Source organism: Papaver somniferum, chromosome 3, assembly GCF_003573695.1.
Source record: "Papaver somniferum cultivar HN1 chromosome 3, ASM357369v1, whole genome shotgun sequence".
In the NCBI taxonomy this organism is placed as follows: domain Eukaryota; kingdom Viridiplantae; phylum Streptophyta; class Magnoliopsida; order Ranunculales; family Papaveraceae; genus Papaver; species Papaver somniferum.
This window is the reverse complement of record NC_039360.1, coordinates 177,016,482-177,088,570: the sequence shown is the minus strand read 5'-3', so window position 1 is coordinate 177,088,570 and position 72,089 is coordinate 177,016,482. Positions and strand designations below refer to the sequence as shown.

The following is a 72,089-nucleotide window of genomic DNA, read 5'->3' as shown; positions in this document are numbered from 1 at the left end:
AGGATCGGTTCCCCTTTTCCTAGAGTTGGTCATACCAATTACAATAAATCGATCATACCATCTCAGGTGATTACTTAAGATCGGTTTCACTTTTAGAAGTCATAACAATACAAAAGTCAGGCCTTGTGAATAGTTTTACCAAGAACATAAACAAGTCATGAGCGGTTATACTAATCACACATATTGGTAATTCAATAGATATGCAATGAATAACAATACCAATAAGCCTAGCGATTTCCCTTTCGATTCACGAAACAAGTTCATGAATTTACTTCCTTTAAATGAATGTAAAACATTGTTTGCTAGGATGAAATCTTCACCTCATACCCATGCATAATTACAATAGCATTCAAACGATTATGTCGATGTCTTATATACAAAGTTTACCGGTTAAGCAATAAACCTCGTATTGTATTCCTTAATACTATGTCTAACTAGAGTATAATCATCCATGCTTCGCAGTTATGTTTTCAATATGCACAAATTGAAAGATACGTTAGGGAGTGAAACAGTTCAAGTCAAATATCACTAACCTCAAGTGGAAGGATGATGTTGTCTGTTAGAGCATTGCTCGGTCGAACTCGCATACGTTGCTATCTCAAGCATGTTTGTCAATATTAATGATCAAAACTATAAGTCTTGATTTCTAGTCTACTATAGCTAAGGTCTCGGACTAGGATAGAAAGTGTAGTTGAGCTCAAGAACTCCATGACAATCATCATACGAGACGAAAAACTACTCAAGGAACCGGTGGATCTTCATCGACTAAAAGGTATGTGGAGACTTGAACTTATCTGTCACTCAAATGTCTATTTATCTCATATCTTGAGACAAAAGTCGTTTTGGTATATAGACTTAGATTATACACATTTGTTATTTCGAGCCGAGTTTATCTCGCCTATCTATTTCTCGAAATATATGTTGGTAAGCTTTCGCTTTAGCCAAGTTCATCTTTACCTAGTGACGAAAGTCATGACAAGTTTCAATCACTTTGAAAATTGCTTACTTTGACGAAAAATAGTTTGTGAATAACAACTATAGAATATCAACGTCCTCTAAGAATGTTTCAGTGATTGAAATGAGATTTTAGATAATATAATCATTGGAGGATATAAGTGTTGTTGTGGAAACACATATATGTATAAGTCCTTATTCCTTGAACCGAAGTTTGGGAACTTTGTTGATCAAGAGAACCGTAATAGTGGCGTGAGCTAAGTCCGCGAACCCGGTCCGCGAACTGGCGGAAGTTCTCGACCCGAGAAATTCTGCTGGAGTTTGTGAACTCCGTCCGGGAACTTAAGTCCGCGAACCCAATCCGCGAACTTGAGTAGGTTATATCTAAAAACGATATTTGTGAACTTATTCTTATATAAAATAAGGAATGCAAATTGCAAACCGTGGTTATATAGTTCATGAACCGATTCGAGTGAATCAAATCGTTTTTGCTTCGATTGTGTCTTGTGTAGTTACATAAAATTTCCTTGCAATTGAAAAACTCTCTAACTAGTTCATTTGAGTCACTTGAACTAGTTATGGTGAAGAAGAATATGGTTGATATGAAAGTGATCATATGGCTAACCATTTGGTTAACTATTGTTGAACCAACAAATGTACAAGTTTGGGTACGGTTACACAAGCCGAGAAACGTGCATTTAATTTGTGTGTAACAAGCTAGTTTTCGATCTAACGGTTGAAAGATATTAGCTTGAATCTAATCAGGTTTTCATCTTATGGTGAATATTGAATGCTTTGTTACCAATCTAACACTGACTGCAAACCCTGATTTGAAAGACTACATAAGGGAGAACTTTAGCAACTGGGAAACCTAATCCCCACAGCTTCTGTGTGATACTAGTTGTGCTAAGCTAGAGTCGATTCTCCTTTAACCTTTGGTTTCTTCTTCTAAACTAGGTTAACGACTTAAAGACTTCAATGGGATTGTGAGGCCAGACCGATACTACTTTCCTGTAGTTGTGTGATATGATCTTGTTGTTTCTATCGTACGAGTAAAATTGTAATAATTGGCTTGAGATTGATATCTCCGATAGGCAAGATATAAAAGTAATCACAAACACTTTGTCTCATCGTTTGTGATTCCGCAATATCTTTTTTCGCTGCGTCGATTAAGATTATTGTGAGGTGATTGATAATACTAGGCTGTTCTTCGGGAATATAAGTCCGGATTATCAATTGGTTCATGTTCACCTTGATTTATCAAAATTCGGAACAAAACTCGTAGGTATATTCGTGGGAGACGGATTTATCTATTACCGTAGACTTTTCTGTGTGAGACAGATCTGTTTATTATCAAGTCTGTGATTTTGAGTTGCAGCAACTCTTGGTTGTGGGTGAGATCTGTTTATAGTCCAGTCCGAAGTTAGCTTGTAGTAGGCTAGTGTCTGTAGCGTCTTAATACTGTGTGTGTTCAAACTGGACTAGGTCCCGGGGTTTTTCTGCATTTGTGGTTTCCTCGTTAACAAAATTCTGGTGTCTGCGTTATTTTTTTTCCGCATTATATTTTGTTATATAATTGAAATATCACAGGTTGTGCGTAGTTCAATCAATTAGAATATCCGACCTTTTGGTTGTTGATTTAAATTGATTGACACTTGGATATTGGTCTTTGGTACCATCCAAGTTATCTCTCTAGTATTTGATAAAGACTCGCAGATTTCTATTTGATTGAGTATATATCAAATCTAGAGATTGAGATATAAACTCTTTGATATACTTTTTGTCTAGATTGAGTCTGAATGTCTAGTTGATTCTCTAGAAAGTATATTGGAGTTTGTCCATACAGATTGCTAAGCGAAATATTGGGTGTGGTTGTTATACCCCCGCTTTTTCAATTGGTATCAGAGCAGGCAAACATGTTTAAAAGACCTTACAAGTCTGTGTTTGTGGCAATCTGAGTCTGAGGACAGAGTCTCTGACATATATGCATACCAAGATGTATTCTAAAGCTTTTAACTATGCCAAATGTCTTGGGAATACCTCAAAGGATTACTCCTTAGCTGATTCTTTCGAATCCCGAGGTAAGAAGATTGTTCCATCTTGTGTCAACAATTCTATCTCCGATGAGACATTGGGCACTATGGCAAAAGATGAAATGGAGCTCACCAGAATTTCAAAAAATTCTACTGAGATCATTGATTTTCAGGATCATGATCAGCTTATTGATGAATTTGAAAAGTCTCTTGATCGAGGACATGAACTCTATAGCATCATTGAGTCATTCTCTAAGAATATTGAAAAACTTCTCCAAAAAACTACTCTACAGCGTGAAAATATTAGTGTTCTTGAGGATATAGTTAAGGAAGACTCAATTAGAGAGAAATGTTTGATCGAGACACATTCATCAGAGCATAACAGGCTTCGTGTCGAAAAAGAGAAACTAGAAGCATCCCTTACTCTAGCCCACAGATCCTTGGAAAAGTAAAACTCTATCTTAAGGAGAAATTCTTTTGTACAAACTAATTCTCATGGATTGCAGTACATGAAGGATCTTCCAGAAGAAGGTTGTGTCAAGAATGGTTTACATAACTTGCAATCTTCTCATATGGATATGAAGTTAAAACATGTGCCGTTTATTGCTTCTCCTCCACGAACCCGTACATTTTGTGAGGAAAAGAATCACTATGTTATCCATTATTTTTCCAAAAGGAAACAAATTTCTAAACTTCATAATTTGCTTCTCTCCACCGTCAATGGAACAAATAGTCGGTCGACTACTGCAGTGAATCACATGCCTACAGAAAACCAGAAACCTTATAAATATGATCCCTTTCCTATAAATCATCACATGGTTCAAATGCATTCTAGTGGTATAAATTCTTGTGTTGCTGATAAAAGCATTCCCTGTGTTTATGAGACTGTTTCTGGTAAATCTAATTCTAGAAAATGAATCCCTCTCTATCCTGATCCTCTTGAACCAGTTGCAACAGGTCCTAGATTTAGTCCTCAGAGAAAGCCTTCTGATGGATATGATAAACACACTGTGTCTTACTCTTCTGGGATGAAAGACAACCGAAGAAAGGCGAAGAACACGAAGATCAAACTGTCAGACTATATATACAACTCCTTTCTCGATGATCACAGTGAGATTAATTTCCACTCTATCACCTGACTTCAGGTATTCTTTTCCTTGATTCTAACTTGAGAGGTGCAAGGAAATTTATTGAGAAATTCTCAAGTATGTTGTATATTATTTTAGTTTGGGTTTTTGTGCGAGTTTTTGTGCTAACAATACACAAATGTCCGCGTCCTCCTCTTGAGAGTTCTTAGGGTTTCCAAAAATAAGAGTTTCCTTCTCTTGTTTACATACACATATATATTACTCTATATTGTGTCTTTCCATCCCTAACAAAAATTATATGGAGAACTCTGCAAAAACTCAAGAGATTGTGCATCTTGACATGGAGGAAGACGTTCAAGGACATGAGTCAATTCAAGAGCCATACCTAAAGAATATGCTTGAAAGAAAGGATCACAACTCCTGGATTGATGATTTTGTCAAGGATTCAATTCGTTTTCAGAACGATTCAAAGGTAGAGTTTGCAAATCTTCAACTGCAGATAAACCAACTCCTGGATGGTCAAGCCAGAATCCTTGCTAATCAGAATATTCTGATACGGAATCAAAAGAAGCTCATCATGGATTGTGTTAAAGCTAGACAACTTGCTCGAGTTGTTGATCGCAAAGTTAGTGTTCTAACTCACGAACATGGTGTGTCCACGGTCAAGAGAATAAAGGAAATCAGTGATACCTTATTTGATGAATTCATTTAAAGATATGAGGTTCTCAACGAACTTTGATTTTCTCCTTGTATATCCTAGTAAATCTTATATTTTCTTGTTTTTGTTAGAAGAATAACTAGAGTTTGGAATAGCCATTATTGTGATTACACATAGCTATGTCCAACGTTTTCATCTTCATGTTTTTAGATTTATTGGTTTAAATTCTAAATTTGCTTGGAAGATGATTTTTGCAGTATTAATCTTTATGGTTTTATATATTGCAATATTGTTATGGGATATGTGTGTTTACATCCGTGAACTATGAGTGTCCCATACGTTATCAAAAGTAAAGTCTTTCGTATGTCGATATGCATGTATTGGTAAAAGAATGAATAGACTTTTGACAAATACAAAAGTTAAGCCTATTATGTCAATTATTGATGGAAGATAGGTTAAAATCTTTTGTTTGCAAGGATTATGTCTATTGAATGTCGTTATGCGAATAGTGATGGAAAATAGAATGAATCCTTGTGTATTCCGCAGTATTGATCTTCCCTGATCCATATTTTTATGTATTACTTTGAGGATCCGTAAAGTGTCTTATGTTGAGCACTAAACGTCCAAGTTGATTATTTTTATGATTAGCTTAGTTGTTGTTTCGTGATGTACTTTATGTCGAACATATTCAACTAAATTAATCATCTTGTTTGGTTATTTAGTTGTTGCTCCGTAAGTTTTCTTATGACGAGCATGACCAATTAAATTGATTACTTTTGTGATTAGTTTGGTTGTGTATTTCGATTAGATTAATTATGGGTTCTCTTGTGATTAATCTAATTGTATATTTTTTTGAGTCTCCATAAGTTCACTTATGTTGAGCATTTTCGATTAAATTAATCATGGGTTCTCTTGTGGTTAATTTAATTAAGTATTTTGGATTCAAATTCATACTTGTATGTGATTTTTTAAGTCCAAAGAAATCCTTATTTTCTTTCGAAATTAAGGTCGCTCTTATTGTTCTTTCGGGAATGACATATTATGGGGGAGAGTTCTTAATTGAACTTGTGCTTAATTGCCAAATCTTTATGGGGAGTGCAGCTGTGGAATATTATAGGGGTTATCTTGTATCTTTATAAACTCCTTGATGAATGCATTTAGCTTTGGCTTTATGATTGCATCTAAATAAGATGATATGTGTTTCTTTCTTTTGGTCATGAAATGTCTCTTTCGAAAATTTCATTAGAATCCCGTTCTTGTACCTTTGCCAATTTTATTGACAAAAAGGGGGAGAATTAATATGTAGTTCACACTACAAATACATATGATTTTCAGATCATTATGTAAGGGGGAGTGGTTTCCATGTGAGACGGAGTATTGACTAAGGGGGAGTGATACATATCACCAAAGTATTGTTGTTGAAGTTGTGATACAATTGAACTTTGACGATGTGTAATGATACTATGACACTGTATAACAATGATTGAGAACTTTTGTTTTCTCGTTGTTATAGCTACGGATTTTCAACAACGATGATGCTGAACTTACAACCTTTGGGATCATTGGAGTACTTGGAAGTGACGAAGATTTCAAGTAATGTTAAAGATTAGGCGTATGGAATAGGAGCTACAAAAGTTTATTTTTGTATTCCATATGTCTTGATAGTTTTGTCACTAAAATTGACAAAAGGGGAGATTGTTAGAGCATTGCTCGGTCGAACTCGCATGCGTTGATATCTCAAGCATGTTTGTCAATATTAGTGATCAAAACTATAAGTCTTGATTTCTAGTCTACTATAGCTAAGGTCTCGGACTAGGATATAAAGTGTAGTTGAGCTCAAGAACTCCATGGAAATCATCATACTAGACGAAAGACTACTCAAGGAACCGGTGGATCTTCATCGACTAAAAGGTATGTGGATACTTGAACTTATCTATCACTCAAAAGTCTATTTATCTCCTTGTTTATGGGTGAAAACTGTTTCTACTGGTTTTTGGTAAATTGGGTGTGTGGATGAGAAACGAATCTAAAGCCTAAATAAATGCACTGCACGGGAGTGCTTTTGATTCGAGAGATCAATCTATACAATTCTGGCCTAACCCAAGAAATGGTCGTTCCAGACTTGCTTCGGTCACAAAGTGAAGGAGATGGGGTTGATCTTAGGGAGGGAAGCGAAGAAGGTGTTGAGATTGTGAAGGTGTTGGATGTTTATGACTTGTATTAGAATGATGAACTGGCTTGCACAATGTAAGCTATCAGTTCTGGGTGTTTTCTGAATACTATGACAACACTTGGTTTTTCTCCGTTTGTCTTGTTTGGAAATAGGTGAAGGACCTATTTATACAAGTCATCACCTTAACCGTCCATGCCTCCTCACATGTTCTTGTAAATGGGCGTGTTGCACGCCGCATGCTGTAAACCGCCAGACCAATACCCAAGTAAGTATCCCCAAGTTTGTGACATGCTTGATGTCTCGAATGAGCAGATCGTGGGACCCACAGGAAATAGCATACGGTGCTAAGTTATTTAAGAAATTGATATTCATGAAATATCGTGTATGCTCTATGCATGTAATGCATTGAAAACAATCAATATGTATGAAACATCATTGTTTTAAAGCTTAATGGAGTAAGTCACGGATTAAGCGTCTTAAAATAGCAGCATGTTCAAACATCTTCAAGGGATCGCTCGAAGGCCGCATGGGAGGGCCATCCCTTGGCCGATCACTCCTTATGGTAGAGTGTCGTATGGTGATCACCAAGGTGCCTCATTGGTTGTTTAACTCTTAGCTTAGGCTGTCTGACCAAGCTGGCAAAGTTGGACGGACGAGATGATCTACGACATATATTTGCGACAGTTGATGGATTTTTAGGGTTTTAAATAGGTGCGCAAACATCACTCTTTAGCTTGACCGAAATCAAGCATGGACAACGTTTTTGGTGGGACCGACCGGGCTTGCGTGTAGACGGCCTGCCGGTGTGCATTTCGTACCACTTTGTCTCATGAAGGTGCGATCTAGGCCACTCAAGTCGACTGGCAAAGATGAGTGGCCGTGATCGATTTGTGATAGAAATCCTTTGCCGCAAAGGATTTGGGAACCGCGTGACATACCTCCTTTGGGCGTGCGTTTCGAGGCGCTCGGCCATGGTTGGCCTAGGATGATCATTCACACGCATAGGTGGGCCCACAGTGATCACGTTGATACTCTTGGTACCTCTTAAGTCTATATCTACACCCTCCGTTTAGGCTGGCGAATATGGATGGGCGCGATCGAACTGCGACAGTTATGCAACGCCGCAAACCCTAATTAGGGTTTTAAAACGGTCAGGCACGCGTGACTTTGGCTAAGCGGTTTGGCAGGCTATGCTCCTCCTTTGGGGATACCGACCATGTGGGGCCCACGTTGGGCCGACGGTGAACACATGTGTACCTGTTCGATGGTCCTAGACGCGATCTAAGCCATCCAAATATGCTGGCTAAGTTGGATGGTGGAGATCAATTTAAGACGCTAGTGTGATGACCCTCGAAAAGCCTCACGCCCATCGTGTTTTGGGCAAACGTTCATGTCTCTATGGACATGTCGTGAGCAAGCCGATCAGGTAGGGACAGAGTGGGCCCACCAATGTGTGCATTGGCGCTTCATGATCATTCGCGGGATGATCTAAGCCGTCCAACTAGGCTGGTGAAGTTGGACGGTCGTGATGATTTTAAGACTGCCTTGAACATTCTAAGCTCGTCGAGCTTCTTCCAAAGCAGCGCAACCACCCTATTTTAGGGCTGGCGTTTGACGTGCTGGGAGGAGTTCGTGCGATGTTCGACCGTCTAGGGCATAAACGGGCCCGCCGGTGGTCATCACGATGATCGCCTACTCTTGCCAGGGTTTGGCTAGGCTTGTTAAATTGCGCGGCCAACTTGTGTGGCCGTGATCGTTTCTGAGACTGATACGGACAGCCCATATTTTCCTTAAGGAAATTAAATGCGTTCCCCTACGCGCGTCATCATCTTTGCACGTTTCATCTATGGAACAATGTGCAAACTAATTCCAAGAGGGTTATATGGCCAGCAAAGAAGACTGAGATGGAGAGTATTAAAAATCTACCGTTGAAGATACAACAAGAAGAGAAAGAAAAGTGTGAGATCAATGACAAGATAGTCGAGGTGCTTTGGGCGGATTTTCAAGGTGATTGGGAACAACTAATATGGTCGCTCACTGAACCATTATTCCTAAGGGAGCGTTTTGTAATAGAAAAATGGTCAACCTGCCCGGATGTTATAACATATTTGAAGAACGAGTTATTGGATCCGCACAAAGAAAAGTTTGTCAGTGCATGGGTAAACCGTTATAGACATTATGACAATCAAGCCACAAGCACGGTGGAGTCGGCTCACTATCGGTTCAAGAGTAAGTTAAATGGTTGTGATGTTGGATTCGTTGTTGTTTTTGAAGCTATGGTTGAGTATTTCAAGCGTGATCTCGATAGAATTCCAATGGATTTTGAAAAGAGCCGATCTAGACTCGTTACCGACTATCGGGATAGTCATTGGCTCCGGGGAATAAGTTTATATGTTTCTCAATGGGCAATCCTAAAAATGATAATGGAAGTGAAGGCTTGGGAGGAACACAATTTTCCACCGGAAATGAGATGTAATTGTCCCATTAAGTCGGCTTTGGGGATCCCATGTAGGCATGCGGTAGCAAATTATCCCACAAGGATGATTCCGATTGAAGATATAGATCCATTTTGGAAACAACTAACATTTAAAGATCCATCACCAAATCAAGTTCTTGGGGAAGTGTTTTTAGACACGGAGGTACACAAGGAACCTTTTGAGAAGTATGCTTCTTTACTACCGGCGCAAAGACAACTTTGTTTGTATGCATTGCGGAGATTCAACCGTCCATTCACTAGAGAAGATATTTTAGAACCTAAGAAGGGGAAGGGCAAGGGTAGGCCTTCGAACAAAATAACAAAGAAACAAGAAAGGGGAGAAGCTAAGAGAAAGGTTCAAGAAGGTCCACAATTGACTCCTTCAATGCGAAGAGATCCTTCGGCTTATGAGAAGTTGAACGAATTGTACAAACTTAAACGAAAGGAAATGGAAAAAGTCGGACCAAGCGGAGCTAGTGAAATGAAGGGAAAATTCCGCAAGAAGAATGTGGTTGTTGCATCCCAAGAAAGTTCAAAAAGAAAAGTTGATAGTGGAGTCAAAATTAAAGACCCGGTTGTTCCATCCCAACAAAGTTCAACAACAAAAAAATATAGTAGTCTCCAAAGAAAAGTTGGTGGTGCGGTTGGTATTAAGAAATTAGCGAGAAGCCGAGGTAATGATATCAAAGGAAAAGCACTGATGGTCGAACCATCGCTAATCACCCCACAAAGAGTTGTTAATAACCTTGATGGTGAGAAAGAGACGGTTTTCTTGGATGTAGGTCCGATGAAATCACCCCCTATAGATGAGGAAGGTAATTATATCCGACCTACTTACACGATATACAAAAATTACATGCAATTTTTACCACATTTTATTCGTAACTACGTCAAGTCCACCGACGATATTGAGGGCGACGGAAATTGTGGTTACCATGTGTTCGTAGATCAACTTGGACCTTCTGAGCAGGCAAAAGAATGGGATGACGACCAAATTACTTATGTTAGGCAAAAGTGTTTGATTGAACTACGTGGTTTCCCCGATTTCTACATGCCAATGATGAGATTCGAAAGAAATGACACAGAGGCGATGCTAAACGAGGAGTTCAAAGCATTTGAACGGCGTTTAATGGAAAACAAGTGTTTGACAAGTGAATATTGGAAGAGAATGCCAATATGTGGCTATCTACTCGCCAACGCATTCCATTGCGTTATTCATTACATCTCCTATGCAGATAGTGTTACATACGCACCAACAAGACGTGTTTTTACCGAAGAAGAATCTCTGAAGATAGTCATCATGGGGTTCGTGAACATGAACCATTATATAGGCCTCCAATTGAAAGATGGATGCCCATTACCTCCATTAAGGAAGGTAGGCGGATGTGACGGCGAAATACCAATGAGTTGGTGTCATAGGTTCGAGGAAAGATTTCAATTGTGGGATGGATTACAGTTATCGAGGGATGGCCCGTTGTGTGTACTAATGAGTTCCGATGAGGATGAGTATGAGTAAATGTGGTGTGAAGGTATATGATAACAATGTTTTTTGGAGGGTGGCGATTAAAATGATAATATGATAACAATGTGGTGATCCTATGTATTTTGAATCATTCATTATATATGAAGAATCTAGTTTTAATCTTATTATGTGTTTGTAATGATAATATGATAAAGTTATGTGGTTATTTAGAGATATTTATGGCCAGGTCATATGCTGACACGACCTAGCCGTGATGGCCCAAGTGAGCTATTCGCAGAATCCCGGCTGGGAAACCTAACCGAAAACCCTCTAAGGGCTAGGAATCCAACCCGTATTTCTGGTTAATGTAAAATTTATGGCTCGTAATCCTGGCCGTAACTCTTCCTGTAATACCAGTTTCAGATTTTACTAAGTTACGGCTGAGACACCAAACCGTAAAACCGATTTCGGCTAGGTTTCCTGCCCGTAATTCTGGGTACTGTCAGTTTTACGACTGGTAATCCTGGCCGTAGCTATTCCTGTAATATCAGTTTCAGATTTTGCTTAGTTACGGCTGAGACACCAAACCGTAAAACCGATTTCGGCTAGGTTTCCTGCCCGTAATTTTGGGTACGGCTGGTAATCCTGCCCGTTAACACAACTTACGGCTGATAATCCTAGCCGTTAATACAACTTACGGTTGATATATAGCCGTTAACACAACTTACGGCTGGTAATCCTGGCCATAATTTTCCCTGGAATGTTAGCGTCTTAAACAAGAATCTGATAAATTAAGAAGAATCAAAACACTATTATCCATTCATTCAAGGTTAATGAAAGGTAACTCTGAAAAGTAAATCACTCAAATACATAACGTTAAACATACTAAAAGTCTGCATAAACATAAGCTGGAATGACTTAAACAAGTACATAACCTACAATCATCCACTACGACCAACAATCGAAGGAACATCCTTAGAAGATGATGAAGAACTGTCGGGAGTTTGGGAAAGACTTATCCAATCATCCTCGTCGTTAGTATAGAGATCATCCTTCACTGGATTATGTAACTCCAGAAGCCTGAGAATCAGTGTTCTTTGTTCCTCGCAATCCAGATATAAAACCTCCTCAATGTTACGTCTCAGTCCCTTGGCAATCCACTTAGCTCTCTTGACCTATTTTCACATCATTCATTAATAGTGGTACATAATTTGAGAAACGTATACCAAAAAAAGAATCATATGCTTAGCCTACGTACCATCATCATAGCAATATCACACATTGGTAGTTCCTGGGGTTCTTTCTCCTTTTCAGGGATCCTAAAAATGATGAAAAACATATCAGAAGATATGATTACAGATTGGAAATAACAGATAACCCATCCGTTATAAACTTTATCGGCTGGGAAAAGTGAGACCTCATAACCGTAAAAATAGTCTCGTCTAAGAAATATGCGGACGACCGAACCGTAAACAAAGTATCGGCTAGAAAATACAAATAACAGTTTGGAAAATTTATTTACGGTTAGGAAACTCCCAACCGAAACACTCATAACTCAATTTTACTCTGTAAACACACGACGAATTACGTCTAGGAAAATCCCATCCGTAATGTATTTCACGGTTGGGTTATCAAATTTTCCTATCCGCAAGAGACATTAACGACTGGGAGTTCTTGATGTCCCGACCGTTAGGTGAACATTACGGCCAGGACGATATGATATCCCGGCCGTAAACGCTTCAGACAACCATTTTTGGAAACCATAAATCGATGATTGAACATATGTTGTCAATCTAATGGTAAAATAACTGTTGGGTTTTTCGATTCTTACCTAGTAGGAGTCGTTTGTGGAGGATTCGCATGTGTTTGAACAGATTGGTACATAGGAGGATTTGAAGGTGTTTGAAGAGATTGGTTCACCACATCACCATGAAAAGGAACATCAATAACTTGCCCTGATTCAGAATCTGGGTTCAATCGGCCGGATCTTGTCACTCTTGGCCTTGCTGCCATCTTGAGAATCAATGGAGAATAAAAAGTTTTTGATTTTGGTTTTTGAGAGTTTTTGAGAAGATGAAGGAGAATAGAAAAAATGAATGGGGAGAGGGTTAAAATTAAGATTAGGTTTTATTTAGAGGAGAGGGTAAATCAGACTTTTAAGTCACTTGAATCTCCCCCATCTAATTTTTGCCTCTCCAAAATGGTCAAAAGACCAGGACTTTCTAAGCCCAATAATAGGGTTCAAAAGAAAAGAAATCTACTAATCCCTATCTTTCAAAATAGACTACTTTTTTCCAACTTACATATGTAGTGCAGCACTATTAATCAAGTACAATACTACTTAACTAAACTATAAATTCTCCTTTTCTTGCTTTCAAGTAGGTTAGTAGGACTAGGATTTAGTTTTATCGCTTTTCTTTAATGTTTTGTTGTTGTTTCGTCTTTCTCCTTCGCTTTTATGGCGATGTTATACGTTCTTATAACGTTTCTTCTTGGTCTTCATGGCCTTCTTGATATTCGGTATGTTATGGTGAAGAGTTTCTTCGAATCTCACCGGCAAAAATTGAATCTCGTTTTCAATAAAAGAGATCTAAGAATTCCGTTAGTTTTAGAAGTTGTCAAGATTATTATGAGCATCACACTCTTTTGTTTTGAGAGTGGTCTCTTTCTTAAGAAGAATACTTATCAAATGGTGGGATTTTATTCCAATCACCATCTCGATATTTCAACTCTCTTTTCAAAGGAATATTTGAATGTAGTTTTTATTATTTGTAATCTTGCGATGTTCATAACAATAATCTACTGAAGCTATGAATGAAAATAAAGAAACTTTTATATAAAAAAGAAAAGATATCTACTAATATCCATCTTTCAAAATCAACTACTTTTTTCCAACTTACATATGTAGTGCAGCACTATTAATCAAGTACAGTACTACTTAACTAAGCCATAAACTCTTTATCGGCCAGGATCAAATCAACATAACAATAATCATCTATATTTCCACGTTACAAAAAGAAGCATCAATCAACAACCACAATGCTAACATATTTTCAACGGCCATGATGGTATCAAAAAATCAATAACATTACTCAACGGCTAATATAAAATCATAGAAACATGGAATCGGATATTGGTTGATATTCGGTGTCATCATCTTGGTCGTCTTCATCAGCCACAACTAAGGGTGCACACGGTACGGTTCGGCTCGGTTCTTGCCGAGACCGAGTACCTGTACCTTACACCCTTCGGTACCCAAAAAATGGACCGGTCCCGGTACCGAATATCTCGGTTCCGGTTCCATTCGGGACCGGCCGGTTCCATTCGGGACCGGCCGGTTCCGGTCGGTTCCGGTTCCATTTCAGGGGGGGGGGAAATCTATTGCCCTGTTTTTTACTTTTTTACCTGTTTTTTTTACCTATTTTTCAATATCTTAAAGCAACAACTAATAAGTAGCAATATTAATAGCAAACCAAACAAACAATGTCTTGAAAATCTTAAAAAAGAAGTAGCAGTAGTCACAGACACACACTAAGTCTTGAAAATGAGAAAATCTGGAAAAAAAACAACTAGCAGTCTAGCAGTGCTTCTGTAATCTTGAATCTTGATCTTCTAATCCATATCAGAAGCACTTGTGGTGTCATCACTGTTGATAGGACCAAGTAACGCTGCAAAAAAATAATAATAGCAGTTAGTAACTATTAGACTATATCTATTACTGCCAAACACAAGTAATGAAATAAGAACTGAAAAATGAAATAAGAACTGAAATGAAATAAGAAATTACTTCAAAGACATGTGTTGGTGTTTCTTTTTTTTCTTTTTTTGGCCAGGACACATTCAGTATGTCGTGCTATGTCACTAAAATTCATACAGTCTGTTATTACTATATGTTAGCTACTTAGTTACTGATGATAGATGTACCAAATGACATCAAATGTTAGCTACTTAGTTTTTGGGTGAGAACTATAGGATGACTATGAGCTCGTAAAGAAATGATGCTTCATTGATCCCTGGATGAATCTCCACACATTTACATATCCCTTACCTTTTTGCTCATCACAGGAGTATGAGGAAGAAGTAAATAAATCCGTAACTGAGATGGGTGAGAATTTTACTGTTTACGTTTGTGCCCTGCCAGTCTGTAAACTTGTTAAGCACATATTATCACAACTGGAGCATGTGAAACTTGATGATGACATAGCATATATGAACTTGAAATGAGAGCTTGTTGACTGAATTATGTTTATGCCCACCACAGGTAGACGAGGAATGCACAAATACCAAATGACAAACCTTGAATGTGCAGTATCAGCAACCCTCTAGAATTACTGAATTAGTGAACTCCAAGAACTTAAATCTGCACTTCAGCACCTAATCAAAAGCACAAGAAAAACAAATAAATTAGATTTCAACAACATTTAATAAACCCAATTCAGAAAACCCACTCCACTCATACACTTGATCAAGTCAGATAACTTCTCAGTACCTATTGATTCTTCATTTCAATAAAATCCATTTTATTTAGACAAACATGGAGGTGATGAAACATAAGAAGATTCATGAAACATAAGAACTAACTACTTGTCATTCTTGTCCTGCTCTAACATGTAATTGCAGTTAACTACTTGGTACTTATATAGCATCATCAACAAAGTCTAACAGCAGTATAATGAACCAAATCGTAATCCCAGATTGCTAATTGTAACTAGTAGGAACACCTAACCCATATTAACTTTATAAACAAAAGTTACAAAACCACAGAATTGGAGCATCACTGCAAGTAAATGCACTTTGACAACACCAGAAATCAGAACAATTACTAACACCCTAATTTCATTAACAAAAAGAAAAAGAAGTACTCAAATTACTAAAACAGCACCATTACCATTCAAAAATTAGCACTAGACACTAGACAGTGAATTAGGAACAACATAATCCAAAACAAAAACAAATCTCTAACCTTTTCCTTCTCTTTCTCCACTCCCTTAGATAATCTGATTGATACTTAATCCAGTTCAGTTCCTTTCTTTTCCCTTTGTCTTACCCTGTGAAAGTGAAACCCTAATATAATCAGACATAGATTTCAAGATTAAAAGATTCAAAACTTCACAAAAGTAATGTTACCTTCTTGAAGATCAGATAATGTTGTCATTCAAATTATGAAGCTCAATTATTGCCTGTTGAACAGATTAGGAAGAAAAGAAAAAGTTGAACCCCAATTAAAATTCAAAACTAAAACAAACCAACAACTCAAATCAAAATGAATACATAAAAATACAAACCAATGCTCAGATTCATCAAAAATGCCCAAAAATAAATAATTCATGAACAACCTAATCAATCCTCAAAGTTCACTGGATCTAGACCAATCAAAACCAAAATCATAAAATTCTGATAACAACTAAACATGATTTGGCGAATCAACTAAAACAATTAGAAACCACATACAACATGATCTTCGTAATGAATCACCACAAAAAATTACAAACCTAACTTCGTAATAAATCACCACAGAAAATGAAAATCCGCAACATCTGATTACCTCTTAGTAAGAACTGAGACATAAACTCATATCAATCAACGAGACAGAGGAGTAATCCAACAGAGTTCTTCTTCTTCACTTATTCAGTTATTCTCCTTCTCAGAGACAGAGGAGAGAGTCGAGAGACGGAAAGAATAGAAATTAGAAACCCTAGCCTATAATGTTTGCTTATATACCACCACTTAATCCAACGGTTATTATTGATCTATCATCCCCTAAATCTGACGGCTACAATCAATCGGTACAGACGGTACGGTTCGGTACGGGACTAGGCCAGGGCCGTGTACCTGTACCTCCCTAGCCTCGGTTCCTATTTTTAGGACCGGTACCTGTACCCCGTTCCTCGGTTCGGTACAAAACCAGGTACGGTTCCACCGGTTCCGGGACGGTCCGTCGGTCCGGCTCGGTTCCTGTGCACCCTTAGCCACAAGGGATTCAAGAAGCGGAATAGAACTAAAATCGGTAGGTGGTTCATTAGAGTTGTACCTAGTCTTCTTAGAACCCCATGATGCTGCGAACCATGATTCCAACGAACCCTTCTCCTTGTTCTCCTTCTTTCTATATCTTCTCTCGTGTTCTTTCTCTGGTGTTGAAAACCCTGATTCCGACTGACCCTTTTCCTTCTTATCCTTCTTCTTTGTGTAACTTCTCTTTTTCTTTACCTCTGGTGTAAAGCTCTTATCCATACCATGATTTTCACTGGGGGATTTAGCCAAACACTCCGAAGCTGAAGTAGTATTTACTACTACGCTTTCAATACGTTGTACTGCACAATCTTTCCAATCTAAAATTGAGAGAGCATTCACAATTTCTTCTTTTGTAAGTGAAGCTGGTGATATCTTTTCACTGATTGTTGAACGAAATGGATTCAATAGCACTTCTATGCTGTTTACAGCATCCACTAAAACCTCTGCAAAACAAAATATACAAAACTAATATTTACTACAGCTGATGATGAAATCATCACTAGAAGATAGATACGGTAATTTGTTTACCTTTTGTTGTTTATAAATTTTATAAAATCCATGCATCTCAAGAATCTGAAAAAAAAAAAATCAAGAAGAAAAATTAGTAATGGGAGAACCAAAACAAAGTTTGATAGAGAGAAATCAAATAATAAATACTAACCTGATTCAAGTGTTTAATGGTGATTTGATCTTGTTCATCTTGATTTTGGAGTAAGGAGATGTAATTTTCTAGGGTAACAAATCGCTGTTCCACTCTCATTTTCTTCTCTGGTTTTTCCCTTTCCTTATTTTTTTGTTTGGAAGGTTGAACCTCTGGACTTGTGTCTGAGCTTCTGAGGTGATATAGTACAAGTGATCGTGGACGAGAAGAAATGGAATTTAGCTTGGAGTGACTAATTGTCCTCGGTGTTTTATGCTTAAATTAATAAAATGTCTGATGCTTTTTTTGTTTTTTCATTGATGACCAGAAACTAAGATCAGATATTCAGCAAACACGCCTATAGTGAAGTACATCATTTTCTGTTCAACTTTTCTGCCTGATGAAGTTAGTTTAAGGCTATTATTATTATTATTGGGCGTCACACTTCAATAGAGGGGCTTCATTTGGATTCTTAATGTCCAAAAAAATGGTTGTGGGATATCCTAACACATATACAAAATATCTAGATTACCCTTTAACTAAAATAAAAACTTAAAAATCGTAGGTGATTTCACGTCCAGGTTTGGATTAATTCCAACCGTACAATTTTATTTTCATGTAGTTTTACGTCCAGGTTGGGATTAGTTCCAACCGTAGAAGCTCATTTTACGTCCAGGTTTCTTTTAATTCCAAACGTAGAATCCGATTTTACGTCCAGTTTTCTTTTAGTTCCAACCGTAAAAGTGATTTTACGTCCAGGTCTAAATTATTTCCAACCGTAGAAGTGATTTTACGTCCCGGTTTGGATTAATTCCAACCGTAGAATTTTATTTGCATGTAGTTTTACGTCCAGGTTTGAATTAGTTCCAACCGTAGAAGCTCATTTTACGTCCAGGTTCCTTTTAATTCCAACCATAGAATCTTATTTTATGTCCAGTTTTCTTTTAATTCCAACCGTAGAAGTGATTTTACGTCCAGGTTTGGATTGTTTCCAACCCTAGAAGTGATTTTACGTCCAGGTTTGGATTATTTCCAACCGTATAAGTTTATTTTATGGCCAGTTTTTCTTCCCACAAAAACTTTGTCCCAGAATTCACCAAGTATACAATGAAATTCATTAATTTAATTTTTATCTAATTAAATTAAATTAAAATTAACTAAATAAGGGTTGTTTAGTCATTACAAAATTATTTTAGATAAGGGTTTTTTGATATTATTTATGGGTGACCCGTTTTTGTCCTATTAGGTGACGCTCCTCTGATGGAATGTGACGCCCCAATAATAGCCTTCTAGTTTTAGTTAATGTGGGAGGATCACGTGGTCGTTCGAACAAGTCTAATGGTGGAAGGTAAAATGCGTTTCCCATGTAATCACCGGTCAGGAAAAAAAATTGTCAGATTCAAAAGGAAAATTAACTACAATTGGAACGGCATAAAACTTTAGAACATTACTTTGAAAAAATATGGAAGACCCCCATTTGGTTACTAAACAGTCTGCCCTTTTTTTATGAAGGCTATTACTGGGGCCTCACTATCCAATAGAGGGATTTCACTTGGATATTTAATGACCAAAAGTCTGGTTATGGGGTACTTTTGATTCAATAACAACTGTCCAAACTACCCTTAAATTAAAACTAAAACTTAAAAACATAAACAAAACCTAATTTATATTCTTCATTCTTCACATTTCAATTGCTCTTCTTCTTCCTCTCCTTTTTCTCTTCATCCTCTTCAACGATAAATCCATTTGAATTCATATCATCGAACAAACCCATGGTGTATGTAAGGTAATAATCGAACAAACCCATCTTTGTTTACTCGTTTTTGTGCTTAAAATAGGTTAGATTGAATGAAATTGAAGTAAAATTAGGGTTTCAGTAACGTTTCTGCTAGTGCTACGTCTAGGTTCGGTGCTTCTTTTCTAGACGTAATTTTAGTTTATGAAGCCCGTAGAATTTTATTTGCATGTAGTTTTACGTCCAGCTTCCTTTTAGTTCCAACAGTAGAAATTGACTTTACGTCCAGGTTTGGATTGATTCCAACCGTAGAAATTGGTTTTACGTCCACGTTTGGATTGATTCCAACCGTAGAAATTGATTTTACGCCCAGGTTTGGATTAAACCGTAGAATTTTATTTGCATGTAGTTTTACATCCAGATTCCTTTTAATTCCAACCGTAGAAATTGATTTTACGTCCAGGTTTGGATTGATTCCAACCGTAGAAATCGGTTTTACGTCCAAGTTTGGATTGATTCCAACCGTAGAAATTGATTTTACGCCCAGATTTGGATTAAACCGTAGAATTTTATTTGCATGTAGTTTTTCGTCCAGGTTCCTTTTAATTCCAACTGTAGAAATTGATTTTACGTCTAGGTTTGGATTAATTCCAACCATAGAAATTGGTTTTACGTCCAGGTTTACATTGATTCCAACCATAGAAATTAATTAAATTAAAATTAATTAAAGGGTTGTTCGGTCACTACAAAATTATTTGAGATAAGGAGTTTTTGATATCACTTCTGGATGACTCTTTTTTGTCCTATTAGGTGAAGCTCTTCTAATGGAATGTGACGCCCCAATAATAGCCTTCTTTTCTATACGAGGAAAGCTATATTGTGACTTGCTATTAAACGTGTGCGTTGTGATTGGGAATTCAACCTTCTTGGTAGAGAAAAGAAAGAGTGTTAACCAAAAAAAAGAAAAAAAAAAAGAGAAGAGAAAGTGTAAAGTGCGACATGTGACATGTGTCGTCCCGTGCATCGCCTCACTAATCCGTCTTGGATTAGAAAGTACAACCTCAATGGTGTCTAACCCAAATGAAAACTGTATTTAGTCTCCCAACCAACAGTTTGATTTTGAGCTATGGATACTGTATCATTTACTCAGCGACTCCCAATACGAAAAGCTTAAGAAAGGAATACCGTCTGAAATTATTTACATGTTGATGTTACATAAGTAGTGTTTTGGGTTCTTAAATGACAATTGTGACGATCCAAATAGGCGTTCGCCATACAGTATGTGGATGACGAATGAGCATTGTAACAATCTCGTATTGGAGCTTATCAAGATTAAGGTTGACGTAACAATGATTTTTTTTCAGGTCTCCATATGTTTCTGGAATAGTTAGCTCTAGTTGGAGCCATTGTCCTGCTTGCTTCTATCTGAAAATCCAATCTTGACACATCTAGAGATAACTTTCTTTTTATGAAACCATCCAAATCAAAACTACTTGGAGTACTGGCATCAGATCTCTCTTCTTCATTCTTGAGGTCTGGAAGACTACTTGAGGAAGAAGTATCAACAAAATCTTCATCGTCAATGTTGTTCCTATTAGTTCGAACCATGTTTCTCACAGAATCCATTTCTTGGATTTGTGAGTTTTCTAAGTTCAGGAATCTCTTTATCCTGTCTAGTGTCGGATCAATGATGTCCATGAATCCCATAACCCACGAAGCATCGTCAACGACTTCCGTACGCTGTAAATTTGTTGAATGTTAAGAATTCAAAAACTAGAATCAGAACGAGAGGTTGTATGTAATTAACAGTCAGTTCATTCGCTTACCTGCTGAAAATAGAGGTCTCGAATTTCCTCAGCACGTATAAAATTACCCTGATCCTCTTCAAGTGCTGCCCATGTCATCCATGTCACATAGCTCTGAGAGTTTATGTTCAGCGAGGACCTAAATAATCTCCTAGCGGCAGACATATTACCAATCCTTTGTTCTAATACACCCCAGGCCTATAATGTAACAATGGCAAAAAGCAAGAGAAATATTAGTAGAAGTACGCTTACGCAAAATGAAGACCGAAAGCAAAGCCATATTCGATAACCACATGACCCTCAAAGAAAATGGTCCGTACCTGAAGACATCGAGCAGCACTTTCAGTGGTTGAGTCGATTGACAGTGCTCTTTGGTAAAGTTCCCTAGCTTTTGAAATGTTCCCTTCTTTCCATTCCATCCATCCCCAAGCCTGAAGCAGTTCAATGTTTAAAATCAGTATATGGTGGATTGAATGATGCTGAAACACATTTATAGATCAGAGTAATATAGCATACAATAATTCGCATCCTGAAAGAAACAAGTGGTGAGGATAACATGCAGAATTGACATAACTGTTGTCCGGATGAGAGTTAGATCGTGGTGCTGTTATTGGCCAAGAATTTGCTTTATTGGTATGTTGTGCATTCGCTCACTCTTAAAACAATGAACTATACTAATACTGTGTATGCATGTATCTTGAGGGAAGATCTCTTACAATCCACACTGGTTGATGCCGCTGGTCCAGTTCGGATGCTCTCCTGAATAGTACTCGAGCAAGATTAGCAGTTGAGTATTTGTATTCCAGTAAGGCGAGAGACTGAAGGAGAACAGGATCTCTTGGATTCAGCGCATGGCCTATTTTTAGGAGTTTCCTTCCCATCTCAATATCACCCAGATTGGCCTCAAAGATTCCCCAAACATGCCATGCAAACCTGTTCTTTGGACTAGCCTGTACTGCTTTCTGCACAAATATACGAATAATGCAGTTCATGTTATTACAAACTCATGATACTAAATCTTTCCGCCTTTTTATATTTTCGTCCTTGTAATGTTCTTCATAAGTCTGCCGAGGAACCCCCTCAATTTATTAACATACGAGAATTAAAGGGGAATGAAACCTCAAATAGCTGCCTGGCAGTGCGGTTGTTCTCCCGCTGCATCTCCAATTGTGCCCACGCCTGATTAAGACGAATTGAAAATTCACCAGAAAAGCCTTCATCAACAAACATATTTTTGAAACAGAATAGAAGCCATTAAGTGAGGAAGTTCTTCAAAACGAAACTTACGAGCCAACTGGCACAGCTCTTCGGGTTGCAGTTAGTAGCCTGCTTGAATAAGTAGCGAGCCTGCTCGATACGATTTGCTTTAGCTTCAAGTAAAGCAAGTGTCTGATATATGTATTCATTTCCGCCACAGTACTTTATACCTTTACCAAGAAGGTTTCTAGCCTTATTGATATTTCCTTGTTTGAGCTCCAAAACTGCCCATCCATGCCAAGCTGCAACGTGCTTCTTATCGGCAACTGTAGCAGCATCGAATAGCTCTCTTGCTTTCCTTACATTTCCCATCTTACTTTCTAATACAGCCCAACACTGCATTTTGAAATAGATATCAGCACAAAAAGCTTATATGTCCAAATTTGAGAAGGGAAATAATTTACTATGATAGGCAAAGAAGTGCTCCTAATCTCATACTGTCTACCTAAAAGGCTAAAACAACTCACTGAAAAAGCATGAAGTCAGGTTTATAACAATTGCAATCATGATCCACACATACTCCTCACCCAAAATCAATGAATATTCTAATTGTTTTGACACTACTCTTATTTTCACCACGGGTCTTCAATCCAATAGCTAGGTTTTCTATCCCAATAATGAACGGAAGAAACTAAAGGAAAATTTGAAAGCAAATGCACATAATCTAGTTAGAACCACCTGCCATATGTACGGATTCTCTCCTTGTGTAGCTTGGCAACCTTTCTCATATGTTATCCTCGCTTCATCGGTTTTTGATTGCTTACTTAAAACCTTGCCAAGAGCAACATAAATCCGCCCATCCTCCGGCCAAAATGATATACACTGAAAAACATTGCAAAATTTAACACACAAGCCATAAACAACACCAATAAAGCAAAATTCTCAATCATACAATAAAACGCACACCTTCTGAAGAATTTCTGTTGCTTCTTGGAACTTAAAATTTCTCGCTAATACCTTGGCTCTATACAATGCTAATTCCAAATTTATCCCAAGTGGCTTTTTTCCTGAAGTCAATTGTACTCTAATCTCTGGTTCAAATATCGGCATTTTCTTGGCGAACTCGGAAAGACCCGCATCGATTGTACCCGAAGAAGTAGACGATAAAGCAAACTTGTCTTCTTCTACTTCTTCTTTCACTTCAACTTCATCTTCGTTGGTCTTCTTACTCAATGAAGAATCATCATTGTTAGCTTCTTCTTCTTCTTCTTCCTCCACTGGAAACTCCATTACTGGTTTACGAACTGTAAGTAGTTCTTTCTTGATTGTGTCATCTTCTTTAGACTCTTCATACTCATCGTCGGAATCATTACAAAGTAGTTGTTTCTCATCAAGTGATGGTTCTTTAGAGAAACAAGGTGGGAGTTTGACATGTGAAGATGACGAATTAAGGATTTTTGGGTATGGAATTGATACTAAATGAAACCTTGATGGATTAGAATTGGTGTTGCAAGAGCTTGACAAGGGAAGTAGTGTGAATTTCGGGTTTGGAGATGAAGAGTAGAGCTGCATTTTTCTCTTTTTCTCGCTTTACAATTTCATTCTCTTTCAAAACTGAGTTCTATTAACGGATAAAACTAGAAGGGTATTAATGTAATTGAATATTACATTGTCAATTGGTTAAGGGAGAACCACGTAGGTTCTTATAGTAGGTATGCTTGACCCTCTTGACCTCAAATCCTAAGAGGATACCTTTTTGACACGTGAATGTTTGTGATTGGTTAGAATGTGAAAAGAATCTCAAAAGCTGACAGAATGGGTCACCCACAAATGATAAACCCTGAGAATGTAAGAAATTCCACAACTGCCATTAATAGCTGAAATAGGGAAATCTGTAGACTCTGTACATTACTGAAGCCCATGTCAGACAGCTGAAAATAGCTGCCAAGTGACCACAATTTTAAACCTGATTTAGTTTCAACATATACTGGTAACAGCTTCACAAAAGACCTTGAGGGATCAATGCAAATAAAAACCCCGTTACCTGTGAGTATATTCACCAAGAATTGAAACTAATAGTAGAACCAAGAATACATGGTATATGGAACTCTGGACATATGAACATTATTCAAGTGTTATAAACATCAGGGAGAAAGGGACTACCTGTTTGACAGGATGTAAGAAAACTTGAGAAGTGCAAAATTTTCTAAATCCACTGAGAACATTCTACTTTATTATATCGACGGTAATTTAGGGACTCTTGAAATTAAATGGAGTTTCTTTCTGCTTTGAATTTCTGCCTAGACTATATGACCCTACTAAATGGCTCGACTGCACTAAATGAGTTCTGATGGAACAAAACATAAGAGCAGGTTCTGACAGATCTCAATACCCGAGAGTTATCTAAGAAGAAGGCTTAGTTACCACCCCAACGCCTCTTTCGCGCTGGTCTCTCCTGCTTAACTTCTGTTCCTGCTTCAACCAACTTAACATCAGATTGAGGCACTGGATTTATGTCAAGCTCCTTTTTCGCAGTGCTCAACTCCTTGAAGCGCTCCCTCCGCTTTTCCATCTTTGCTAGTGTCTGAAGAATGCGCTGGTTATCATATTTCGTGGAATCCTCCGAATCCAACAGTTTCTTCTTTGCATCACCAGTTGACACTCTCTCCTTCGGAATTTCTGAATGTCCATCTTCTACCCGTCGTCCTTCCGCAAGCACCGAAGAAGCATCGCGACGGTGATTAACTGGACGGCTCTCTATCAACTTCTCATTACCTTTACTCGCATGGTGCTCTAAATGAGATTGGTCCAATCTTTCTGTCTTTGTATTTAATTGACCGGGATAATTACTTTCGACTTTTTGGAAGTGCCGCGAAACAAATTTTCCTTGGTGTTGCCTGTTGGGATTTCTGTAGCTTCTCTGCTCCTTGTCAATTTCATGGTCAATGCTGTCTTTCCTGATGCTATTGATCCAGGGAGCCATAGGTTTGGTGTTCCTTCCAGATAACTGCAGAAAGTTGACATTGCCATTAAGAAAATGAAGATCGTCATTCAATCAATCTAACAAAACAATTTATTAAATTAACAGAAAACAGTCGGCAAGTAAAAATATATAACTGATTGACACTAAACAAGAGAAGAATATGAAGAGAAGCCTCACTACTAAATGCAAGATATGGCCATTACTGCCCCATGATTTTTGACATTAACTGAAATTAAACACTAAATAGATTTTTCTCAGAGCAGAGGCAAGAGCACTTCAGGATAGAGTAACATAGTCAAACAGTATCAATACTTTCGGTGGCAGATTATACAGCCCATAATATACCATACTCGAACAATGGCAAAAAAAAAAAAAAAAAAAAAAAAAAAAGAAGAAGAAGAATCATTAAACTTGTCCGCCATAAAACAACATATGCAACACCACCTACTGCATAGATGTATAAAAAAAGGTAAAGGTTCCTGATATAAGAAAGTCATTGTTAGTAAGATTATAAGAAAATAGAGAAGAGAAAAAGGAAGCATTCCAAAAGCACAACCGGTGGGAACTGTTGACACCCATGCAGGATATGAACTGTTAAAGAGGTTGACCCCGCACACTACCTGATCATTCATGATGAAGTAAAAAAATTGGAACTTAACAATACTGCAAGAAAACAAGACAGGAATGGTGTAGAGTACGACCTCTAGAAAAATAAAACTGAACTGATATTAACATGAGTCAAGCTGCATCTATAAAAACACTACAGGTACTAACTGTAAATTAGGTGCAATATAGAAAAAATATTATATGTGAAGAGAAGCAACAGTATACAGATGTACTTCGAAAGGTGGTTCCACAGTACACACACAACATAACTCTTAATAGTTTCTACACAAGTGCATCTCACATAATCATGTCTTCTTGCCCTATTCTCAGCAGCAATAACGAAATGATTTTTGGGACAAAAATCAAGATAAAATTAAATTAAGCTGTACAAGAGGAACAACGATTTGTGAAGACTAAAATAAGGACAAGATCTACGGTATACGAAAAATTGAGTATGCAAACATTCCAAGACCTAATCAAGTCGAGTTTGAAGATAAACGAGCATTATTCATCAAGTGTTGATTATGATTTTTTTCACGGAGGAACTGCATCAGAAGCATGTAATGGACTTAGAGAACCAGAATATGTAGAAGTGACAGCAATTAGTATACGTGGTAACAAATGGTTTGCCTCTATAAACGTAAAAAGCTCCTGCAGGGTAATGCTGCACCTAGAAGTGATAAGGAGACGGTAGCCATTTCCCGGACATATGAGAACTAATTTGAACTAAGCAACTAAAACTTTAGATGATGTGCATGGCATTTTCATTTACTTACAACAGATACTGAGCTTCACTTGCCTTTCATTCTAAAGCCTGCATTTCTTAGACAGCAGAAAGTAAGGGAAATTCTTGAAATGAGCAGACACATCGCATGTTGCCTAAGAACTTCGATAAGGAAAAGACATATATACATCTATATCTACTTTTATATAATATAAAGAAATTCACTAAGACATGCATAGCAATTGCTTCAATAAAGAAGTGAAAAGAAAACCCATTCAACGAGTTGAAAGGGGCATTCATATTTGAGAGTACAGCAATATAAGGTATAAACCTCAGTTTCTCCAAGTTTACCTTTCCTTTCCAACCAACTATATGCAAGTCAACTGAGTCTCTGTACCTCAGCACTGCTTCATCAGTATCTCCAAAATCTCTACTTTCTTCCCTTATGACTATTCTTCTATCCCTTTCATATCGATCCTGATCATTAAGCATCTCATCACAAGAGAAGTCTCTATACCGCAGCACTGCTTGTTCATCATAAATTCTAAGATCTCTACTTTCTTCGCGCAAGTCAACTGAGTTTCTGTACCTCAGCACTGCTTCATCACTTATTCCAAAATCTCTACTTTCTTCCCTTCTGAATATTCTTCTATCCCTCTCATACCGATCCTGATCATCAAGCATCTCACCGCGGGAGAAGTCATGATTAACATGAATATACTCATCCCTCAAGCTCATTTCTGTATAAAAGGATGCTTCTTCGTCATGAAATCTGCCTCGGCTTTGTTCTCTAGAAGTTGAGTTATCCATGGCTGAATTATATTTCCATATGTGTCTTCTTCTGTCACTATGAACAGGATCATCAGAATACATTGCTCTATCAGTATGTTTGTATTCGTTCAGGTTCGGACCAAACCAACCACTGTCTCTATGTTTCTCATCGTGTGTGTGTCTCCAATTATCTACACATCTTCCATCTGATCTCCTTGAGTCAGACAGATCCTTTTCTGGTGATGTAGCTTCATGATAACTTCTATCCTTTAAAATGCGAGATTTTCTACGAGAATATGGGGGAGAAAACTCGTGATCTGAATATCTCCAGTGCTCATCAACGCCTCCTCTATAGTCCCGTGACTTAATCAAATCAAAACATGCACCACCACTATATCTCTCCCTCTGGCGGCATCTCTCTATTTCCCTTGCAATGTAGGGTCCATCTCTGTCATACTTTCTGTGAATATAGTCTCTTTCTCTATCTTCATATGATGCATGTCTGATATAATCTTCTTGATAGATTTCTTCTTCGTACCTATGTGCAAATGCGAAATCATCAATTTCCATTCCCTTTCTGAACCTATTTTCCCCATCCCTTTCCGTGATCTGCCGGTAATCTCTTCTTTCCTTAACTCTGTACGGAGAGGAACGCTCTGGTAATGACTGCATATGCTCCTCATGGTTGATACCACCAATTCCTCTGTTGTTGTTTCTTTTTTCACGGAGGTGGAGCTCTCTTTCCACTACATTTCCTCTACCTGCATGTCTTTTGTTTAAAAGATCATCACTTTCGTCATAGCGCCTTCTAATACATGGATTGAATTCATCTCTTGCGTGTGGGTATACTTTCCTCTCAATTATTCCAGAAATAGAACTTCTGACATGCTTGTTGGCAACCCTTCCACCTCGATAACCAATTGATATTTCGGTTTCTCTGTATAAAGACATATCTTCCACATTGAAGTCATCATATATCTTCCTCACCTTTCGCTCTGCATGGACTTTTGTCAAGTGATTCCTATCACACCAACCCTTTCTACCAGAAGGAGGAGAAGCTTCATCTACATCTGAATCATATTTCAATTCAGCCACACTACGCAATTTCATCCTACTTGGAGGGTTATCCTGTTCTTGCACAAGATACTTGGTTTTTGGATCCTTTTGAGGACGAAGATACTTGTTTCTTGGTTTACTTTCATTACTTCTGGACTCCTTGTGTTGATCAAAATCAGGTACTACTGACCCAGACAACCTTGTGACTGAATTCAAAGAATGCAATTTTGCAAGATTTTTAGTATCTTCCATCTCGATGTCATCTCCATCCTCAGATGCCTCTGATTGGCTATCGAAGTCCAATGAGCATAAGATATGATCATTAAGTGATGGTTCAGCTTCCAATACACATGCTTCTGTTTTAATAGGATCCTTGCTAACCCCTTCCTTGGCCTCCTTGGTATTTTTCTTAGCTTCAGTCACTTCCTCAGAAACACATCCTCTCACCCTTGAGAGATGACACCCGTCAGCATCAAGGATCTCATTTCGCTGACCATCATGGTCAGAACACAGTGGACGCACAGACAGCCTAATCAGATCAGTACAACATATAATTATTGTCAGAATAATGCACAAGACAACCTACAGATTCGCAATCCCAGAAGCCAAAGACAACATTGCTAACCTTCTCATAGATCCAGTATTTTTAACATCACGACTTCTCCCATATGCTTCCGTAACTTCTGCCAGGTGCCCATCTCTGCAATCATCCAAACCAGAACCTCCATTATCAGATCCGTCCTCCATAGAATTACTCGCTTCTTCCTTGAATGAACTTGGGGATAACTCCTTCGAATCCTGCATAGGGATCTGGACCATCACTCAGTTAGTAATGCAGGCATGGGTAATTGCCGAGAAAACTCGTCAGACAACTCATAATGTTTATGTACCTGTATTACAACACCAGAATCTCGGTCCTGCGATCGCATTATGTCCATAGTTGGTTGACGTTCACCGATGCCACCTTCAACTTGAATTGCTCTGCCTTTTGGCTAGATAGTATACCAAATAAAGTGATATCAGAATGCAATCAAGGGATTACTGGTTCATTTTAAAAGAAGACTAGAAGGCTTATAGGAAATTATTACGCACTGCGTCCAGCTGTCTAACACCCCCATTAGCATTTCGTGAGTTGACGTCCCCAACAACAGCTTTTGATTCATGGACATATTCATTGCCATGTGACTGTAAAAACAACAAAAACATGTTAGAACCCAAGGGTGACAGACATTGAAACTTGTACAACTGGATGCTGCACAAAAGCCAATTCTCGCATTACTGTAACTAAACCTACCTGGTTATGCCCACGTACAGGAACTTTGGCAGCTTGCTGACGGAAATGCTCCTGGGACAAAAGTAAACAAAATAGTTAATGTTTTCCATAGATTATTTGATGAATATACCAGGGACACCCACTGGTATATACCCTTTGGCACCTAGACAACGAAAAAAGCTGACAGATAAAAAGCACATATAGTTCAAATACCAGTTGGTTGCAGTAGTCTTTCCAACTTTCCTCATCCAAACCGAAGTTAAAGAAATTGGTTATATCTACTCCAGGGTACCTCCACGGTTTCCTTTCAAACGTTTCAACATTTACATCAAATATAGTCCTGCGCAAAACATCAAACATGCCTCCAACATTATGACCATTTATGTTATAGTTCCAATGTCAAGGAGAAAATAAATAAATAAAAGAAGACGATTTCTTCGCATTGACCATATGAAACAGAATAGACCAGCTTTTCACAAAGACTAAGTTTATCTCCAACACATAGAAGTAAACTCACCTATATCGGGGAAGAGAGAATTCACATCCCTGGGAAACTATTGGTAGTGCCATACTCGACCCTGGTGCTGAAGAGAAAGAACCTGCAGTCCCAGCTCCACTGCTTTTCGCATTGTTACTTGGAAATAATGTCCCGTTGGGCCTAACATACTATAAGGAGCACCTTCAATATCAGTTTCAGTTACCAAATAAACAAAAACATAAAACATAGAAAAACTTCCTCTCCCAAAACACTTCATTTCACATACATCAAATACATAATGTAATTCTCTTCATCACTTATTATGGATCACAATTGACAAAGTAAACAATGTACTTTCACGTGGTGTAACATTCAATATTGCTTACACACTTTGTAACTCTATCAACTTTCAAAAAGACTCATTTTTTTATTAGTTGCTTCGATGCAAATTAAGAGAGAACTCAGAAAAACAACAATCAGTCTTAAGGTAGCTATAACACACCCATATGACGCCCGCTTCGAAAAATTAAACTCAAGTAAACATATCCTACATTGCCTAGCAGTGGAGCAGCCACCATAAGCCAGGGGGGATTTTCCCAAGTCTATAATATGTGCATCAACAACCAGTGGCTAAACCAGCATCAGTCAATGGAGTCATTGCCCTCTCAATCCTTTTATGCTCCCACCAGCACAATCCTGACTCCCCTGACCGATAAAAAGCAGCACCAACATTTGTATGTTAAGAATAAGCATGTTTTCATACCTTATACGGTGAATACTGAGTCCCGGCATAACTACTCTTGATTCCATTTCCTCTTTCAGCAACACTCTGACCAGCAAAATTCTGTTCTGCTCCTCCATCAAACTTTTCAGCAACCCTTCTATCATTTTCGGTACCAACTACCAATTCATTATCATTATCGTCTCCCCCTTTCCCGTCACTACCCATACCCAAATCCCTCAGATTCGAATCATTCACCACAGGGTATTTTCTGCAATCCTCTTCGTTCAATAGAATATGTAATTCATCCTCACTATCATCGCTTCCATTATCCATAACCTCTAAATCCTTATCCGTTTCCATGTCTTCCATTTCCTCATCGTTATTAGCTTTTTCTTTTATATATAAAGAATGATTATTAGAATTTGAAACTTGTTTGATTACTGAACTTACTTGAACTTCAACATCCGCGTAGAGATCACCAAAATCATCATCCATATCTTCCATCTTTCAGTAAAACCAAGATAAACCCAGAAGGAACTCAGGTCTTAAAACAAAAAGAGAAAAGAAAAGAAATTTAATTCATGGAGAAGTAGTGGGAAAAGGATTGAATAATTGATAAGGTTTTTGTTTTGCAACAACCCTAAACCCTAGACTCAGCCATCGGAGACTATCCAGAGAAATCCTAAAACCCCTAATATGCTAAAGCCCTAAGAATGAAGTCTATCGATGTTATCTGTACTACACTGGTATTGGTTGCGGTGGTTAAAAGGGCAATACGGAGTGTATAGAGGAGATGCGGCGAAGCAATGATACAAATACGGGTGCAGATACGGCCCGACATATAGAGCTTCAATGGGCCCGGTTCCTTCTAGGTACCAGTGGATCCGGATCCGGAACCGAATCCGTTGAAAAAGATGGGTTCAAGTCCTAATTTAGCGTGCCCGAAACAGATATGAGTGATTAATAAATAGGGAATATTTATATGCCCCTAATATGATACTCCTTGAAAAATACCCTTTTCAACTTATGAAAAAAATACTAGAATCCTTTATTGTATGGGTTCAATATATAGAAGCCCCACTAAATGGATCATACATTGTCAACTCCATACTTTCAGAAAATAATATTACTAGGCCCAAAATATCAAATTTTCTTCAGATCTGGCCCATAATTAGTTATTATGAATTTTAATAATGGCAACACTACCTTTTAGTATATATACAAGAGGAATATATCAGAAGATATTTCATTTCTTTATTCTCTTTCTCTCTCTTCTCCATCTCTTTCTCTCTCAGCTCCAGCATTTCAGATCTGTGAAGAAGAAGAAGAAGACGAATCGTTCCAGTAGTTTTTGCAGCTGATCGTCAGTTAATCTTCAAATATGAATCAATCATTCAATCGATTTCATTTGAATCTAGGTTTTAGTTGGTTTTTAAGCTGCATCAGGTTAGGTTTTCGTTGGATCGACTGGTTTTTTTGAAGATTTTGAATCGAATCTAGGTTTCAGTCGATTCGAAGCAGCAGAAATCATTTCCGATTAGGTTTTTCATTAGGTTCATCATTCTTACTTTTCTTAGTTCGATCAGGTTTTTGATTTTTATTTTGATTGATTTTGTTCAGATATGAGAAGAAGAAGAACCTGATTTTTTTTTAATCAATCGAAGATCTTCAATGTCGTTTTAACCCTAATTACTTACTTTTTATCCAGATTCAACAATGGAATTAAGAAGATCTTCAACAGCAGCAGAAATGAAATCGTCGTATGAGAAAAGATCTAAACATCAGTAAGATTTCTCTCATTTTTTATTGAATCAACAGGTTTTAAATCTAAGTTTTGTTGGTTTTGTTGTTGTTGAAGCACTTAACTACATTTTGAAGCAAGATTTGAATCGATTCAAGCACTTAAGTAATGGCTATAGTTGCAATTCTATGAATAAATTCTACTTTACCGTAGAATGAGTGGAGAATTTTAGTTTTGTGTTGTCAATATTAGTTAATGGAGTCAACTGATGACTTGTTGGTGTTTTTATTTTGCGTATTTTGGATCTTGTCTTACACATGTTGAGTTTGATTAATGAATCTGTGTTGGTGGTGGAGGTGCAGGTTCTTGAGGAGGATGAGGAGGCGGTGGCGGTAGAGATGGTGGTGTTGGAGCAGGTTTAGAGGAGGATTTGAAGTCAGTGGTGGTGTTTTTCAAAATGAGAATTGAACGAAAGAGCTGACTGTAAGAAATATTATGTTGTTTTCAGAATATTGGCACTCTGTTAAATAGCACTATCCGAGCCAAAGTTATTACCTCTGGAGCAGAATTACCGAATGAAAGGGTGCAAAGGTGCGGGCAGGTTTGATACAACTATATGTCTATCGCTCTACTTGAACATCATATGCAGGCGTCAAAAATTAGTTGTTAGTTGGTTTAAAGAATACCTAACTTATCATGGTTGTTATTAGATTTTAGCTGATTTAATTGTGAAAACTAACATAAAACGGATTTGTTCAAAATGTTGTGCAACTGCGAAGTGGATGCCTTCGGATTTTACGAGTATGCTAGGTATATGGATGTGTAGTTAATAGTTACACATGTCAATTGGGTGTGTAATTGCTACTTACACATGCAAATTGAATGTGTAACTTCTAGTTACATATGCCAATTGGATGTGTGATAGTTCATTGAAGCTGAAATGATGGGTAAATCGGTTTACTAGTTTGCATATATGCCTGAATTTTCAAGAAGTTAACTGGTTCTAATTATGCATAGATGTTAATTAGCTGTTAATTTAAGATGATTTGATTTAGATTGATGTGTGTATTTTTAGATAGGAATAATAAGTTGTATGAATTTACTAATTACAGGTTATGGAGGCGTTGATTTCAGAGTATGAAAGTTCACAGAGAGTTGTAGGAGTGTGCAAGTGGTACAGATGCAGATTTGGCATTGGTTTGTAATGAGCTGGTGTTGTTATTGCTATGATATAGCTATGGGATTAATGGGAACAGCTCAGGTATGCACTGGTTGAAGAATCAGAATAGTTTGAGTTAATGATGCTCAGATAGATGTATGTTAGGATTAACATTACAGGTACCGGTGCAGCTGCAGTTAAGACAGTGGTAATGGAATTGAGGAAATGAAGCTGGCTGGTGCTGAGATTTGTACTCAGTTGACAATTAAGAAGAAACTTATTCGTAAATCTCTTGATATGATCTGTCGGATTGCTGAAAGAGGATCCAGATGGGTCGAGTGGAAAGGACAAGACTGGTATGTTAATCAAACTGATAGAAATAACAAAACCTTGCATTCTTTTTTTGTCACCTGAATGATAATATTCTTTTTTTCACCGGCTGGGATACATAATATGTAGTGGGAGGCTCGCTCAAAATAAAACTAGCTATAGAGAAGTTGCTTAGAGGAAAGATAGAGATGAAGTATTGTACTGATTGTATATGTAACTAATGTTTACATATGACATATGCATGTATAACTACTGATTACACATGCATTTTGTATTCCTGGGTAAGAAAAGAAACTAATGACTGAGTCAGTTCCATGGACGGAGTTAAACTCGTTACATGTAGACTTCAGTACTTTTCTACCCCTAAAGTAATCAACTACCTGAACTACCTGGAAGAGAATACTTCAGTTGAATTACTAACTTGACATAGTTGCTTGATAATTTGAGTTTGGTTTGACTTTTTTTTTTTCTCTTTGTAGGTTGTTGGTGTTGTTGACTTCATGGATCGTCGACTAGATATTCCAGAAACACTTAATTTGTAACTTGCATCCACATAGAGGACTGCTAGCGAAGGTAAATGAATTTTATGCCATAATTGCTTTCTTCATAACTCAATTAAGTGCGCCAACTGAGACCCATCTTCTATTATGTTCAATACACACAGTGAAATAACTCTAAACCGTAGTGGTATATGGAATAATATAGTATAGGTCAAAAAACTATGTTGGTGGATTGTATGTGTAACCTGTAGTTACACTATTCAGATGGATGTGTAACTGCTAGTTACACATGCTAATTGGATGTGTAAAAATTTGACTGAACCGAAATCATGCGTAGTTTTGTTTCTTGGCTGGTTTTATTTGTGTGTTGATGTTGGAATGATGGTAGTGGTGGTATTATTGGAGTTGGTGGTTATCCGTTGAATGAACTTCAAGATTTTTTTTTTCTTTTCACATGTGTATTCAGTTTGATAAACTATCTTATGTTTACATCTGGTTGGAGCCCCTGCACGTGTTGTCCATGTTGCTCCTATTGATGTTATTGTACCACCAGGAAACACATTATTGGATCCATCACAAATATCCTTCCTCCAGGTAATCTTTCAATTTGACCCTCATTACGACGGACGAATTCTCTTATTAGCTCTGATTTTATATGGAAACTGATGTAATGGTAGTATGAAAATTACATACTATATGGTCAAGGTTATTACATTACATCCACTACCTTGTTCTTGATGGTTCCCCAATGAAACAACTAATTCTCATGACGTTGATTTTGCTTTTCTTAATTTATAGTCAGTTTTGGAGTATTTACTTATTAATTAAGACTGACTAAAGCAGATTATTTGCATTGGCATGTTCCTGAAGTACATAGCTAGGAACTAGTTTCCTTCACCAAGTACCAAAAGCATTTGACAGCTAATTTTTTGGGGAAGCTGCCATATTTTTTTCATTAGCTTGTATGTATTGTTTATTTAAGCTTATAAAAACTGATTACTTGTTGTGATATTTCAGGTTTCCGATAACTTCATAAAAGCTAATTGGTTATTTATGGTATTGGTCTTGCTGAAATTGGAGTTGACCCTGAATACACAAGTCAGATGCATGTGTAACTCTCAATTACACTAGATAGATGCATATGTAACTTTCAATTGCACTAGAAAGATGCGTGTGTAACTTCTAGTTACACATGCTAAGAAATTATTGTAAATAAATCTTAAAGTAATACATGTATTTTTTGTTTTTATGTTATGTCTATTTTTTTGATGTGTAACTTCTCATTACACATGCCATATGGATGTGTAACTTCTGGATACACATATGTCATATGCATGTGTAACTTCTGCTTACACATGTCATACACATGAGTAATCCTTTCATGCCATACCCATGTATAACTTCTGGATACACATGCTCGTTGCATGTATAACTTTAGATTACACATCCATATATTATTGGTGGGAGGCGGTGGTCGGTGGTGGTGGTCGGCGACGGCGGTGGTTGGTGGTGGTGGTTGTTGTTGGTGGTGGTTGGTGGCGGTGGTGGCCGGAGGTAGTTGGTGGCAATGGTGGTTGGAGGTGGTTTGACATTGGTGGTGGTGGTCGGAGGTGGTTTGACGGTGGTGGTCGGAGATGGTTGGCGGTGGTTGTGGTGGTCGGAGGTGATTGACTATATTTTAATAGTTCTGGGCCTAAATTTAAATTTTATTTAATTATGGGCTTGACAAGATACATAAGGGTATCAAAGTCTTTTAATAACTCGGGGCCTAGATTTAAATTTCTTTTAATTAAGGGCCTCATATTATGGGTTATCCATGGGTGGGGCCTTAGCCTAATTTTCCCTTTCAACTTAATATATACCCCTAGGCTTTTAGAAACTCAAAACACGAATTATTAGATTACCAAAAGGTAAAATTAGGTTAAGGCCCGATCCATGGATAACCCATGATATGAGGCCCTTAATTAAAAGAAATTTAAATCTAGGCCCCGAGTTATTAAAAGACATCCATGCCCTTTTATATATTGTCAAGCCCCAAATTAAATAAAATTTAAATTTAAGCCCAAAATTATTAAATCTAACCCCAAAATTATTAAAGTATAGTGTGAATGTGTAAACAGAAGTTACACATGCATATGGCATGTGTATCCAGAAGTTACACATCCTTATGTCATGTGTAATGCAAAGTTACACGTCAAAAAAATAGACATCAAAAAGAACGCATACAAAAAATACATGTATTACTTTAATATTCATTTACAATAATTTTTAGCATGTGTAACTAGAAGTTGCACACGCTTCTGTCCAGTGTATTTGAGAGTTACATATGCATCTATCTAGTGTAATTGAGAGTTACACATGCATCTGATTTGTGTATTCAACGTCAACTCCAATTCCAGCGAAACCATTATCACATTTAAGCAATTAGATTTTATAAAGTTATCTGAAACCTGAAATATAACAACAAGCAATCAGTATTTATAAGATAAAAATTAACAGTACATGCAACAATATATATTCAGTTTCACCTACATGAAATCAACATTCTATCATAAGGAGATGTGAGATCAAGTAATTAAAAACCAAAGCTCAAGAAACAACTTTGCTGCAAGAATTTAAATTTTTTGCAAACTCAAAACAAGTGCTCATCAAACACACCAAAGTATAAGCATATGCAACAGATACACATCCACATAGCATGTGTAACTCACAATTACACTATCAATTAGCATGTATAATTTATAGTTACACATCCAACTAGCATGTGTAACTAGCAGTTACACATCCATAAATCTTGTGTAACTGGCATGCGTAATTTTTTGGTTACAAGGTTTGTTCATTTTAGCATGTGTAATTAGAAGATACTCATGCATCTGTATAGTGTAATTCATAGTTACACATGCATCCTACTTGTGTAATTAGGAGTTACACAAGCACATAACATGTGTAACTAGAAGTTACACATGCATAATACTTGTGTAATGTGAATAAATACGCAGTCTAGACATAGAATTTGAAACTAAAAACAAAAAGAGAGGGATCTAAAAAGGTGTACCATCAATCAAGGAAATGTCGTCTTCCCTGTACCGTTTTCACCAAGCATAACTACAATCTGAGGATCAACAAACTCTCCCTCCATGATATGAAGCTCAAATTTTCCTATATGCAATACGAAGTTAACGTCGAAAAATGAGGTCAATTTATGAACTATCGCATCCTTGAAAAGGTGGTTAAACAATAAAGACTTCAAACACATGTAAACGGGAAAATAAACATCCCAATTATAAGCTTCACCAACACTTTTCTCATACATTAGGACAACTGAAAGTCCTAATGATTCAGCTAATCCAGATTCTTCAATTATATCTTTAGTTAATGATATTTCATAGTTAAACAAGCATATATAGGTATAATAACAACTAAATCTCCTTCGTTTAAATCAAATATGGCTTTTACTGAAATCGAATCTTAACTGTAGCATAAACTGAAATCAAATAATTACCTATGACGGCTGTCACCACCACTTTCTAGCAAACGATCATCATGCATATAACATAGACTTTATATCCAATCCAATTAGCATATGTATCTATAAGTTACACATCTAATTAGCATGTGTAACTAGTAGCTACACATCTAATTAGCATGTGTATATATAAGTTACACATCTAATTAGCACATGTAACTAGTAGCTACAAGTCCATTTATCTTGCCAAGTTATAACACTCTGCAAATATGATCAAATCATGAACTGTACAATAAACGTATAATGTATGTTGATGTATATAAGAAATCACAGACCTGCTCCGTAGAACGATACATGGCATGACTATGCATTAAGATTCAGATACACCAGATTGGCCTCCAGCAATAAGCACACGGTTCTGTACAAGAACTCCTGCATACTCTGCTCCAGCGCGCAATGTAGTTACCATATTTTCAGAGATGAACGGAAACTCAAAAGTATTATATTCCAAACTCTCTCATATTTCTTTTGTTACGATCTGAAACAAAATAAACAAACTTTTCAGTCGACATTGTATTAAGCTCAACACCAATACTAAGCACCGAAGCAACTTCTTCTGCTATCTTTTGCTTCTGTGCCTAAGCTACTCACAAAGAAAAACTTCAAAAATAATTTGAGTGCATTGAATAGTTTTTTTATTTTTCATGGAAGAGTCGAAGGAGAGAGTTTTAAGATAAATAATTGACCTGCTTTACTCGCTTCTTTAGCTAGATCATCATCCAAACCGAATGATGGTCCTTTACTGAGAACAAGCTGGCCATAAAGCAACTTCCAACCAAATGTTATCTAGTCATTCCAATATGCATGATATACCTTTTCATAAGAACCTGCAATATATAGAACATAAATTTTATATCCCAGGATGTGTAACTAGCAGTTACACATCCTGCTAGTTACTGCTAGATCATCATCCAAACCGAATGATGGTCCTTTACTGAGAACAAGCTGGCCATAAAGCAACTGCCAACCAATGTTATCTAGTCATTCCAATATGCATGATATACGTTTTCATAAGAACCTGCAATATATAGAACATAAACTTTATATCCCAGGATGTGTAACTAGCAGTTACACATCCTTCTAGTTACTGCTAGTTACAGGTTTCAGATAACTAGCAGTTACACATCCATATGCCAATATATAGATACCTAGAAATGTGGCAATCACAATCAAATTTTATGGAGTCATGTTTACCTGAAGCTCACTCGACAACACCATCCTCATCTGCTTAACCAATTTTGTGGTATCAATATCAACACCACCACTCCCTGCAATCCACACATACACGTAAACAATGTATAGAGTCATTAAGAACCTTATTTTTCTAAAACTTCATTTGGTCAATACTGTCCTAGCAATTGAAAACAGAAACACTGAAGATATACTTTGCTTCATGTCTTAGCAATTGAAACTCAGAAACTTGCATTCATGGACAAGCATTATAAGATTATATTGAATTAAATTATTTTTTGCGAAGGCACAGAAGTATAGATTGACTTTAAGGTAATGAGAATCACAGAAATGTAGCTTATCTGTTTGAGAAAGATTGTTACTGAAATTTGAAACACTCAAGTTTGTTGAAGGATAAACTTCAAGAGCTGCATCTGTGTATTCCTTTTCAATCATCATAAGAGAATGGAATTACCGCAACAACTAACGAAACAGAACATGTAGCTTATCCAACAAACACAGTTCCGATGCCAGTGAACTTCCCTCTGCAAATAAGAGATAAGACAAGTTAAAGATCACCATTACTTCACATATCAATTTGTTTACTTTACAGTCCACCACATGTCTTTTTGAATCTGAGAGTTAAGAAATTATTTCAGAACTGCAGTAATACATATAATTCAAAAAACAAACCTATAAAACACTAAAATAAATCATAATTTCAAATCATATTCACATTAAAAAAAAAGTTCACACATATTTTCTCTTCCCGTTCTACAAGTTTTATCCATCAATCTCATGAACCGTAAAGAAGCTCAAAGAAACTTATCTAATTTCACTGAGTTTCTGTCGAAATTGTTTAGATTCAACCGTACGCTACCAGGTATCTTCGTTGATTAAACTTTAATCCGCAGGACAAGGTACTGAATGTAGAAAATATATATTGAACTTAAAACAATCTGCCAAGAAAAAAATCCACTAAAGATGAGCTCAAATCAGTTCGAAAATCAAAGTAAATGAAATTCGTATCAAATAAATGGGTAAAAAAGATAATGATTCACAGATTTCAAATATGAAAACCGATTTTCGATCAAGATAAGAGATTAAAAGATATATCGAATTTCGTTCAAGAACCTTAGAAAATTTTCTTTGAAATTTCTTTGAAATTTTTTCTCTCAAAAGTAATATTGAGGTGAGATTACAACAAATCTAACTATGATTTCAGTAATAGATTTGAACTGAAATCAAACTATTAAATTTTTCCAAATGATTTTTTAGAAAATAAAAATCGAAATCTAAGATTTAAATCAACCGATTGAATTGAAATGTTACCCGTTCGTTTGATTTTCCATGAGAATCTTCAGATTCAGTTGTTGTTGATGATGATTATCACTCATTTTCTATTGATTTTCATCGAATCTTCGAAGAACAAGTGATGTTGATGACGAATTTATGTTCAGATAATCAGGATCTTTGTTTGTAAAGCTTAGATCTAGGTTTTGAAATCATTTTTCACTGAAAAATTCGCTTAGAAATCGTGTCTTCTCGGCTTGTTTCTTCATCGGAGAGAGAGCAAAAGAAAACGAGAGAGAGAGAGTGAAAAAGAAAAAGAAACTGGAAATGAAATTTAGACTTAGTTTTATTACTATATATACTAAATGGAAATCTTGGTATTACAAAAATGTCACTTTATTATCAAGCCCTAAAAATAAAAGTTCTGGGCCTAGATATATCAAAAAGTGAAAGTGTAGAGTTGATAGTGAAGGATCCATTTTGTGGGGCTTCTAAATATTGAACCCATATAGTAGGGTGGTTCTAGTATTTTACACTTACCAAAATAACCTCCCATATCCACCATTATTTTCTTCGGTATTTTTATTTCTCTCTTTCTCCCTCTTTCTCACCCCGGACGAACAAACGAAAACAAATCAAAGCAATCGAATAAAACTGAAGAAAAACAGGTCAAAGCTTCGAAATCAAACACCAAATCGATCAAAATTAGTAGATCCATACTATTACATGATGTAGAAATGAAATCTGACCGAAACACCAAAAAAAAAACAAAGAAAATTAAGTTTCAGAAATCGATTTACTAAGGACCTTCAACAACATTTTGGAAAAACCAAATCGAAGGTAAACAACGATTGTATCTCAATTGATTTTACATTTCATTTGATTTTGAATTTTTAGGTTTTGGTACATGTTTTATTTTCAAAAAATTGTTCTATTCCTGGATTTTCATTCATACTAATTCAACTGCTTATGTTGGTGCTAAAGAAATCAGATGCTTCTGTTGTTGTTCGGAAATCAGTGAAGGTAACATAAAGGGTTATCGGTTTTTCTTCAATTCCATAATGATTTTGTTTCATTTATTGGTTTTTATTCATTTCGTGTGTTGAATTAGTAGTATTGTTCGAAGTTTATTATTCAATTGTAACACAATTGAAGATACCATAGGTTAATCGGTAGTTAGGTTGCAACTGGTAAAGTGATGTTGACGTTTTTGGGTGATTATGTTGTTTGTTCTAATTTTTGAAGAAATGTTGAACAAGTTGTACAATTTGTACAATTTGCCTCTAGACTTGGAAACAACTTGGGCTAGTTGTTCCCAGTTTTGGAGATAATTTTTTCTAGTTGGCCACAGTTCTGAATACAAGTTGTGCTAATTTTCATAACTGAAGAAAATTGATTCAATGCTAACTATTAACTTAGGTCAAAACAGATTAAGAAAAGATGGAGAAAAGCATCAAAATTAAAAGGGAAAACAAATCCGAACTCTGACTTATACAATAGATTGATGGATTTTTTTAGGGCGCATAGGTTTTCCCTTGCTCGAGTGGATAGTGCTACAAGTCTTTATAAGAGATTTTTCTGGGAAGCGAAAACTGTCAGCTAGGAGTCTGAAGTTACTGCTTCAGGCAATAGGAACATGAAGTCTTGGACATCGTCCATAATGTGATTCATGTACATTCTAGGTCGTAACAGGGTTTCAGCCCTATAGTCCATGCAACAAGTTTCACAAGCACCAAGTCTAGAGCCACTAGAAATAACAACTTCAGTGTTGTACTCGACTCGAAATTACCAGTTTAGGGCATATGGTTCTGTTATTAGCATTTACAATATCTTCCCAAATGGATATTGGTGCATCAGCAGATAACAAGCTTGATAGAGCAACAACAACAATTGCTTCTCCAAGTGGCACAGGTATTTCTAGCAGCTCCTATAAGTACCAGCGTAGGTCCTGTATAATAAAACATAGGTGATCCATCCCCTAACCTATTTCAAAATTGTACGAATAGGTGGGTTTATATCCAATTAATAGTAATTTTACTTATTATCCATTCAATTATATATTGTCCACTTGGTGTCTAACTCTGTAATCTTTAGCAGCATTGGCAGAGGTGAGTACTGAAGAAGGGACCAGTCAAGCACAAGAAACTAATCAAGAATGTGGTTGATAGCCATTACAGGGCTTTGGTGGTTCAACTCTTGCAGGTTGAAAATCTACTAACATGTGACAAAGATGACAAAAAAAAGTTGGTTGGTAATAAGTACATCTTTGTCATGGGAGGATGTTACAGTTCTTAAGCCAGATAAGATAGATTCATGATAGGAGTTGCTTGTTATTTCTAATATATGGTATTGCTTTTCATGTTGATGTAATTGTATCTCTCCTACATATGATAGATTGATGATATTGGTCCCTTGAATTCTAGTTCTTCAGCAATTAATCCAGTGTTCCACTTGATGTTATTTCTATCTTTTTTGTTTTTTGTTTTGTAGAGCATCAAACCTGGTTTCTTGAAAGCAGGTGGCAGTAAGAGTTTGGGTTGTTTTAGTTGAATTTTCTTGGAAACTTGTGATGGATACTGCAATAAAAGATACTTCGTAGTATTGTAGTAAATGTCTGCAGAGTTTTCTTTGGAATGCATTTTATCATGTTCTCTGAATTTTTTTACTAGATTGGAATCAACTTGCTCAAGTTGTCTCCAGAATCTAAAGTGCAGGAACCTAACTGGCTCCATAAGTGAAGTCAAGTTGCGAGTCGACTAGCGAGAATGTGGAAACAACTTGCTCGAGTTGTCTCCAAAACCTAAAGTGTAGGAACCTAACTGGCTCCATAAGTGAAGTCAACTTGCCAGCCGACTAACGAAAATGTGGAAACAACTTGCTCGAGTTGTTATTGTCTGGAAATAACTCGCTCAAGTTGACTCTACAAATGGAAGCAACTTGCTGCTAGTTGTCTCCAAATATGGTGGCAACTTGCTGCTAGTTGTCTCCAAATATGGTGGCAACTTGCTGCTAGTTGTCTCCAAATATGGTGGCAACTAGCAAAAGTTGTCTCCGAAAAAATATACAAGAACAAGAGATTCAAAATACATTGAGGCAACTTGCTCAAGTTGTCTCCAGAAATTGAAGTAACTTGGTCCAATTGTCTCCATACCTGCCTGGAGCAGACAGTTTAACACAAGCCAAAACTAAAAGAAAAAGAAGGGATCAATTCATAACAAGCTGAAACAACAGTGTTTAGAAGAATTGCAACATAACAAGTTCAAAAGAAGGAAAAACTGAAAAAATATCAAAACAAGAAGATAACAAGTTCAGAAACATTGAACATCTGAAAAATGAAATGTAACATGCCACCTTCATAAAAATATCAAAACAAAGATAACAAGTTCAGAAATATTAAACGTTGAACATAGTCCTATACAAGTTGGAAATATGAGCCCGCCTTCGGAATGTTGGTGCACGAGCATCCCATAGGGGTCTTCGTCATGTCTGGAGATTATGATATGTAAGCATGCCACAGTAACCAAACTTCCTTTTCATAAAGTGGCTACAAGGAATGTATTGGCCACTAACTTTAAGTATCTCCATCTTCACCAAGACCAGCTCTGAAACTGGAAAAATATCTGCAATAAAAATAAATACAAATTTTGTTCAAAGTTACAAAACTGAATATACTTATCACAGGTTGTCTCCAGAAATGGAAGCAACTTAATCAAGTTGTCTCCAGATATAAAAGCAACTTAGTCAAGTTGTCTCCAAAAGTGGAAGCAACTTGGTCAAGTTGTTTCTAAAAACTGGACACCATGAACCTATGGTATCTCATTTTCACGTAATCTCTGCAACAACCATTTCTACATGAAAAAACTCAATCAATTGAAACACACAAACTCAACATTCATTTTTGGTAGTTACTCAACTCACGACAAAATAAACTCAACATTTTGCATCCTCCTAACGGTAATTAAATTATAAATGCATGAAAGATGCTTAACTTGCAAAATTTAAACTCTAAAACAAACCAAAACAAATTATAAAATAAAACCGAAACTCAATAGGAAGACAATATATACAAGTTGTCTCCAGAGAAAGGAAGCAACTAGCACCAGTTGTCTCCAATAGTGGAAGCAACTTGGTCAAGTTGTTTCCAAAGTTGGAAGCAACTTGATGAGGTTGTTTTCAAAAATCTGAAGCCAAAAAATGCATAAAGATAATTTCACAGGCAAGTACATTTACCACAAAAGGTGTATCTTAAATGCAGTAGACCAAGCCGCGATAGCATAAAGAAAATCTAGCGGATCATAAGATTCATAAACAGTACAACAACAAAAATAAAATAACAAGTAAACATTGCGATATTTTGTTGGATATGTATGTCATGTGAATAAGCAACGTGGTAAAGCCACAAGTATCATCTACATAGTGGGATACCAAAAAGATAATATAGCTAAAAGATAAGAAAGTTGGTTGACCGGTGTTACCTCATTCATTTCAAGACTTCAGATAAGCTTTGCACAATATCCTCCCAATATGTACAAAAGCCTTGGTTCACATAAAGAAATACTAGAATCAAATAACCCTTTTATGGTTTTTGAAGTAGTAAAATTATGGAAAACAAGATAACCCTTCTAATATATAACCAGACACAAAAACAAGTCAGTGAGATCCGAGAGGAACAAAATGAAAGGAGATGCTAGATAGATGGGCACATTCCCCGTTCGTCCTAAGAGCTGTCATCCGAGCATAAATATCTAAATACATTTGGCTACATTCAGCACAAAATGAAAGGAAATGCTAGATGAATCGGCAGATACACTTGTCATTTTGTCTGCAAAAGCACATATATACACACATTATAAGAAGACAAAATAAATTGGACAATCAGTATTCATTTTCCAACACTAAAACAGAAGCATACACCAAACATACTCAGTAATTGTAGATCACAAACAAAAATGAACATAAAACAAAGTCATTGTTTATGATTAATAAACACTTAACTTACAATAAAATGAAGAAATAACTTAAAGTCTGATAAATTCCAAATTCCAATCAACAAAATGAATCATTTTACATCCAATTGGTTCACAGAAAGCTAATAAAAGTGACCAATCAAGAGATAAGAAAAATCGATATAAGCACATAAATCAAGCCGTCTAATCATTTACAAATTCACTTTCGTATCGGAGAAAAATTATGCATGATGCAAATGCGAAAGAATGCATTCACTTGATAATACCAAATGTTAAATTCACTTGTAGGTGGCATTTACCAATGCTAGAACAAACATTCAGCAGTATATTTTGCACACCAAGCCAAGAAAATGATACAACTTAACATTAAAAATGAGGGAATACTGACTCACATGCTTGTAAAGACCAATTGATTCATATTTATTTTTAATAAATTAAAACAGTTTCACTAAAAAGTGGCACAAAAACCCCAGGTCAAATAATAATGAGTAAATTTAGTTTTTGTTACTTTTAAAAATGCCAAACATACCATTTTTAGTTCTTCTTCTTCTTCTTCTCTCCTTTCTTTTTTCTTCTTTCTTCCGTCTCCTTCTCCCCACCACCATTACCACCAGCAGCAACAACAGATCTCCACGAACACCAGCAACAACTCCTCTGTGGCCTCCACGAACACCTATGTTCTCCTCCACGAACACCTCTGTCTCTTTTCTATTGTTTTATTTTCAGATCTATCACCAACAGTATCTCCGCCACCACCAAACCAGCCAATATGTCCAGATCTGTCACCAACAACACCTTTATTTCATCCACGAACACCTCCTTCTCTTTTCTTCTAGTTTTTTGTTCAGATTTATCACCAACAGTAGCTTCTCCACCACCAAACCACATGTTATGTCCAGATCCGCCACCAATAACACCTCCGTCTCCTCCATTAACACCATCATCACTACTCCAGCCTCCTCCTTCTATCATCTAAAACCACCAATACCTTCAATTCCTCCACCAACACCTCATCCTCCTTTTATCCTCTACAATCAACAAAATACTTGCAGATCCGACCTCATTCAATCCTCTACAACCACCAACACCACCAGCTTCTGATGTATCATCACCAGCAAATGATGATTCATCTTTATCGTCTAAATCAATATTTGTGTTGGGGAAATGACAGATTTATGTTTAAACCAAAATTGGTTTCATCAAATTCTGACAGTTTTGGTTGGTGAAAATAGTAAGTTTATGATGAAACCAAATTTGATTTCATCAAAACTTGCCTATTTTCTATCATGAAACCAAATATTTTAATGATGAAAATTAAGTTTATGATGAAACCAAATTTTGGTTTCACCTGATTTTTGCCTAGTTTATTCGGCCTGACTTGGGAGACGGCGTGTTTGGTTTCATCATTGAAGTTATGTTGGTGAATGACAATATGCGGGAAAATGATGAAACCTAATTAGGTTTCATCGTATTGTTTTTCATTTTGTTCAATATTGATCTCTATGAAACCAATTTTTGATGGTGAGACACATGTGGATTGTTTTTGTTGAAACTAGTTTTAGTGAGGAGGTAATGGTAGTGGTGGTTGTGGCAACGATGAAGATGGTGCAGTTGACGGTGGTGGTAGGTATCATCTTATTGTGTTTCATTTTTTCTTCTTTCTTCCTTCTCCTTTTCTTTTATGATGAAACCAAATTTTGGTTTTACCTGATTTTTTCCTATTTTATTCGAACTGACTTGGAAGTCGGTGTGTTTGGTTTCATCATTGAAGTTGTGTTGGTGAAATTACTATGTGGAAATATGATGAAACCTAATTAGATTTCATCGTATTTTTTCATTTTTGTTGAATATTGTTCTCTATGAAACCAGTCTTTGATGGTGACACACAGGTGGATATTTTTTTTGTTGAAACTAGTTTTAGTTGAGGAGGTAATGGTAGTAATGGTTGTGGTGATGGTGGTTGTGGCGGCGATGGGGGTGGTGCAGTTGACGGTGGTGGCAGGTTTCATCTTATTGTGTTACATTTTTTTCTTCTTTCTTCCTTCTCCTTTATTTTATGATGCCATCTAATTTTGGTGAAACCAATTTTGGTTTCATCATTTTTTTCTCATTTTGTTGAATATTGATCAATGAAACTCATTTTTTGTGGCGGTGGCAGCTGCCGGTGGTGGTGGACGGAGATAATGGTGGTGTTGCTCGGTGGTGGTGGTGGTCGTCGATGGCGGTGGTCTGTGGTGGTGGTTGGTGCGGTGGTGGTGGTTGAAGGCGGTGGTCGGTGGTGGTTGGCAGTGGCGGTGGCGGCGACGAAGGTGGTGGCGGCGGTGGTCAGTGGTGGTGGTGGTTGGAGGTGGCGGCGGCGAAGGTGCTTGGTAGTGGCGGCGACGATGGTGGTGGTCGGCGGTAGACGGAGGCAGTGGGCGGTGGTGGAGGTGGTCAATGGTGGTGGCGAGGTGGTGGTGTTGCTATTAGTGTTGTTGGTGGTGGGCTGTTTGTTGATGGTGATAGTATAATAAAATTGAAAGGTGGGGTTGATTTTTGTTTTTGTTGGGGTGATTTGAAAACTAAGAGGGTAATATAGAGAGATTATGTTAAATGGAATTTTTGTGAACAATTTGTTTTGTTGGAGTTTTTGTGCATGGATAGTGACACCTTTGGGGTTATAACTCGCGGCCCGTAAATATCATGAGTGATTTATAAATATGAGTGATTAATAAATATGGTCATTTTCAATAAATTTATCAAACACAAATATTATGAGTGATTAATACTCGTCTTTATATGACCAAACAAAAATTTTCACCGGGTAAAAAAGTCAAATATGCTTTCTTCCCCCTTTCTCTAAAAAGCTTTACGATGTTCTTCTCTCTGAACTCCCCTTCGGATTTAAGTTTATGTTTATTTTCTCCGGTCAACATTTTCTCGCTTATCAATCATCATAAATTATAATCATTGATTTCAATTTCAGTGAAAAGTATATACTATTGTTTCAATATTTCTCAAATTTTGCCTTTGGCCATTGTTATGCAAAACAATCTTACAACTATTTCTGAAATAAATAAGTAATCAAAAATTATGGTGGAAAAAAGTTATAGTCAAAATCAAACAAATAAGAAAGGTGTAAGAAAAATCCTAAATTAACCTTCATCCACGATTCTATGGCCAAGTTCATATCTATTTATAAATAATAGTCCATGAAAAATAAAAACAACATCGAGAAAAAGTGGGATGGTTTTTGATGTAGTATATCCTTCCTATTTCTCTGCCTATTTTGGTTTCCTTACTTTATCACACTCTTAATCGAGTAGTTCTTCTTTTACAAGACTTAGTTTTCCTAGTTTAGATAAATTTACTTTTCTTTTATTCAGTGGGTTCATGTAAGCCTATATAAAGGCTAAATGTTCTTGTTTAGAGAAGGCATCTTATTATTATCAATTACAACATATTATCTTGATTATTCAATCATATTATATCAAACTCTCTTTGTATCTCCAGCAACTTGTTTGCTTTCAACCCTATCGTTCTATATTAGTTGGCATCAAGAGCCACAATTTTAGATTCTCATCTAGAATAAATCCTAGGTTATTCACTTCTGCAACCCTAAAGTTTTCTTCTTACAAGTTATATTAGTTTTTTTTCTTCGTTTTAATGGGAGATAAAACCACTCGCGAAAGCAGATCTTACTGAACTTAAAACTGTCATCACGAAAGAACTTGAAGCTACTATCACAAAAAAAATTTGAAACTACTATCAAGAGTCAAATAAAAATAAAATTAAAGCTCTTACAGAGTCTTTCGAAAAGAAACTTGCAAAGAATGATACTTCGATCAAGTTAGCAAATCATGTACGTATGACAGATGAAAACTTTCCTGGATTTGAAGAAAAAAAAGAAGATGAAACAAAGAACGTTAAGAAACATTCTTTTTTTCACAATACTGAAATTTCTGAAGAGATTCTACGTGATCTAAAATAAAAGAAACAGTCAGAAAGTTTTCTAAATAATCCAAGGAAGAAGCTTACAATTCTCAATCTCGACAGTGATGAAGATGATGAGTTGGAAGAAGAACAAGAGAAGAGATGAACTGAGGATAAAAGATTGAAGTCTGGTCGGAATCCTTGTGGAACTCTACCAGAATACAAGTTGAAAGCTGACATACCTAATTTCCATGGAGGTTTACAGATTGAGGAATTGATGGATTGGTTCTATGAAGTAGAAGCGTTTCTCAAATTCATGGAGGTACCTGACCATTCTAAGGTGAAACTTGTTGCATATAAACACAAAGGAGAAGGAGCAGCTTGGTGGGAGAAACTCTGTGAAGATCGAACCAAATATGGCAAGCCACCTATATGTACCTGGGAAAGAATGAGAAATTTGATTAGAGATAAATTTTTACCTCGAGATTTTATACAACAAATGTTTATCAAACTTTAAAATTGTTGACAAGGAGCTAGACTTTTTGAATAATATGTTGCTGAATTTTACAATCTTATTGCACGTAATCAATTGAATGAGTCCGAGGAACAGTTAGGTGCACGTTTCATAGAAGGTTTAAATCGGCTTATCCAACAAGGAATGACTCAATCCGTATACACGATGTTTGAGGCTATTCAACAAGCTATTAAGATTGAGAGACGTGTGCTTAATACTTCCATCCATGCACAACCACGACAGAATCGTTATCAAAACTATAATAGAGCTACAAAACCATATAACTCTTACTCTGGTAACCAAGATGGTTCTTATTATGCTCAAGAATGGAGTTATAGTCGACCCGTTCAACAACCACCAACAACCAACTTTTCATACAACCAAACACCACTTCCTACGAAAAATTCACCATTTATTGATATACCACCTGTAAAACCATCTCAAGTTACCAACCGTATAGATATTACTCCAAACACTCGAGGTAATAAGTATCAACAATTGTTTCCTCCCTTACCCAAACCTCTTAATCCTTATTCCAAGTTTAGAGGAGAAAAGTGCAATAAGTGCAATCAAACTGGTCATACTTCCAGTGATTGTCGTAAATTCCTTGCCTATATTAATAAAACTCAAAAGGAAACACAAGAGGAAGACGTGTTGGAGAATGATGATCAGAATTACGAACATGTGCATGAGTCTTATGATGCATATTTCCTTGGTGTAATACGTCCTATGTTGATTATTGAAACATGTCTTTCACAAAGACATGGTATTTTCAGGTCTCAGTGTGTTACTGAAGGAAAATATTGTAGCATGACCATTGACAGTAGAAGTACGAAAAATTATGTAGCTGCCAATTTTGTCGAGAAAAACTATTTGAAATTCATTGCGATGCTTCTATTGTTGGCATAAGAGCTATATTGTCTCAAGAAGATCATCCAGTAGATTTTTATAGTGATAAAGATTCAGATACCAGAAAGAAGCGGTCTACATATGAACTAGAGTTGATAGCACTCGTTCAAGCATTGAAACAATGGCACCCTTATCTTATTCACAGTGAGTTCTTAGTAAACACTGATAATCAGGCTCTTAAGTTTTTGAAAACTTCAGCTAAGGTTAACAGAATGCATGATAGGTGGTTATCTACTATCTCTATTCGACATAAGAGTGGAAAACTCAACCAAGTTGCGATACTTTGAGTAGACAAGCTCATCTTCTCATTACTCTTAAACATGAGAGTCTGGCCTTTGATTTCTTGAAAGATCTGTATAGTGATGATAAAGATTTTCAGTTACTTTGGGAAAAGTGTGGTTCTTCTACGGGCAGTGTTAATGATTATCTCATTCAGGATAGGTTTCTTTTTAAAGGGAATAAATTATGTGTACCACAATGTTCTTTACGTATTCACTTAATTCAGGAATTACATGGCAGTAGACTTGGTGGACATTTCAGTCATGATAAAACTATTGTTTTGGTTAAAGAACGATATTTTTGGCCTTCCATGAAGCAAGATGTTCAGAAATATGCGCAAAAGTGTATAGTTTGTCAGCAATCCAAGGGAACTACACAAAACACGGGACTGTGTAAACCCCTCTTCCTGTTCCAGATGCTCCTTGGGTTGATATTAGCATGGATTTCGTACTAGGGTTACCACGTACTTCAAAAATTAATAACTCTATCATGGTTGTAGTAGATCATTATTCTAAAATGGTTCACTTCATAGCTTGCAAGAAGACAAAAGATGCATCAAATATTGCTTATCTGTTTTTCAAGGAAGTGGTCATTTGCATGGAATTCCTAAGACTATCACCTCTGAGGGAGATACTAAATTCCTTAGTTATTTTTGGAAGTCATTGTGGATGCGCTTAGGAACTAAGTTGCAATACAGCACAACTGCTCTTCCCCAAACTGAAGACCAAACCGAGGTTGTGAATCGTTCTCTAGGAAATTTGGTTCGAGCTAAGATTATTGAAGGAAAAGAAAAAAAATGGGACAATTTACTTCCACACATGGAGTTTTATTTTAACACTTCAGTCAATAGATCTACATGTAAGACAACTTTTGAGATGGTATATTCTAAACTTCCTAATTACATTCTGGACTTGGCAGTACTTCCAAAGTTACGACAGTCAAATGTGGAAGCAGATAATCTGCTTGAGAAATCTTCACAGATTCATCAAAAAGTAAAAACAAAGCTAGAAGATTCTATTAACAAGTACAAAGAAGCTGCAAACAAACATAGAAGAATAAAGACTTTCCAAGAAGGGGACCTAGTATTGATTCATCTTAGAAATGAGCGTTTTCCTACTAGAATTTACAACAAGACAAAGATGAAAAAGTATGGACCATTCGAGGTGCTTAAGAAAATCAGTGATAATACATATGTCATTGATCTTCCATCATATTGGAACATTTCTAATATCTTCATGGTGCAAGAAATTTTCACGTTTCATGGAGAGAATGAAATTCTTTATACTAATTAACTCGAGGACGAGTTTGTTTTGAGAAGGAGGGACTGATGTAGTACATCCTTCCTATTTCTATGTCTATTTTGGTTTCCTTACTTTAACACACTCTTAATCGAGTAGTTCTTGTTTTACAAGACTTAACTTTAAGGTACAATCGCGTCCCTTACGCCTCTGAATCCCAACAGGACTCTACGCACTTGATTCCCCTACCTGATCTCACCCACAACTAAGAGTTGCTATGACCCAAAGTCAAAACTTAATAAACAAATTTGTCTCATATAGAAAAGTCTACTGACTAGATAAATCTGTCTCCCACAGAAATACCGACGAGTTTTTGTTCCGTCTTTTGGTAAATCAAGGTGAACAGGAACCAATTGATATACCGGACTTATATTCCTGAAGAATATCCTAGTAATATCAATTACCTCACAATGATCTTAACCGTATGGTAGCGGAACAAGATATTGTGGAATCACAAACGATGAGACGAAGATGTTTGTGACTACTTTTTATCTTACCTATCGGAGATTGAATCTTGAGCAAATCTTAGAGAAGATAATACTTAATACGATAGAAAAAAGTAAGATCAGAACACGCAACTACAGTAAAAATAGTTGGGTCTAGCTTCAGAATTCCAATGAAGTCTTTAAGTCGTTAACCTATAATGGTTTTAGAAAAACCTAGGTTAACGGAGAATAGACTCTAGTCGTAACTAGTATCACACAAGAGGTGTGGGGATTAGGTTTTCAGGTTTCTAGAGTTCACCCTTATATAGTCTTCAAATCAGGGTTTGCAATCAATGTTACCTTGGTAACAAAGCATTCAATATTCACCATTAGATGAAAACCTGATTAGTTTCAATCTAATATCTTTCTACCGTTGGATTGACTTAGTGAAATTATTTTGACGTAAGGGACTTTGTTTATTTCTTCAAAGTGATTTTTTTTTTGAAGATTGGAGGGGAGGGACGAATCGGTGCGACATGGGGATGAATCTCAGTGGATCGTGGCAGCAAGGCCACTCTGTCACTTACAATACCCCGTCACATATTTAAGTCGTCTGCAAAGGATTCTACCCGCCACCCGTTGGTAATAATACTTCGCGTATTTAGTCGCCTGAAAGTGTCACTAAATTACGGCCAATTGTTAGACTGGGACCTATAGGGAACAAAACTCAAAGCTGGACGAAGTTAGGATCTAAACACAAAATTATATCATTTTATGGGATCAAAAGTCAAAATTTCCCAAAAAATTATTATATACGATATTTATGCTTCATGTCGCGTCATGTATTCGAGATAATATTTTTGCTTTGTAGTTGGTTATTTTTCCTTTCTTGTAGTACACTTTTTTTTTATCATTGTGAGATTAATTTTACTTTGGAAACATAATAAGGTCTAAATAATACCTCTACGTAGAATTTTCAGCATCCATTACTGGAGATGCTCCAAATAAAGCACTTGAGGGGGTCGTGAGGCCATTGGTACACACCGTCTGTCTAATGGTCAATCCTCGATATTTAATAATAGCAAACATCCCCAAAAAGATTATATCCTTTTGGAAACATATAATAAGGTCTAAATAATACCTCCACATCGAATTTTTAGTACCCACTACTAGAGATGGTCTAAATAAAGTACTTATGGGAGCATGAGGCCATTGGTGCACACCGTCTGTCTAACGGTCAATTCTCAATATTGAATAGTAGTAAATAACCACAAAAGAGATCGTATCTTAGCCGTTCATATTTCTCGACACAAGTGGAACCATTGGCAAGTCTGTTTGGAGAACCACGCCACACCTTAGTAAATTGCATGATTTATAAAGGTCGATACCAAATTGTCAGGGGCGATACTATTTTGTTACCGTCCCACCTCCACATATAAAGGATACCATAAACAGAGATGCAAATACAGAATCGCATCCACTTGTTTATAACCAGCCACATATTTTAATAGTTGCGTTCAACCTAGTACAAATTTAAAAGATGTTTCTGAAATGACGAGGGTACCCAAGTACACCGCAATCTTTTCGTTTCAACCTATAAGTCTGATACCTTGAGTGATCGTCTATAGACAAAGTCGAGACAATAAAACTTTAATATATTCACTTGATAATAGTTATGTTCCAAAACCGATTTACTATATGATCAATATCAAGTGATTAGGATTAACATACAAGTGTTATTTACTTTATTATAATAAAACAATTATAATATGGAAGCAAAGTAAATGACACGATAAGATTTTGTTAACGAAGGAAACCACAAATGCAGAAAAACCCCGGGACCTAGTCCAGTTTTGAATACTCTCAGAATTAAGCCGCTATACAAAGAACAAAGCCCATTTGTATAGTTGAGACCAAGTAATCTACCCCTAGTTACTTAGTTCCCTCAGTATCGCTGCGCCTACAAACGTCTGGTCAACGCACGTGAATCCCAAGACAAAAATCACTGTCTTGAATTGCTTTACCGATGTAAAGTCTTAAGCAATCAACTCCTTTTGATAATCTTCCAAACAATAAAGGAACAAAGTTGTTTGGTAACTACTCCAATAATATTTTAAGAAAAGATTTGTTGAGTGTTGACAAAGGCTCTTCCGTTTAAACTAGTAAACTCTTTTGTCAGGTAAGATCAATTCAATCCTAAATAATCAGATCTAGATTCACAACTATTAGATCGGATACTGAAGAATACCACTAAATGATAGTTGCCGATCTAAACAATTATATTATCAAATCTATCAAAGATAAATCAGATCTTAGTTGAATCCCAACCGATCAAGATGTGTGCACAAATATTACGAGATACAAAAACCAATCAGAAAAACTTTCTTGTCTTAAAATTTTCAATTGTATTCTATTGTACATGTACAACACAAACTTGATTCCACTTATGATCGATCACACACAGAATGGAGTCTGTTAACAATTGATGATCACAATTTCTCTTCGGATCTAAAAACAGTTCCGAAGATCCCGTCAATACTTTGATCTAGTTTGAGTGACCTTATATCAGAAGAGAAAGCTCCTAGGAATAATCAAACTATGTACAATCAAAGTTTCAACAACCGTTAGTCAATCAAATCAATAATCGAAAACTATAATAACAATGCAATTATCTAGTTTCCCACCAACGGTATTCATAGAGTTGCTTGATCTCAAAGAAGTCTTTAAACGAGCGGATTTAAGACAGTAAGAGAGTTCGCCTAATTAGGATATTTTCCTCTCCGGATAGTCGGCTCTACCAGAAACAACATGAATGAAGTTTGCCTGTCTCTTAGGATAGTTTGCAAGAAATGCAAACTCAACTATTCATAGACCAATGTTGTTTAGACATCAAGAAAATTCCAAAACCGAAAGATTCTCAAGATATTGAATATGTACCTAATTTAGGTTTTCATATTTCCAACTAATATCCAACCTGTAATTCTGAAATCTCTCTTTAGAAAATATCTAATATTAATTTAGCACTTAACTAATACAGTTTTTCAAGAGATGTGTTTTGATTGCTAGAAAATTATAAACATATTATTCGAAAATTTTAACTAAAAGATTCTCAATATTTCGGTTTGCGATCACCTTGAGTATCAAGGAATATCTTTGAATAATTAAAGTTAAGAATTATACACATGTTCAAATTATGTCGACATCTAGAATTTTCCTATTTAGGAAACCCTAATTCCAAACTCACACATAATGGTAAGTAATATGTAAATGTTGAAAATCTGTTTTGCTCTTGGGATCGGTTCTACCATGACTCCTAACATAGTTTAAGATCGGTTCTACCAAGTCTCCAAATATAAGTAAGGATTGGTTCTACCATGACTCCCAACATAATCTAGGATCAGTTCTACCATATGTATCCCAATATAGGTTAAGATCGATTATACCATGACTCCCAACATAAGCTAGGATCGGTTCTACCATGTATCCCTATATAGGTAAGGATCGATTCTACCAAGACTCCTAACAAAAACTAGGATCGGTTCTACCATGTATCCTAAAAATAGGTAGGGATTGGTTCTACCATAACTCTCCACATAAGTTAATATCGGTTCTACCAAAACTCCCACCTTAGGTTGAATTGGTCATCCAATAGACCTTCATAGAAAACCGGACCAAAGCACCTATTGATTTCTTTTCGATTAGCAAACAAGTTTCGTATATGTACTTCCTTTAAACATATGTAATGAAACATAGTTTCCTAGGATGAAATCACACTTATATACAATACACAATCAAGTAACAAGTTACATAGATTATGTGGATGTCGAATTTACGAAGTTCAAAAGATAAATGTTATACTTCGTAATTAAATAGTCTTCCTTGATACTTTGATAATAATAAAATGACCAAGTCTAATACTAGAATATTAAATATAACTTCGCATGTCATGTTTTCAATCTTAAATGACTTAAAAGTAACGATAGGAATTGAAACAAGTCAAGTAAGTATCACTAACCTCAAGTGGAAGGATGATATCTTCACTGTAGCCGATACATATTCATGTTCTTCGGGTCTTGAAGGTAATATTTGTATGTCTCAACATTCTTAGACTTTCTAGTATAACCTAAACGAAGTTGACTTTAGTACATTTAATCAAGCGACTCTAATTGAGTTTTGATACTAAAATATGGCAACCAAACTTGACATACCAACGCCTGGTGGGTTCAACCGAGCAATGCTCTATCAGTTTCTCATTAAGATTGGTTGCAGTGATGGGTAGAAACTAGATCGACGAAAACTATAAAGGAGGTTTAAAAAGTAAAAAATAAAAACAAAATAGATGGCAACAGTAAATAGTGTGTTTCAAAACCATATAGTAAGACTATTTTATTCCGACTCACGTGAATATCAGTATGACTAACCAAACCATTCAATCTATATGTGCAACCAATTTTCTTCGATCCAGAATCTATCTTTATTTTGCTTGTCACTATACCGAGACTTCTTTTTTTGGAATTCTGGCTTCTGTGAAAACCACCTCTCTCGCATTCCAGTTCAAATCTACTGCCTTTTCCAGTTGTCCTTCCTAACTGGCCCAGCTCACAATTGTGCTTCGCTCCAGTTTCAACACACCATTTCTTCGCATCAAATTTGGTGGCAAATGCTTATAGTCTTATAAGACATTTATTAGTAGATCGATTATTAAAACTACCTGGTCAAAACCAGCATTAGTACTTCATCAGTAAAACATGGTAACACTTCATAACAAGTAGTAAATATATACAAATTATCTCATTACCAATACGAATAGAACAAATTTGCTTAGCACTTCCTCAAAAGTGTAATAAATTTAGCATATTTAAGTCTATGTAATTTTAGACCACGCTTTCGTGGTTGAATCTTGGAGGTTGGACATCCATAAGAGAAAGTATTATACGCAACCTTTGCTTGTTTGTAATATTAGTAGGGTTGTTCATGGTCAGTTATGGTTCGGTTTCTAGCCAAACCAAAACCGAAACCAATACTATTTTTTTTAAAAAATTTAAACCAAACCAATCCATTAACCATTGGTTCGGTTTCTAAATGGTTCCAGTTGGTTTCGGTTTGTCCCAGTGGTTTTTGGTTAACCAATAATTTTGTAAAACCAAAAAAAAAAACACAAATTTACAGATATAAAAATCATAGTTGCCGATAGTACTGGTTTACACAAATTTACAGATAAAAAAAAATTAAAAAAATATCAAGAATAGTTAAAGCTTACTCCAATTCTAGAGAACATAAGAAGATATATAATATATCTTAATTTAGTTGTTGACAAATAAAAAAGAAGGAAGACGGGAAGAAAAAAGTCGAGTAGCAGCGGCTGTAGTTGGGGGTGGAGAAGGGAGGCGACTGAGAGAAGGAGAAAGAGAAAGAGGGAGAGTATCATAATGAAATATTAGATTTAGGGTTTCTATTTATCCTCTAAATCAATAGGTAGAATCTAATACTTGTAAATCAACGGTTGAAATTAAGTTTAAAAATTAATCGGTTTTTCAATGGTTTTTGGTTCGGTTTTAGAGGTCAAACCAAACCAAAACCAACACTATCGGTTTTCCACTTTCTACACCGTAACCAATCCATTAGGAAATGGTTCGGTTTGGTTTCTTTCTAATTGGTCTGGTTTGGTCCGGTTCCAGCGGAAAACTGAAACCATGTTCAGCCCTAAATATTAGCATATTTAGGTCCACGTTTCTAGGTTGTATAGTTACTTGTACTTGACCTCTTTTTCTCTTTGTCAGCATTCTTCATACAACTTGTAGGAGTCCAAATTTGTGCACCCCTCTAGAACCAGGGTGCACATTCTGGCCACTATTATTGGTGTTGGTGCAAAAATATTTACCCCAACACTCCTCGAGATGTGTGTAGATTGACTGAATTTCCATCGCAGATCCAATTCCTCCAGAAATTGTTGATGAAAGCTATGATTGATGCTGAAAAGGTGGGGGTACCTGCAAAGTCACTCTGATGCTAAAGTCAGAGGGAGTTCTTAAGCAGGTGAATTGTGGAGAAAAGGAATAGAAATTGTGTACCTTTTGAGTTGGATTTTGACCTCTATTTATAGGCAAAAACTAAATCTAGTTGTAGTTATCCATGATAAAACCCTAGATTTGTAGTTACCCAAAATAACCACCTGGATTTGTACTTATCCTTTAATATTTGTATTTATCCTTGAATATCCATGCTCATCTTCCTTAGATTTGTGTCTATCTTGAAAGATACTTGTATATCTTCTCAAGATTTGAGTATATCTTGGAAGATCCTTGTATATCTTCACATGATTTGAGTCTATCTTGTAAGATCCTTGGATATCTCCACAAGATTTGAGTCTATCTCCACAACATTTGTATTTATCTTGAAAGATCCATTATCTTTCAAGATTGTGTCTATCTCAAACTGACTTCCAAAATAAGTCGTTTGGGCTTCTATAACAAGCCAGACCGCATGGGCTTCTACAGTAAGCCATGGGTTTCTTTAATAAACCAACTGGGTTTCTGTAATAAACCGATTGGGCTTCTCCAATAAGCCAAGGGTTTCTTTAATAAACCAACTGGGTTTCTATAATAAACCGATAGGGCATGTCCGATAAGCAATGAGTTTCTTTAATAAACTAACCGGGTTTATTTAATAAACCGACTGGGTTTCTATAATAAACTGATTGGGCTTCTCCAATAAGCCATGGGTTTCTTTAATAAACCAACTGAGTTTCTATAATAAACTGATAGGGCTTCTCTAATAAGCCATGAGTTTCTTTAATAAACCAACCGGGTTTCTTTAACAAACCGAATGGGCTTCCAAAATAAGTCCACTGGACTTCTTCAATAAGCCATGTAAGTTTCATCAATAAACCAACTGGGTTTCTTTAATAAACCGGATGTGCTTCCAAAATAAGCAACCTGGGATTCAAAATTATACCATATATTACCAAATGTGTTTCTACAATAAACCAACTGGGTTTCTTTAATAAACCGACTGAGCTTCTTTAATAAACTGACTGGGCATTCAAAATAAGCCAACTGGATGGTTTGTGCGATATGCATGTGCACTATTTTTAACGGGGTACAAACAATTGGCTCAAATCTCTCTGCCTTGATCTGGTTTTTTATATTCCTTTTTACTTTTTACCTAAATTGCATTTAAAATCGGAACGATAAACACTTTTTTCTCTATCATCTTTCCTGAAAAACAAAACTATCTTTTTTTATACATTAACTCTAAAATACAATTTAACTCTAATAGAACAGAATCATTGAGAACAAATGCAGTTTTTTTTTAAGACCATCAGACAAACAACAATTAGGTTTTCTATAGAGAATGAGTTTTTTTTTAGAGGATTTGCTTTGATGTGAAGTAAAAAGGATCGAGGATTGGAGAATGAAAAACTCACCATTGCAATGACGAAAACCCATTTTTTGTTTCTGATCAGCCAAATCCTATTTCCTCTTTGATTCATGGAGTCATGGACCACCACAAAATAGAAAACACAGAAAAGTGATTTGTGGTTTATTCAACAAATCTTCTAATTTTTATTTTCAATCAAATATGGCTTAGATATCAGATCTTAATCTTGATCATGACCATTAGCCAGCTTCAAAAATGAATTACATGAATTTTATCTGTTAGTGAAGGAGGAAAACTTGTTGAGAGAGAGAAAAGATTTTAATTGAGTGCTAACTTCAACATGCTTTTTCCCGTTTTAAATGTATTTTTAAAGTAAAAAATAATGAGAAAAACTAAAAAACAAGAAACCAGGCAGAGAGATTTAAGCGAATGATAGTGGCTAGAATATGCACCGTGGTTTTAGAGGGGTGCACAAATTTGAACTCTCACAACTGCCTTTTCCAGTTGTCCAAGTATTCCTTTTCCTAACCGACCGAGCTCACAATTGTGCTTTCGCTTCAAATTTGGTGGCAAATGCTTGCAGTCTTATAAGAATCCATTAGTAGATCGATTATTAAAACTACCTGGTCAAAACCAACATTAATATTTCATCAGTAAAACATGCCACCATTACTTCATCACAATTAGCAAGTATATAAAAATTATCTCATTACCAATACGAATATAACAAATTTTCTTGTCTTTTTTTTTTTGTTGAGAAACACACGATTGCATTAACCAAATAAACCATTACATATTTCAGTTAGGGATTTTTCCCTCAGAACATTGAACAAGAACTGAGGGGGAGAATTCCAAATGTTTTTCAAACTAAACTTCCTAGCCCGACTAGCAAGTCGATCATCTATTTTATTTCTAAGACGCTTAATATAAACAACCTTATAGTTCATACAACTAGAAAGGGAAATCCGACATTCCCCTAAGAGATCCATACTCCACCAGTCCACATCACCATTGCCTCCATTCACAAATTTCACTAGTTGAAGGCAATCGCTCACAAAAAGAACTCTAGAAAGATCCATCTTCCCTGCCCAAGAGGAAGCCAAAATTAGAGTTGTTGTCTCAGCACCAACAACGCATGGGATCAGTCCAAAGTCCGCTCTAAATCTCTTTACTCTTCCCGCAATATCACAGAGGACAATACCAATACCCATGTTAAAATTTTTGTATGATCCATCAATAAACATGATATGATCAAAATCCTGAATGGGAATCCTAACTTCCATTCTAACAACAACTTTGGACAGAGGAGGAGTTACAATATAGGTGTTTATAAGCCTTCTAACATCCATTATTGATTTATCAAGATTAATTTGAACATTTCTAAAAACTACATCACATCTTAACTTCCAAATTGACCATAACACTATTGCTCCAATACTCGGCCACTTCACAGCATAAGGAGAAATACCCAACAGACTATCAAACCAATACACAAAGATATCCTCAATCCAATCAAAAGTTGTATTCACCAAATGTTGTAAAGAAAGGGTAAACCAGATATGAGAAGCAATCAAACACATAAAAAATAGGTGCATCACAGTTTCAACTTCATTTTTACATAAGGGACAACAATCATCAATAGCAGAATTATAGAATTTGAGAACTGGATTAACAGGCAGCATCTGAGCAAAAATCTTCCACATGAAGAACTTTCTTTTTGGTAAACATTCTAAAGACCAAACTTTTTTCCAGAAGGAGGCATCTTCACTTGAAAAAGATTCATTCATATAAGCTCTATAAGCATACTTAACTGTATACTTACCATTCAAAGTATGAGCCCACATTATCTCATCCTTCTTAGTAACATTTATTCTTAATGGCCTAATCCTAGTAACATCTTCATGCGAAAACAGAGAAGTAAGAAGACCAAGGTTCCAGCTATTATCATGAGTATTTATGAGTTCACTAACAAAATTATAATTACCATAGTTTGCATTAATCGAGGAAGGAGGATAAGAACTACCTGGCAACCAATTAGAAAACCAAATCTTTGTGGACTTACCATCATTTATCTTATACATAATATTAGCTTTAAGGAAAACCAAACTTTTTACTATACCTTTCCAGATCCATGAAGAATTGTCCGCAGCCTTATCAATTTCTAATAGATTCTGATTTGGAAAATACTTGTCCTTGAGAAAAATTGTAACCAGTTGATCAGGGTTTTTACACATTCTCCATCCCAATTTAGCGATAAGAACCTTATTAGTTGCATAAGAATTTCTAATACCAAGACCACCATTGAGTTTGGACTTCCCTATATCCCCCCAGGAACGAAAGTAAGCTCCCCTTCTTGAGTTCTTCTTAGACCACCAAAAATTTCTTTGAATATAGTCAATTTTACAAGTAATTTTTTTTAGGAAAAGGGAAGCAAGACATATGATAAATAGATAGAATAGAGAGAACATGCTTAGTTACCACTGTTCTACCAGCCCCATCAAGATTAGATCTTTTAGTATTACCTAGTCTAGTATAAAACTTATCAATTAGAAATTGAAAAGTCTTAGTTTTATCCCCTTTTACAAACAAATGAGTACCAAGATATTTTTCAGTGCTGCTCAGATATTTAATTCCTAGAGTTTTTGAAAGCAGTTTGATATGTTTATGATGCAACTTATTACTAGTAAAAAAACCAGATTTTTCCAAATTTATAGTTTGACCTGAAGCCTTAGCGAATTTGTTGATAATTTTCATAAGATTCCTAGCATAAGTAAGAGAAGCTTTAGAGAAAAGCATGCAATCATCTGCAAAAAAAAAGTGGGAGATATAAGGATTGTCCTTTCTCGACTTGAATCCCTGTATAATTTTTCACCTTTCAACAAAAGCTGAGAAAGAGTTTCCATACAGATGATAAAAATATAGGGGGATAGACAATCTCCCTGTCTAAATCCCCTAGTGGGATAAAAGACTTCTCCTGGCGAGTCATTAACTAAAATAGAATAAGAGACAATATTTATGCATTGATAAATAATTTGGCACCAATCATCCGAAAAACCAAGTTTCTTAAAAACAGAAATAATGAAATACCATTCAAGTCGATCAAAAGCCTTCGACAGATCTAGCTTAATGGCCATAAACCCATCTTTGTTGTTTTTCCTTTTCATAGTTTTAAAAGAATGTAAATTTCATGACTTATTATGATGTTATCATGAATTTGACGATTTGCAATAAAAGCTGTCTGATACGGCGAAATAAGGGAATCTAGAAGTGGTTTTAAGCGGTTTGTTAAAAAATTTGAAATGATTTTATAGACTGCATAAACTAATCGGTCTAAAGTCACTTGGTGTAGAGGGGTTACTGACCTTGGGAATAAGCGAAATAAAGGAGTGGTTCGGTTGCTTAAGAAGAAACTTGTTACGAAAAAAAGCTTGAACATGATTGATAACTTCAACCGATATATGACTCCAATTATCCCTAAAAAAACCCTCTGGAAAGCCATCAGGTCCTGGGGATTTCCAAGGCGCCATACTATTAACAGTGAAATGAATTTCGTATGTAGTAGGAACTGCTACTAAGCTTGCATTCAGTTCATCTGTAATAATTGGCTTAATATCAACAAGAACTTCATCAATGTCAGCAGAACTCGGAGAGGACGAAGTAAATATACTTTTAAAATGAGTTGAAAGGAGAGATACAACCTGCTCCCTACTCTCCAACCAGTTGCCCTGACTATCCCTTAAAGTGTGTATTGTATTGTACATGTTTCTCAGCTTAACATAATTATGGAAAAAAATTGGTATTTTTATCATACTGCATGTAGTAGTCTATTCTCGATTTTTGCTTATAAAAAGAGTTTTCTATGTCATACCAGTAGTTTAGTTGCTTAGAATAGTTCAGAATGTAACTGCCTAATGAGGGAGAATAGTTCATGTTCTGCAACTTTTCAATTTCTGAATTCAACCTACTAATAGTTGTTTTAATATGTCCAAAAGTGTTCAAATTCCATCTACTGAGATCATGCTTAAGGTTCTTAAGCTTATCAACAACGATGAAACTTGGAGAACCTTTGTTATTCCTTTCCCAAGATTTAATAAGAACATTCTTAAAATCTGGTGATGACTGCCAACATTTGAAATATTTAAAAGGTATAGAGAGACTCCTATCATGGTGAAAACACTGTAAAATAATAGGGAAATGATCCGAAAAAATTCTACCCAGGTTAGTTACCCTTGAATAAGGAAGAATCAAAACCCATTTATCATTCATAAACCCCCTATCAAGTTTTTCGAAGATCAATTCAGAAGGATTCTTGTATCTTCTATTACACCAAGTATACGGGTTGCCATAAGAAAAGACTTCATTCATTTTTAATTGGGAAATAACATTTCTAACAAAGTCCGGGGCTAAAGAGTTCTCCGGAATTCCACCTTGTTTTTCCGAAACATTCAGAATAAATTAAAATCTCCTAATAAAAACCACGGCCTATTATCTGTCTCATTCATGTGTTGTAGATAATTCCATTTGTTTCTGATTCCTAATGAGTTTAGCGAGCCATAAATAAATGAAACTATGCAGTTCTTGATAACATGCATAATGTCATATACAACGTGGGTCATATTAAAGGCACTTCCTATGACTTCAATGTTTGAGTTCTTAAATTATCCTAGAGCCATACCTCCCGATTTACCAACAACAAGAATAATATACCATGAATCAAAAGGAAAATAATGGGTATACTTGTTAACTACTTCAGTGTCTACCATGGTTTGTATAAGGCATATCGCAGAGGGTTTAACTTTTTTAAACAGATTCAAAAGATGTAACCACTTTTTATCAGAGCAGCATCCATTAATGTTCCAACAAATAAACTTCATGGTAAATGAGAGAAAAAATAAACTAGCGAAGAAAGAAACATCAAAATCAAAAGTAGTGTAAAATTGCAAAATGAGAGAGTTACGGGAGATAAGATAATTTGGACTTACTAGGTCATGAGCATCTGAAGGTTCCGCATCCATAAAGTCTCTATCCATCATCATGAGATCAACCTCTTTTTCGAATTCTTCGTCAGTAATTTCCGGTTCTGGAGGCATCAAAGTTAACGACATCGGTTCAAGAATCAATGGTCCCAAGGGTTCTTCCTTCTGATCAGTAATTGAAGAAAATCCTATATCTGAACTAGTGGGCATAATCAGTTCTGAGCTGCAATTCATCTCCGATGCAAAACTGTAAATGTAGACAAGAGTAGTAAAGACAATTTGAGCGAAGGCTGAAGTAGAAGTTGACCATACCATATTAGCATCAGCATTTCCATAACTAGCAATAAACCCAACACAACCCATATTGAACGAGATATCAGAAGGGGGACTAAAAGGAGGGACTGAGGTGATAGGAGGCCAACGTGGGGTGGGCATTATAGAAAAAGAAGATGTTCCTGAGCTAGTTCCATGAATAACAGTTTCAAAAGATGTCCTAGTTTTTTTACCCTTTCTATCATGCACAAATCCATCAGAATCAAATGAGATACTATCATATGATTGAGAAAAGGCAGCAAAGTTCATAAATGAGTGAGGGGGAGCAGCATAGGTCGAATCTTGGTTAACAGGCTCACGAATAGTCAGGGGAGCAAACTTACGCAATCCAGATGCAGAAACAGGAGAGAAAGGGGAAGACCCAATGCTTTTTAGAGCTGCAGAGGGCTGGAGGCTGACTGAGAAAGCTGAAGGCTTTGAATGATCGAATGCCGCAGCAACAACAGTAGAACATGAAGAAGCCTTGCGATTCGTTGGATTCGAGCTTTCTCCAACTTCTGAACTTGACTGGAACTTGGTGACAACAACATGGGAATCCCGCTGAGTCGGAGCTGGCAATGCCCTGACAAAGATCCTCATCTGGATATCCCTGCACTGATCTTCATTGTGATACAACACGAAGCATCGCTTACAAGCCCTGAAAGGCAGCTTAGGGTAAAAAGCATGCATACTATAAGTTCTCTTATTGGTATTGAAAACAACTTTCCTTGTCAGAGGTGCTTTTAGTGGGACCACCAATCTTGCATCATATAAACTTCCGGCTGGAGAATCTGTAGCAACAAAGTTTCCCAGTTGGTCCAAAACCTCCCTAACCCTACCCTTATTAACCAAGTCAGAATGAATATTAATCTGCAGTGGCATTAAAGTAGTTTCCCAAACTATATCGAAAATGGACTCCAAGGCACCTAAAGGTTGGACTGCAAAAAGTTGGCCAAATAACAAGGTTGGCCTTGCAACATAGGCGATTTCCTTATCCTTGCTTACTGCAAATACGTTTTGAATTCCATTTCCTTGAATAAAAGGTTTTGCTAGGTTCTTGAACATTACTCTCCGGATTTTGAACAAATTTGCTTGTCACTTCCTCAAAAATGTAAATAATTTTAGCTTATTTAGGTCCATGTAATATTTGGCCACGCTTTCGTGGTTGAATCTCGGATGTTGGACATCCATAAGAGAAAGTCTCATACGCAACCTTTTCTTCTATGTAATATTAGCATATTTAGGTCCACGTTTCTAGGGTGTACAGCTACTTGTACTTGGTCTCTTTTTCTCTTTGTCTGCATTCTTCATACAGCTTGTAGGCTTTATCTAATAACTTTAACCCATAACCTTGTCTATTTTGTTACCTAGGTTGAAAGACTCAACAATTATCAAGAGACACAGCAACACAACTAGCATAACCCAGTATGGCAGTATTTCTCAAGTTTCACTAGTTGCACTATTTGAGTTTGAGCCCTTTTTTTCCAACGAATTAGATGTAAAATTGAACCTTCAAGTCTTCCTAACTCAAAGTAAATATTACAAGCCATTAGAGAGTGACAAAGTTAAACACCGTAAAAATTGCCAAAATAATGATATGATATTTTTGTAAATGAGAAAAAAAAATAAAAAAAAATCAAAAGATGCATTAGATGGTTGTTGTTTGTTGTCATTCTTTCTTTCGGCTAAACACAGAGTACAAAAGCTAGAAAAACTTAGGTCACTAGGTGTGCAGTGTGAAGGATCATCAGACTATCAGAGACGCTCAGAGCCAGCAATAGCATTTTAGAATGAAATTTTTCATCCTCATCAAAGACCATATATACATACACACAAGACAACACTCCTCCTATATGTTTGTCTTGAATTTGTGGTCCTCCTTTCTCTCTCTCTCTCTCTCTCTCTCTACTGCCGGCCTCCTCCTGTCCTGCTCATCAGTACTTTACTTAGTCTTCTCTCCCTCTCCCAATGTCTCCCATCCCATGACTCTCTCTCAAATATTATCATTTGGCTATTGATTCAATGAGAAGAAGAGGAAGCTCTATAGCTACAATAGGGATTTGACAATCACTACATATCACATTTTACTGTTAGTCTTAACAACAACAACAAGAACAGAGTTCATTTCTTCAAGTCTTTTTTATATACATTCTGCTGTTCTTCGTTCATTAAAGAAATCATCAAATGGGGGCATTTAATGTCTACTTACATCCCTCCAACTACAACTACAACTGCAACTTGATGAAGATTCTCATTGTCATAATAGTAGTGTTCTGCAACATCTTTGGACTTGCTCATTCTTCAGCCACAACAGGTAAACAACAGAAAAGAAAGTGTCTAATACTCATTGCCATTTTTGGGCGCTACTACTTTTTTCTTCTTCTTCTTCTTCTTCTCTTCTTCAACTTTTCACTATTTTTCTTTTTTCCTGAATTTCTCTTAATCCGTATAAGAATTTCATAGAACCCATTTCAAGAGAGCTACTAATGTAAATATGTACATCCTCTGTTCAGGGTATGAGACAAAGATGGTGCAACCTTCATCTTCACAACAAGCTCTTAATGAATCAATACTATTACATTCAAGAAACAGGAAGCTTTTGTCAAATGGTAAACACAAAATCCTCATCTTGTTTTGTGCTAAACTCAAAAGGAATGTCTCTTGATGAATTTGAAATTTGACTAGTAATTTCATTTTTATGTTTTCTCAGAACACTGCACAAGCAGAGACATAAGTATATCGCAAAGCAAAGATTCATCATCAACAGGAATACCACAATACATCGTACAAATAGTGAATACATGTATGTCATCAAGTTGTGTACCAAGGCATATACATGTACACTGCGGTTGGTTCGCATCGGCAAAGATTGTTAATCCTAATATATTCAAGAGATTATCTCATGATGATTGTTTGGTCAATAATGGGAGACCGTTGTTGAATAGCCAAGTTGTTAGGTTCACTTATTCGAACTCTTTTATGTACCCCATTTCTTTCATGTCTGCTAAATTTTGTTTTGATTGATTATTAGTTGGTTGCTCATAATCACTACCAAGGATTTGTAATTACCTCATTATGTATACAGAGATATATACATTAATTAATACTACATTTTTATCCATTCTTCCTCTCACTCTTGTTCTTGTTCATTTTTTGTTTTTGTATAATTTCAGACCCAAATGTATGAAAAATACACAGAGCAGACCCAAATCTCCAGAAACCCAAAGCCATTGGTGCAGTTCTTTTTACAGCTGCATAACAGCCCGATATATTAAAAAAATTTGTTTTTTGAAATTATTTAGTTTGATTCGTCATTAATCTTTAAAATTGTGATAAACACAGCTAATATTATCTGATTTGATTCAAGGATCCCATTCGTACACGTCTGGCCCATGACTAAAGAACCCTTTTACTAATCTGTCTATTGATATTCAAAAGAAAAGAAATACTCATGATGAAACCTGAAACAAGAATTTCCATTTCTGATTCTTGACTTGATGGACCATATTCAAAAGCTAGACTTTGTAGAGGAGAGTTACCATACGTGATGTGTGCATGGAAGAAGGGCCGGGTCTCAGGCTTTAAAGAGAAAAAGAGTTTGTTTTTTCAGTGTCCCGTGTGTTGTAATGTGCAGTCATATCTTTAAGTTTGAACTTTGAACACATTTTGATGCTCTCTCTCTCTGTGATCTCTAGTCTAGATTCTAGCTAGCCAGAGTAAGACTAGTAGTGTCTAGTAATAGTAGAGTTTGAAGATGAATGTCGGGTATTTTGCCAAGGATGAATGAGGCAATCCAGACAATGTCAGCTCTAGATCAACACTAGATGACAAAATTACTCTTGCAAAGAAAAAGAAAACAAAAGCTGTTAAAAGTTGTTGTTTTCAGTTCATCAGTCTGGTGAAGGTTATATGTTCACATCAAAGCTCACAAACCAAGGGAACAAGAATAAAACAGGAAAGAAAACCCAAGGTTGGAAATTTAAGCGTTCATTGGGTTGAGAGACTTGAAATTACTTTTCATCAAAATAGGCTGGTTGTAAGTGTGAGTCTGTGATTGCATACTACGTCTAGTATGAAGTATGGTAAATTGCTAATATGAGGGTTATATGGAGTATTATTTTTTCTTTTCTTGCTAGTCAACTACATCAACGTGCACATGGTTGGATTCAATGTTAGAAACTTAGAACTTAGAACAGAGAGATAATGAAATTTAGGACATCTTGATTAAGGTGAAGCATAATGTCTTAATGGATACTTTTTCGAGGAATTTTTGTTGTTGCATCTTTAATCTACTCCAGGAAATCTCAATTTATAACACTTACCACAACCAAATCTATTCATGGACATATCTACAGATAGACCTTTTTTGTTTTCAAATAAGCTTGAGATCAAGGTTTTTGAAAACGGGTTACGGCTCATGTCACGACCAGTCGGTGAGACTGTTATAACACTCTTTGATGGGTTTGGCCGCAAAATGCGTTCTTTAGAAAAGAAAAGAAAAGAAAAATGTGTTTTAATACGTTATTTTAAAATAACGGGCGTTATAACGGTTGATCAGAAAATAAGAGAATTATGATATGAAATTCTTATGTAACGGTTATAACATTCGTTGAAGTAGTTATAACGGGTCTAATAACGTGTTTGTTTTGCTTTTTTTGTTTTTTTTTGAGAAAGAAGGTTATATTAAAGAGAAAAATATATACAAGCCATTGAAGCTATTCTAACACACAGTTACATGTTTAGAACAATACTCCAGTTAAACAAAATTGCAAACACATGAATGTCCTTGAATACATTGGACTCAAACAACCACAAAACAATTGATTGCCTAATAACCAGACATAACTCATCAACCCCTTAACTCTTCCACCATAAGCTCTAGAATTTCTTTCCTTCAAAATGTGCCATAAAACTGCATAGATGACCTTCCACCATACTGCTTTACACCTGCCGTTAAGATTATTTTGCTTCAAAACCTCAAATTGAAGTTTCACAGCGCTTGGAGCTACCCAGTCCACCTTGAATGCCTCCATAAATTTAGCCCACACCTTAAAAGCATAATAACGATGAAGTAAGGTTGTTGCAACGTTCTTACATTATATATATATATTTAAAGATTTTAATTATAGTTTTCACTTTTTTAGTCTTTAGTTTTTAAAAAATAAAAAATTATGTAAAAAAATATTTATATATTCTTTCTTCTAAAATACTTGTTATAATAGGTGTGAAAACAGGAAAAAACATTCTATAAAAACTCACGTTAAAATGTTATTTGGAAGAAAAAATCGTAAAACTTTCAATTTTAGAAAAACGGTTACAACGTGTGTGGTAACGATTAATAAACGAGTCTAAACAAAATGAAGGGCGTGTTTAGAGAGATTGTGAGTGTAACAAATAGAAAATTGTAACAGTTTTCTTGTTCATAATCTAGAGAAGATAGTTTCTTCCAATTACGTTCTTGTCTATTTTACTTTTTCGTCTATTATTATACTGAATTCGCCCCTATAATACTAGTCACTAAGGTAAAGATATCATAGGCATCATCAGCCTACCCCTACATTTACTATTCTCACAGTAATTCGTTTTTACTCCAATACAACTAGAGACCACAGTGAGAGATTAGTCTCTCGGTTGCAAAATCAATTTCTCAAAGAATGGTACATCTTAGGTCAGGTTTAGTGACTAACCCAAATCTCAATTAAACAACTACTAGTAATGGTACTTCCAACACTAATCCTCTTCATACTAATACTAGTATACCGACACTAATCCTCCTGTTACTAATGTTGATACTACCAATACGCCTCATTTCGGCCGAGTCACTGAAGAAGTCAGAAATGACTGAGCCCCGCCTACCATAGAAAATTTGATGCGGAGGCAAGAAGATCTTACTAGGACTCAGGAAAATATGGCAACAACTCAAAAGAAGGTACTAACTTATCTCAACTCTAACGAGACAACTATCACCATAATAACGTCACTGTCAAAAGGAACAAACCAGAAATGCCTTCATAGCCTCTAGTGATTTGACGTATGTTATATGCACGTCGAAATTATTAATCATTCTCGCTACTTATAATTTTTTATTATGAAGCAAGAGTAAGAAAAAATTGTTCCCACAGAGAGGTCTAGGTTGTTAATTATTTTCAATATGTTATATAAAACAAGCGCAAACATGAAAAAGTAAACAAGTAAAAATATTGGTCAGTCAAGGATTTCATTTTCATTTACAAACATGTTATTGTCTTAATAACAAGAAGTTATATTTAATCTAGTTTTATCAAAAGCCCTAAAATATCTTGATCGCAAGAGTATCCCGTAAATTTCCTGATTTTATCAAAAAACATATTAAAAGATGTGAATATGAATTCTACCAAGAGAACAACCTGACGTATAACAATACAAATCAAGTTTAATTCCTAAGGAGCATTAAGTTTCATGAATTTAAGCTCATCAAAGCAATAGAACGTGGAAATTGCACTAATCTGATTTAATAAGGGTCATGGAAAGCACACTAATCGATTTAATAAAGGTCATGGTTCACATATGA

At 36.2% G+C, this 72,089-nt stretch overlaps 4 protein-coding genes across 4 annotated transcripts; 1 reads left to right on the top strand and 3 right to left on the bottom strand.

The window, feature by feature from the left end:
* Positions 1 to 16,184: 16,184 nt before the first annotated feature.
* LOC113360376 lies at positions 16,185 to 17,616 on the bottom strand. Its single transcript, XM_026603889.1, has 4 exons — positions 17,518 to 17,616; positions 17,385 to 17,429; positions 16,808 to 17,297; positions 16,185 to 16,207 (listed from the first exon to the last, which is right to left on the bottom strand). Exons 1-4 carry the CDS (start codon positions 17,614 to 17,616, stop codon positions 16,185 to 16,187), a joined length of 657 nt encoding a protein of 218 aa, XP_026459674.1.
* Positions 17,617 to 20,382: 2,766 nt separating this feature from the next.
* LOC113358116 (protein high chlorophyll fluorescent 107-like) lies at positions 20,383 to 23,847 on the bottom strand. Its single transcript, XM_026601638.1, has 8 exons — positions 23,200 to 23,847; positions 22,972 to 23,115; positions 22,324 to 22,629; positions 22,156 to 22,215; positions 21,753 to 21,998; positions 21,357 to 21,467; positions 21,058 to 21,234; positions 20,383 to 20,971 (listed from the first exon to the last, which is right to left on the bottom strand). Exons 1-8 carry the CDS (start codon positions 23,803 to 23,805, stop codon positions 20,564 to 20,566), a joined length of 2,058 nt encoding a protein of 685 aa, XP_026457423.1. The 5' UTR covers positions 23,806 to 23,847; the 3' UTR covers positions 20,383 to 20,563.
* Positions 23,848 to 24,278: 431 nt separating this feature from the next.
* LOC113358115 (FIP1[V]-like protein) lies at positions 24,279 to 31,611 on the bottom strand. Its single transcript, XM_026601637.1, has 9 exons — positions 30,888 to 31,611; positions 30,164 to 30,312; positions 29,860 to 29,986; positions 29,668 to 29,718; positions 29,466 to 29,558; positions 29,264 to 29,365; positions 28,999 to 29,183; positions 26,898 to 28,902; positions 24,279 to 25,240 (listed from the first exon to the last, which is right to left on the bottom strand). The coding sequence occupies exons 1-9, from the start codon at positions 31,350 to 31,352 to the stop codon at positions 24,650 to 24,652; spliced, it is 3,768 nt and encodes a 1,255-aa protein (XP_026457422.1). The 5' UTR covers positions 31,353 to 31,611; the 3' UTR covers positions 24,279 to 24,649.
* Positions 31,612 to 67,529: 35,918 nt separating this feature from the next.
* LOC113361925 (protein TAPETUM DETERMINANT 1-like) lies at positions 67,530 to 68,603 on the top strand. The gene is made up of 3 exons (XM_026605003.1): positions 67,530 to 67,853; positions 68,053 to 68,148; positions 68,250 to 68,603. The coding sequence occupies exons 1-3, from the start codon at positions 67,724 to 67,726 to the stop codon at positions 68,561 to 68,563; spliced, it is 540 nt and encodes a 179-aa protein (XP_026460788.1). The 5' UTR covers positions 67,530 to 67,723; the 3' UTR covers positions 68,564 to 68,603.
* Positions 68,604 to 72,089: the final 3,486 nt, after the last annotated feature.

Excerpts from the sequence above, each read along its gene's own strand:
- LOC113360376 (XM_026603889.1), bottom strand. The coding sequence starts at position 17,616 with ATGAGAGTGGAACAGCGATTTGTTACCCTAGAAAATTACATCTCCTTA. Across the intron at positions 17,430-17,517 it reads CCATTAAACACTTGAATCAG|ATTCTTGAGATGCATGGATT; the intron begins GTTAGTATTTAT and ends TTTTTTTTTCAG. Across the intron at positions 16,208-16,807 it reads TGAATCCCTTGTGGCTAAGG|ATCCAGTGAACTTTGAGGAT; the intron begins GTGCACAGGAAC and ends TGATTGGTCTAG.
- LOC113361925 (XM_026605003.1), top strand. The coding sequence starts at position 67,724 with ATGGGGGCATTTAATGTCTACTTACATCCCTCCAACTACAACTACAAC. Across the intron at positions 67,854-68,052 it reads TCATTCTTCAGCCACAACAG|GGTATGAGACAAAGATGGTG; the intron begins GTAAACAACAGA and ends TCCTCTGTTCAG. Across the intron at positions 68,149-68,249 it reads CAGGAAGCTTTTGTCAAATG|AACACTGCACAAGCAGAGAC; the intron begins GTAAACACAAAA and ends ATGTTTTCTCAG.
- LOC113358116 (XM_026601638.1), bottom strand. The coding sequence starts at position 23,805 with ATGCAGCTCTACTCTTCATCTCCAAACCCGAAATTCACACTACTTCCC. Across the intron at positions 23,116-23,199 it reads CAACAGAAATTCTTCAGAAG|TGTATATCATTTTGGCCGGA; the intron begins GTGTGCGTTTTA and ends AATGTTTTTCAG. Across the intron at positions 21,999-22,155 it reads CTGCCAGGCAGCTATTTGAG|AAAGCAGTACAGGCTAGTCC; the intron begins GTTTCATTCCCC and ends ATATTTGTGCAG.
- LOC113358115 (XM_026601637.1), bottom strand. The coding sequence starts at position 31,352 with ATGGAAGATATGGATGATGATTTTGGTGATCTCTACGCGGATGTTGAA. Across the intron at positions 29,987-30,163 it reads TTCTCTCTTCCCCGATATAG|GACTATATTTGATGTAAATG; the intron begins GTGAGTTTACTT and ends TGTTTTGCGCAG. Across the intron at positions 29,719-29,859 it reads AAGACTACTGCAACCAACTG|GAGCATTTCCGTCAGCAAGC; the intron begins GTATTTGAACTA and ends CTTTTGTCCCAG.